The sequence below is a fragment of the Lactuca virosa genome, chromosome 7 (assembly GCF_052849685.1).
Source record: "Lactuca virosa cultivar CGN04683 chromosome 7, Lactuca_virosa_CGN04683_v6, whole genome shotgun sequence".
Taxonomy (NCBI): Eukaryota; Viridiplantae; Streptophyta; class Magnoliopsida; order Asterales; family Asteraceae; genus Lactuca; species Lactuca virosa.
The window spans coordinates 266,079,030-266,151,118 of NC_136432.1; the positions used below are offsets into that span (position 1 = coordinate 266,079,030).

At 38.4% G+C, this 72,089-nt stretch overlaps 2 protein-coding genes across 2 annotated transcripts; one reads left to right on the forward strand and one right to left on the reverse strand.

The window, feature by feature from the left end:
• Nucleotides 1–14,505: 14,505 nt before the first annotated feature.
• Nucleotides 14,506–17,037, forward strand: LOC145125727 (S-adenosyl-L-methionine-dependent methyltransferases superfamily protein). The gene is made up of 7 exons (XM_079061150.1): nt 14,506–14,655; nt 15,219–15,444; nt 15,526–15,660; nt 15,725–16,158; nt 16,314–16,498; nt 16,583–16,723; nt 16,815–17,037. Exons 1-7 carry the CDS (start codon nt 14,562–14,564, stop codon nt 16,941–16,943), a joined length of 1,344 nt encoding a protein of 447 aa, XP_078917276.1. The 5' UTR covers nt 14,506–14,561; the 3' UTR covers nt 16,944–17,037.
• Nucleotides 17,038–39,587: 22,550 nt separating this feature from the next.
• Nucleotides 39,588–42,252, reverse strand: LOC145124809 (ALA-interacting subunit 3-like). The gene is made up of 8 exons (XM_079060268.1): nt 42,026–42,252; nt 41,807–41,865; nt 41,649–41,723; nt 41,459–41,572; nt 41,309–41,379; nt 40,894–41,194; nt 40,523–40,812; nt 39,588–39,882 (listed from the first exon to the last, which is right to left on the reverse strand). Exons 1-8 carry the CDS (start codon nt 42,102–42,104, stop codon nt 39,828–39,830), a joined length of 1,044 nt encoding a protein of 347 aa, XP_078916394.1. The 5' UTR covers nt 42,105–42,252; the 3' UTR covers nt 39,588–39,827.
• Between the last annotated feature and the right edge of the window lie 29,837 nt (nt 42,253–72,089).

Genomic DNA, 72,089 nt, shown 5'->3' on the forward strand with positions numbered 1-72,089 from the left:
CAGCTTAAATGTTGATCTACTCTTTCAAAATAAATTGTATTCTCAGGTAACTAGTAGACAGGTACATGTGTTGGATTCAGAAGATGGAGCATAGTAGCTACATGTCTTGTTCTGTCATTTACTTGTGTAATCTATCTTATGAGAAACACATACTTTGTAAACACTTTATTCTAATGAAATGGTTGTTTATTACTTTGATTACTATGATGCATGTCTTGTGATACTAAACATCACGTCCTCCGCCCCCGAATGTTTCCGCCGTTCTGGTTTGGGGGTGTGACAGATATTGTTGCTTATTTTGATAATTTGGTTATCTCTGCTAGCAATGAGGCTAAGAAATCTAGTACACAATTACTAGAGACACAGAAGCCTTTGGATTCCAAGAAAATGAGAGTAGAATATCTTGATTTACAAATTACTAATCTCATGTGTGATAAGGACAATTTGAATAATGAGGTTCGAATGTTGTTATCTCAGAGAAACATTTATTGTAATTCAGCTAAGAGACTATATGCAAAATTAACTACTTTACATGATTCTTCTGATATAAGAAAAGAGCAACATAGGAAGTTATTACTATTCTTAGCTTTTGAAAGAGAAAACATTGATTGTGTGTCCTATGATTGTGAAAAGACAATAGTTGAGTTTGATAAAGTTCCTGATAATAGGTTTGCTTATGGAATTGTTAAAATTGATGAATATTTGGATGCTAATGAATTAGTTGACATTGTGAATGAAACCTTAACCAAGAATGAACAAATTAAGATTTTGAAAAGGACTGAGATTCGAAATCTGATACTCAATCTAATTTTGCTGATATTGAAGATCATTCTAATAATGTTATCGAAATTAGTGAAATTGAGGAAGAAGAGTCTATCGATTGTTCTCAGTTGTCTATAATTAATGTCACATCTTTGAATAAAGGCAAAGAAAAATATAACGTTTCGTTAGTTAAGACTAACACTGATCAATCCTCCACTTCGAAATTTTATGATTTCGATCATGTAAGTGTCAGAGATAGCCAAACTGACAGTAGTGATGATGAGGAGGATGATGAAGAAATTTCGAAAGATACAACCTCAACAACTGATGTTTCGAAAGAAAATGAAATTCCAAGAGTTGTTGTTGATCACGTATATAGGGAAACAGAAAATTTCGACAAAGTGTTAAAAGAAAAAGGTGCTCATTATCTCCAAAGAAATACGGTTGTCTATCCAAACTTCAAGTGCTCAGATGATGTCATCTTTCCAAATCAAGTATTTGTTACTACTGGGAATGTTGATAACATCAAGCCTGGATTTAACAAATTGGTAGAAGAAGATAATAAGGAAACTTCAAAAGAAGGTTTTTTCTCTAATCAAAGCACTATAGAAAATAATCTAACAAAGAATTCATATACTTTTCAAGGACAAAAACCTCAACGAACGTGGGTTGAAAAATCGAAAATTTTGAAAGAAGTTGAAACGCAATTGGAAGTTGAATTACAAAATGTGAAAATAAATTCAAAAGAATTTAAAGATCAAATTGACAATTTTTCAAAAGAAAATGGAATTTCAAAGAGACAAGCACGAAACAAAATCTTTTGGCAAATTGAGTCTCGAAAGAAACAAAATGATTTGAAAAAGAAAACAACTGAAAAGACAATGTCTGAAAAGGTTAAGACAATGTCTTCATTAGTTTAGTTATAAAGAAAAATCCCGCTATGTCTAAAAAGCATTTGTCTCAATCAACTTCACATAATGACTTTACGAAAATCAAAAATCAAGAAACAAAGTTTTTGTCAAGAAATCATAGTCAAACATCTCATGAAAAGAAATTTTTAAATTCGCCAAATTTGTCATCTTTGAACAAGTCTAATTCTAACAATCAAACAAGGTTTTCTAATATTGGTTTTTCAAAATCATTTCCATCTAAAACCAATTCATCATCTTTTCAACGTCGAAATTTTACTCAACAACGTTTTGAGTCAAAGGTTGAAAAATAAAAGTTTTATCAAGTTCATTCAAAATGAAATGACAAATTCACACCTCAACAACCAAATTTTCCTAATCCTTCGGCGAAACAAGCTTTCAAAGTTTCGTATACCAAGGGTAGATCATATGTGCAAAATATCGATAATTGGCTTGAAGGCAAAGGAAAGTCTTATCAAATAGGAAAATACTCTCAGCAACAAATCAAAAATGCTTATGAAAAATATTTGAATGAAATGCCGAATGTCAGTTCATCATCGAAAGACTCGACATCTTCAGTTAAGGCATGGCGCCCTGTTTCGAAAGAAAAAGCAACAAAGCCACAATCTGAGAAGAAAAAGACGAAAGTCAGTGAAAGTCCTAAACTTTTGAAGTGTTATATTTCTAAGCCTTTACCAAAAGAAGTGGACTTAATTGATAGTGACAAATCAAAAGTTCGTAATTGGATTTTAGTATCTTCATTTCATAATGTGTTTCAAACTAATCATAAAGGACCCAAACAACCTTGGGTACCTAAATTCTTTCACTGATTGCAGGTTCTATGTGACGAGAAATATGATGAAAAATGGTATATCGATAGTGGTTGCTGTTGTCACATGACTAGAAGGAAAGAGAATTTGCGTGATTATCGAAGTTTGGAAAATGCTAGAGTTCTGAAGTTTGGTAACAATCAAAAGTATCAAGTCAAAGGATATCGTAAAGTTACAAATGGGAATTTCATTGTTAATCGAGTTGCTTATGTCGAAGGTCTTCAACATAATTTGATTAGTGTTTTGCAACTTGTTGTGGGCACTGGAAATCAAGTGGTGTTTAATGAAGAAGGAAGCATTATTTTGAATGTCAATACAAACGAAGTTTTGCTCAAATCCAAAAGAAAATGAGATATGTTCACTCTTGACATAAAGCCAATTGTTGGTGTTCCCTCTGTGTGCTTACTTTCGAAAGCTTCATCAGATGTTAGCTGGCTTTGGCATCGACGTCTCTCTCACTTGAACTTTCGAAATCTTAATAAATTGGTGGTAAATGATGTCATTCGAGGCTTACCTGTATTAAAATTTGATAATGATACTTTGTGTGCAGCTTGCGAACAAGGGAAACAACATCGTCAAGGACATCCAATTGTCATCGATTCAAAAATTATTGAACCATTGGAACTTTTTCATATTGATCTTTGTGGACCATCGACTGTTGAAACTCTCAACAAGAAACGGTACATTTTAGTCATTGTTAATGATTTTTCTCGATTTACTTGGGTTTATTTTCTCAGGTTAAAATCCGAGGTTGCTCAAATAATGATTGATTTTATCAAGAAGTTGGAAACAAGTTTGAAGAAGAAAGTTCGAAAAATCAGGAGTGACAATGGTTCCGAATTTAAGAACAATGTTCTTGATTCGTTTTTAAAAGAAAAAGGAATTTCGCATAATTTTTCTTCACCCTACACACCTCAGCAGAATGGGGTTGTTGAAAGGCGAAATCGTTCTCTTTGTGAAGCTGCAAGAACGATGCTCACATATGCGAATATTCCTCAATATCTTTGGGCTGAAGCAGTCTCAACTGCATGTTTTACACAAAATCGATCGTTCATTTATCAAAGATTCAACATTACTCCTTATGAAATTATTAATAACCGAAAACCGAATGTCAAATTCTTTCATGTTTTTGGTTGCAGGTGTTTTATCATGAATCTCAAGGATAATCTTTCGAAATTTCAGTCCAAAGCTGACAAAGGAATTTTCTTGGGTTATTCTCATAATTCGGTTGCATATCGAGTGTTGAATAGATGAACTCAAAAAATTAAAGAAACATTCAATCTTACTTTCGATGATTATTATATCAAACAAGTTGAAAAGTGTTTTGAACAAAAACCAATAATTAATGAATCAAAAGATGAATCTGAAAGCCTTAATTCGTCTGATTTTGATTATGATTTAATTTTTAGTATTCCAGATAGGGCAGCTGATGCTGAAATAAATGCTCAGGATAATCAACTTCCTGAATCATCAAAGCATTCTGACTGTTCGAAACTTACTCAAGCTGCAGTTGATTTAAACTCGACATCACCTTCTTCTGGAAAATAGTGAAAGTATGCAAAATGATCAAGTGGAGGGGGAGCACTTGCATTCGAATTCTCATGTTGAGGGGGAGCATTCTTTCAAGGGGGAGAATAGGAGAATGAATGATGATGTTGAAGGAGAGCAACCTGAAAATGAAATTGTCGAGGGGGAGCTAAAAATGTCGAATAATAATCAATATGAAACTTTTCATGATTTAAACGATAATAATTTTGTTGCAGGTTCAGAGAATGATGAAATGTTCGAAGATGCGCCATTGGATTTTGATCCAGCATATCCATCATTAGACAAATGGACAAGAAATCATCCAAAGGAACAAGTTCTTGGTGATCCTCAAGATGGAGTTCTAGCAAGAGCTCAACTTCGTGCTAAAATCGAGGTACTTAATACTCATCAAGAATTTTGTATGTTCAATGTCTTTATTTCGAAAATTGAACCAAAATCAGTCAAGGTTGCTATGGAACATCCTGACTGGGTTGTTTCCATACAATCTGAATTTGTTGTATTTGAACGAAACAAAGTTTGGCGTTTGATTCCAAAACCAAAAGATGTTTTGATAGTGGGATTAAAGTGGATTTTTAAAAATAAAACTGATAAAGATGGCAATGTTGTTCAAAACAAAGCTAGGCTTGTAGTTAAAGCTTATTCGCAACAAGAAGGTATCGACTATGAGGAAACCTTTGCCCCAGTCGTAAGACTCGAAGCTGTTCGAATATTTTTGGCCTATGCAGCACATAAAGATTTTGTTGTCTATCAGATGGATGTCAAATGTGATTTTCTCAATGGAGAACTTGAAGAAACAATATACGTTGAACAACCTCCAGGTTTTATTAATGAATAATTTCCTAATCATTGTTATATCTTAGATAAAGTTGTATATGGGTTAAAAAAAGCACCAAGAGCATGGTATGCAACTCTTACCTCTTTTTTAAAACAATCAAAATTTAAACAAGGATCAGTTGATCCCACACTCTTTCGAAAGAAAGTTGGGGATCATCTTATGCTTGTTTAAATATATGTCGATGATATTATTTTTGGCTCGACTGGCCCTGCTTTGTCTAGAGATTTCGAAAATCTGATGAAAAGCCAATTTGAGATGAGCATGATGGGAAAAATAAACAACTTTATGGGATTGAAAAGCCAATTCGAAGGACATTACATATAGCTTCTCAAGTTTTGATAACTTGATTTCGACACTGCTTACAAAGGGGGAGATTGTAAGAGTCGAACTTAGTTGTAAGGTGTTGAAAGTTTCTGAATGTTCGTGATGTAATGTAATGTTATTTACAAAGGCATAGTTGTTTTCGAAACGGTAATGATTAGTCCTTCGTATTTTTTGTATACTTTCTATTTCCTATAAATAGGGAAGGATACTTAGACTAGATAGAACTTTTGCCACATTTCTGTCTGAAACTCTTTGTATCACGAAAGCATAATATGAGCTTAAACAAGATTATATTTACTCTCGGTGTTCTTACTTCTTATCGATTTTGATCTTATTTTTCTTTTCCTCCTTCTTTCGAAGCATACAGTCACTTGCCATGTGATTTGCACCATGACAATAGTGACAATCGACACAAGAGTCACCTTTGAGCTTCTTTTCCACTTTCGAATCTTCAAACTTTGATTCCTTCTTTTTGAACTTCTTCTCCTCATTCACTTTTCCAGCAAAACTCACTTTTGCTTCACCAGTTCTTGCTTTCAAACCAAAAGGCTTTTTATAAAATTTCTTGACTTTGTTATTGGAGTAAATAGCAATGGCTTCGTAATCCGAGTTAACTATCAAGCCTTCATCGTCAGAAGTCTCCTTCTCATTTGCTTCTTTCTCAGACATTTTCGAAACTAAAGCTAGTGGTCCACCCAAGCTTATCTTCGATTCTTCAGCCATCTCAAGAACTTCTGACTCATGAGTTTTCAGCAAGTTGTAAAGATCATTCATAGTCAATGTATCGAAACTCTGTTCAGTTTTCACCATTAGACTCACATTTCGCCATTCTTTTCGTAATCCCATAACAAAAGTGAGGTTAAACTCCATGGTTGACCTGGTTATTCCATTGTGATTGCATTTGTAAATGAGTTCATTCAAGCGATCATAGTAAAGTTCGATAGATTCACCTTCCTTTTGTTTGAACTCTTTCAATTCCACCAAAACAATGCTTCACAGAATTGATTTTCGTCTTTTCACTCCCTTGAAACTTCTCCTTGAGAGTATTCCAGATTTCTCTTGCATATCTGCAACAACGAACGTAGTTATAGACAATCGGAGGAAGAGCACCACGAAGCTCTCTGATACACCTTTTCTCATTCTTCTTCAGCCTTGTTGATTGATCAGAAACACTTTGAGTTGAAGCAGATGAACCAATAGCTTGAACATTTACTGGAGGAAGAACATTTCCAGTAATACAATCCCAAAGCTCTTCATCTAGTCCATTCAGATAATCTTCCATGCGGTCAGCCCATTGATCATAATATTATGGAATAAGCATAGGAATCTTTGTTGAAGATCCTAGCAAATGAGAAAAGGATGTCATCGTGTTCATATTGAAGTTCGCCATTGATGTACGGATGAATTCTCATAAAAACTTCGGAAATTTGACAATTAATAGATGAATTGAATAGAAAGAACAAGCAAAACGCTCGATTAAACAAACTAGTTGCAGAATCGAATCACAACTGAAGATCAAGTATGATTTTCAGTATCAAAGGAGCGGAAATTTTTGAATCCAAGTCTAGACTCAAAATACGATTGATACAGAATGAAAATCAGATCATTGCAGTATGATTCCTGCTCTGATACTTCTCATCTATCTTCTCCATGAGGCTGATCCTTCCTTAACTATCTATTTTCTTTGACTTCATCGCCTCTTCATTCATCTTCTCAGTTAAACCCACTGCTTCTACGACTTTAATTTCATCATCGGCCAAAATAAAAAAAATTATGTTCCCCTTCACCGACCGAGTTGTTCCACCGTCAAAATGTTTTCCGATTTCCGATCGTCCTTCCCTTTCGCAACAATCTGAATTACGAATTCGGTTATGGACCCAATTTTTTACTTTCTCCAATGTGTGCCATTGGTGGTTTGGCCGACGGCTTTATAGTTTCATTCCCGACTCCTTCAATCATAACCTCCACCGTGTATTAGTCTGTCTTAATTTGTGGTTAAAAGTCGTCTGCTTCAGGTAAGGTCCATCTTCTACTATTGATTTTAGCCCTAGACTGATTGAAGCATTAAATAAATTTTGTTCTCCTTCTACCTCTTCTATCTGCAGTCGTCTGCTATCTTCACGATTGACGATGCCATCAAAAGCTTCGCCGCCTCCGGCAACGACGCCGACCTCCGGTTACAGGTAAGCTTTTTTTCCTTCCTAAAAATAGATTGTCATAAATAGATCGATTGTTTTTTTTCCCTTGAAAATCTATTCTCAGTAACACATCGATTATTTTTTGCCCTAGAAATCGATTATTAGTACATCTAATTTTCATTTATTCAGTCTATGGAGTTAATACGCCATTACATATTGATCCCCGGTTTTAGGGTTTCTTTTTTTGTTAACAATTCTGATCTTTCTGATGAAATTATCGTGAATAAAATGTCATTTGGGAAAGAATTATGGTTAATAAAATATGTGAATTGATTATGTAGAAAGAGGATTCTAATTTTGAACAAAATGGATATCAAATTGATTATGTTTCTTAAAAAGTTTGGGTTTATATATAGGAATTATGTTTAGAATTAGTAATATTATGTCAATTGGTAGAACCTCAATGCCCTTTCTGCAAAGAAGTGTTGAATTTATGATGTTGTGAACATGTAGGATGTAGCTTTTTCAGTGTAATTTTTACTTAAGTTTTAAAAAACCCAAATTAAACCCTTTTAATGGATTCCTCATGTTTTCCTTTTTTTGTGTTTATGGACAGGTTGGCGTTCTCAGACGGGAATGAGATCAAGAGACGAAGAGGTGGATTCCTACCAACAAGATATTCAAATTAAAGTCATTCCATGTAAAAAGATGTCAACATACTTTGACTTTAGATATTACATGTGTGAATTCTAATTTCAAGACCATTAGAATATTTTTATATTTTAATGAAGATTTTTAACTGTGTAAATTTTTCTATAGAGTTTGAAATGTTAAATACAAACCAAGGATACATCTATTGCAGCACTCACAGTTAAAGGAAAAAGGTATCTTCTTTTTTCCATGTTCATTTTATTTTCCTTATTTCTTCAATCCGATGTGGAATTTCAGATTTTATGCTTGCTTTACTTACCATTTCTGCAATCTATTTAAGGTTTTCAAGGGTAGAAATGATATTTCCCTAAGCTTTTTACTAATTTAGTGATCAATGTAAACCGATAGATTGGTAATTGATTGTTGCTAACACACATACACATATAAATTATAGTTATACTTATGTTCACTTTTTAAGGGACCTGGACCTTCTTCAAAATGTAGTCATGTTGCAGCTCTGTATGATGATAAATTGCTTCTTGTGTTTGGAAGAACTTCAAAGTCTAAATCTTTGAATGATTTGTACTCACTTGACTTTGAGACGGTGTGTGTGTGTGTGTGTGTGTTTAATTTATCTGATTATCTAAATTTGATTTTATTATTCTTGAAAAGTATTTATCTTTTTGTTTCAGGTGATGTGGTCAAGAATCAAATGGTACATTGTAGGAAGTGGCAGCAGAAAAAAAAACGTAAATCTTCTAATTTCTAATTTGTAAATATAAATAAAATCATAATTCATTTCTCTTAATATGTTTTTATTTTTGTATTTAATAGGGAATGTAGGGATATTAGTGTATGATATCTTGAAGCTAGAGTGCTTTGTTGTTCACTCATCATCCTAACAATCTATCACCACCAACAAGGTAAAATCTTTTGTAATTTTACTTTTAAATTTTATGGTTATATGATTATATCATAAAAAATAATATGTTCTCTTCACAAGGATTTAGCCTTGTGCTTATACAAAAGAAGGAAACAGAATATCCGGTTGCATTTGGAGGTCTTAAGAAGGACGCATCAGACCATGTCAAATATGAATTTGAAATGATATTTAGGACAATGCAGCTTCTTTGAGGACTCAACATGATCAGCACAAAGGCGTTGTGGAAAATCTGGTGAATAACACTCGGGTGCGTGTTTCCTTATTTTTATATATATCTTTCATTTCTTTTTAAATATTGTTTCCAAGATCTGAATTTTTTGCTTATTTCTAAATGTATACATTTCTCTTAACAGATTCTAGAAAGCACGATACAAGATGCTAAGTCAAAGAAAGATAATCTCAAAGCACGTGCACAATCAGCAAAGTTTGTTTTCATCCTTCAACTTTTATTTCTCTTTTTTGCTTGGAGTTAATGTAGTGGAGGACATTTTTTTTTGTATAGAACTGCAACAAAAGTAAGTGAAATGTTGGTCAATGTGAATACAAGCAGTGCTCTTTCAGCATTTGAGAAGATGGAAGAAAAAGGTTCACTTTCTTTCTATCTTAAAACATAGAAAAAGACATGAATGCCCTTGTAACTTCTTTTTTTTGGATGTTAGTTATGACCATGGAGTCTCAAGCAGAAGCGCTTAATCAGCTAACAAGTGATGATCTCGAAGGAAAGGTAAATTTTCTTTTTTTCTCTGTTAATTCCATGCAATATGGTAAAGTTATAATTGAAATGGCATTGTTATTTGTTGTAACAGGAAGAATAAAATAAGAATTGGGAAAAAGTAGCGATAACTAATGTTTCAAGTAACGGTTGATGGTTTACTTAAAAAGGATATTCATTTGTGTTTTACTTCGGCTATGGTGTGTTTGACCCTCTTCAGAAGTTGGCTTCAGGTGAAAATGATAACACTGTGAAGATATGGAATTTTGTTAATTTATACTTCTATTAGAGAGATGTATTCTCCACTATATTTGTATATGATTTGTTTTTTGTGAAATGTGAACTAACTAATAAGTTATGAACTGTGATTTGCAGTTGGAGCTGATACAGATAAAGATATAATTGAATTTCTCATGTCTGAAGTGGAGGCTAAAGACATCACATACTAGACTTTCAGCTTTTGGATTTGCAATTTATTGTTATCATCTTTGTTTCAATTGTTTAATATCGGGTATTGTACTTAATAAAATTTTTCCGTTTTGTCCATTTCTTTGACGTATCCAACCCCGCAAAGCGAAGATTCTTCCCTAGTTGGAATATAAATTCAAACAAGAGAACTCTAATTTTGACTTTTTATTATTAACACAATTATCGCTTCATATGCACCACCAATCACGATTTCTCCCCTCCACTGCTGTTGTAATGTCCAAACACCCACCAGATGGTTTGATTGTCTTCTTCGCTTCAACGCGAATGCCTAATCAACTATTTCTGGTACTTGTTGTGTCCAATTTCTTAAAATCGGTTACGCCAATGCAAGTGGTGCTGGAAAATACATCTATGAATTTGTAAGTTGAAGTTGTGTTTTCATATTATCACATCTTATTCTTGATTGATCGTCGGTGAAAGGGAACAGGATTTTTTTTATGTTGGCCGATGATGAAATTGAAGTCGAAGAAGCAGTGGGTTTAACTGAGAAGACGAATGGAGAGGCGATGAAGTCAAAGAAAACAGAGAGCTGAGGAAGGATCAGCCTCATGGAGAAGATAGATGAGAAGTAAAGGAGAAGCGGTGGAGGAGCAGATGAGGGAAACGGGATTAGATCTGATTGGAGGAGACATCGGTGAAGATTTGTAATCTAGATCACATAGGGAGACGCGTGTGTTGAAGATAGCAATGCAGGCATATGAATCACCTCTATGTAATCCGAGACGATAACACGTAGCAATTTTGACACAATAACTACTGACTAACACCTAACACATTGGGCAAAGAGGCAGCCATTAAAAAAAATCCACCAATAGCAATGAAGAACTGTTCACTAAGGGGCTTCAAAATTAAACTATATATAATTGGGTTCAATTTGTGGCTTATTTGAAGGAAAATCGTCTGGTATGAGTTGAATCTGATAAGCCTGAAATGATAATTTCTGCTTGGTATGCTTCGTGTTTCAACTAGATTTAATGGGGAAGACCATGATAATGTTACACTTTGGTCCCCAAAATTTCAGAAATATGTCAGTTTTGATCATGTAATTTAAATCATAGCTCGTAAAAGACCATCTACGAAAGAAATTTAAACCATAGAGACTATTCGTGTAATTTATAATAACCGGTTAATAAAAAAAATGGTTAAAAATTAAAAATAACAGATTAATTGATATATACAGTAAAAATCATAAAAGCAAAAATCATAAAATCATGTACAGTAAAAATCATAAAAACAAAATAATAATAAGTGAAATCCACTACCTACCGTGGCATTTTCCTTTCAAAATAGGGAAAATGACTCTTGAGGGTAATTAACTTTTGCGTTTGTACTCATTTGGTCTCTTTCCTTTTTTTGTATTCAATATACCATCGAACTTGTTGTTTGTGTTCACCATAACCCTTTTGACCGGCTTTTGACCTGTGATAGCCGGTCAAAGGGTTATGGTGAACACAAACAACAAGTTCGATGGTATATTGAGTACAAAAAAAAAAGGAAATGGACAAAATGAGAACAAATGCAACAGTTGGTTACCCTCCTGATTCATTTTCCCTTTACTCATTTACAACAAATCCCACGTCATCTCCCACTGATATTAATGACTTTATGAGATTCATTCTTGCTTCTCTTCAAAACATAACCCACGAAAGAACATTATTCATACATGTACAACTTTGTAATGCACTTGAATATTTATTAGGGGAATTTGACTAAGCAGACGCATTTCATGACTACATTTACATTTCCAATCAAATGATTTATCGTATCATGGATTCTAGACAAGTCTACAAACGAGTGGAATCACAAGTGCTGTGATTTTTGAGTTTACTTAGCTTTAAGATCGAATTCATGGGATAAGATACAACATCAAAATATGTACAATATCATGCTGCTTTTATAGACACATCACCATAATATACCTTGAGGTAAACGTTTATGTTGATAAATATACCTCTCATACACAGTCATATCCTTTTGCAGAGAAGTGTTGACAGCTAACTACAGTAAGCATAGCATAGACCATGTTTTAACGAGGTTACCCCTTTGAAACGCTCTTCATATACGTTATAGCCAAAGAAGGCTGCAGTCTTTGATAATTTTACAACTTTAATTTCATTTAACTTTTCGGAGAAAATGACTCAGGAGAGTAACCAACTGTTGAGTTCGTTCTCATTTGGTCTCTTTCCTTTTTTTTTTTACTCAATATATCATCGAACTTGTTGTTTGTGTTCACCATAACCCTTTGACCGGCTATCACAGGTCAAAAACCGGTCAAAAGGGTTATGGTGAACGCAAACAACAAGTTCGATGGTATATTGAATAAAAAAAAGAAATAGACCAAAAAAGTACAAACGCAAAAAAAAGTTAATTACCTCGAGAGTTTTTCCCTTTAAAATAGGGTTATTTCCATAAAAGACCCTACATTTTGATTTTTTTTCTTTTTAGACCTAAAAGTTTTTTCTTTTCCGAAAAAGACCAAACTTTTACCTTTTACTTGTTACTTTAGACCCTAATAGGTAAATTAAGTATTTTTATTTCATAAAAGACCCAACATTTTGTACTTTTTTCCAGTTTAGACCTAAAATGTTTTTTATTTCAAGACTAGTTGTATAAAAAACGTGATTATATCCTTTTAGTTTAAAAATATACATCGATTTAAACAATATAATTATTATGCCTACATTTATTTATGATTGTAAAATTCTTTGTCCATGTATATTTATAAAAAAAGACCCTATATTTTGTAGTTTTTTCCGTTTTAGACCTAAAATGTTTTTTTTTTCAAAATAAACTCAACTTTAAAATTGGTTATAATCTTCAAGACCAAATATATAAGGTACTTTTTTATTACGCCAAAAAAGAAAGTACACATGTATACACTAAAAAATATTATATGATCTATTATCTTTTGAACGAATATAACCTAGAAGAATTGCAAAATTTTATTTTTGTCTAAAAGATATATCTTGGATATATATTATATCATTAAACTTGATATATTATTTATAAAAAATGTTATTATTACTGCTAATAAAAAGTTCGATGTTAATTTGATATTTTTTTGTAACATGGATAATACATGGCTAGGAAGAATCTTTTAGCATAATAACATTTTTTTTATTTGTAGGAAATAAACATACCAGGTAATTTAACAAAACTGTATACAAAATATTTTTTTTTAGTTTGTCTATTATACTTATTTCGTGAGTTTGGACATATTTCCCTCTCTCACTTTTCTATATTATTTTTTTGGTTGAATTTTTTAATCAATTTTTTTGGAACAGTTAACAAACGAACTAACTATCATACTCCTAAACCAAAGCCATAGAATATTTTGTAGCATTAGCCCGTTATTGAATAATATGGTATAACTATATCAAATACATACATAAAAATATTAATCCTAAACATTCATAATAGTTTTGTTTAGATATATCAAATTCAAGTTTTGTTTAAAATTGCAAAATCTTATTTTGTATACAGTTTATTAAATTACATGGTATGTTGTTTTTTTCTACAAATAAAAAAGTTGTTATTATGCTAAAAGATTCATCTTAGCCATGTATTGTCTATGTTACCAAAAAACATCAAATTAACATCGAACTTTTTATTAGCGGTAATAATAACATTTTTTATAAACAATATATCAAGTTTAATGATAATATATATATATATATATATATATATATATATATATATATATATATATATATATATATATATATATATATATCCAAGATAAAGTTTAATTATATCTTTTAGAAAAAAATAAAATTTTGTAATTCTTCTAGGTTATATTCGCTCAAAAGATAATAGATCAGATAACATTTTTTTTGTGTATACATGTATACTTTCTTTTTCAGTATAGTCAAGAAGTACCTTATATATTTGGTTTTGAAGATTATAACCAATTTTAAAGTTGAGTTTATTTTGAAAAAAAAAACATTTTAGGTCTAAAATGGAAAAAAGTAACAAAATATAGGGTCTTTTTTTTATAAATATACGTGGAAAAAGAATTTTCCAATCATAAATAAATGTAGGCATAATAATTACATTGTTTAAATCGATGTCTATTTTTAAACTAAAAGGATATAATCATGTTTTTATACAATTAGTCTTGAAATAAAAAACATTTTAGGTCTAGATTGGAAAAAAGTATAAAATATAGGGTCTTTTATGAAATAAAAATACTTAATTTACTTGTTAGGGTCTAAAATAACAAGTCAAAGCTAAAAGTTAGGTTTTTTCGGAAAAGAAAAAAGTTTTAGGTCTAAAAAGAAAAAAAATCAAAATATAGGGTCTTTTATGAAAATAACCCTTTAAAATACTGTAATATAGGACCTCTCCCTGCTTATGTATCGCAATTCGCAAGGGCGGAAAATTGAGCTATAGAAAAGCAGTCGAAGCTTCAAACAGCTTATATGTTGCTCTCAAGCCGTCTGACGAGGTGCCTAGCTCTTCCACCGTTGACCACCAACACCACCCTTCAGGATATCGCTTCAAACCAATCCAAGGGTCCTCTCTCTCTCTCTCTCTCCGGCTGTCTATATACTTTTGTATTTTATCTATATGCAACGCACACACAACAGGGAATTCGTAATTGTGCCGTTTCTTTTGAGACTGGCTGGTCCGAGTATATTAAAAATTTGGAATATAAAACTTGCCGTGGGTGGTTAATTTTTGTAAACGACCAGGGGAGATAAGTGATTTCCTGATTTTACTTGGGGAATGCACCTAACAGGGGTGTTGTTCTTTCAACTCCTTACTTGTATCTGTCTGGTTCTGAAATTTAGCAAGTTAGCGTGATTTTTGTTTTTTTTTTTTTGGGTATTTTCATATTATTTTGAATGGCACGCCAGCGAACGGAACCAATTAATTTCACAACTGATTGATGTTGGTTGTTTATGTCACCAAAACCTAAAGCAATTAATTTTTGTTTTATAAATATTTAGGTTTTCATGCACGTGGCGTGTAGTCTGTCTGATTTTTAAAACATTGTTTCTGGGTTATGTTATGGGTTTCATATAGCAACAAATGGTAACATGGATTGGGTTGATGAGAATGAGATGGTTTTGCAGGTGTTGCAAAGGTTATCCTAAAGAAGGGGAAAACACAACTGTTTCGTGATGGAAGCCCAATGGTTTACAGCGGTGCAGTTGATAGAATTATTGGTAGACCACCCCCAAAAACAGGTGACGTTGTGCTGGTGGCTGACGGGACACAAAAGCCAATCGGTTGGGGCTTGTACAACTCCTGCTCTATGTTCTGTGTGAGGCTCATGCAGCTAGAGGAGGAAGTATCAGGGTATTAAATAATTACTCAAATTAAAAAAACTGTTTGATGTAGATTATTTTAACATTTGGATGGAATGAATGAATGGCACAGAGATCCTTCTTGTGCATTGAATGTGGAAAAGCTGCTTGAAACAAGAATAGATGCAGCCATCAGATTACGTAAGAGCTTGGGGCTCCCTTCTGCCAATACAAATGCATATCGTCTTGTGAATAGTGAAGGAGATAGGTAGCTATTTCTATTATTTTGAATCTGTTGTTTATAGCATTGGTTTAATTTATCCAAAGTACAGATTGTCAGGCCTTATAGTTGATGTGTTTGGGGATTTGGCTGTGATTGCGTCGTCAGCTGCATGGGTTGAGAAGTACAAGCAACATATTAAGAAGTGTATCAGTGGATTGAATATGATCAAGAGTATACTGTGGAGGCCGTCAACAGAGATATTGAAAGAAGAAGGGTTAGACTTAGACTTAGAAGAAGAAGAAGAAGAAGAAGAGGAAGAAGAAGAAGAAGAGTTATTATGTGAAAGGGTGGTTAAGGTTGTGGAGAATGGGATATCTTATATGATCTCGTTGGATGGACAAAAGACAGGGTTTTATGCGGATCAGCGTGAAAACCGTGAATTTATATCTACCATTTCGGATGGTCAAAGAGTGCTTGACATGTGCTGCTATACTGGTGGCTTTGCTCTAAATGCTGCACATGGTCATGCTTTGGAAGTCACTGGTATTTGTTTCCACTCCCTCATTTGTGCATATTGGTTATTTTGTGACGGCTGTAATTAGATATTATTAGGGAATGCATTTATTAATTTATTTCCAATAAGCAATGTGTATGTTGTTTGATTGACACACAACACAACACAACACAACACAACACAGGTGTTGATACGTCATCTCCTGCTTTGGAAGTAGCTAACCATAATGTCATTCTCAACAATCTGGATCCGGGGAAGATATCATTCCTGAAACAAGATGCAACTATTTTCATGAAGAATGCTGCTTCTAGGAATGAATTATGGGACATAGTGATTATGGATCCCCCTAAGTTAGCACCTCGGAGGAAGGTATTTGAGATTAAATCGTCTTATTAATAAGTAAGTGTAAAATGTAAATGACAAATCATATGATTATGGATGGATGGATGGTAGGTTCTACAAAGTGCAAGTGGAATGTATAGGAATCTGAACTCACTTGCGATGCGGTTAACAAAACGGGGTGGGTTTTTGATGACTTGTTCGTGTTCAGGAGCTATGACTCAGAAGAGTGGGCAGTTCTTGGGTGTTCTCCAGGTTAGTTGGTTTTATTTATGTTTTTTCAGGGAAAGTTGTGTTGTGTATGTAGTAACTAAGTGATGTGTATAATAAAATACATATGTTGTAGGGGGCTGCGTCAATGGCTGGTAGGAAGATAACAGTTGTACGTCAGTGCGGGGCAGCCTGTGACCATCCTATCGACCCATCTTATCCAGAAGGAGCCTACCTTACTAACATTTTATTAAGAGTCCTTTGAACTCAATTCTCAAATACCTTTTAACTTGTTGAATATTTTATTAATCACAATCACAATCAACCAACTTTCTAATATATCTTCCTATTTCTTAACATATCATCCGGTATATGTACTAGTCAAGTCAGTTGCTTTCATAACTTTGTCTTCACTTACTTACGATCACACATACCTCATTCACAACAATTGGGGCTTGTGATTCGTGGTCAATTGCCTAAAGTGAATCTCAAAACTTGATCATGCAAAATAATATCACCATTAGGTTTATGTTCGGTTGGATGATGTAGCCAGTTTTGTTGTTGAATACGTGACATAATAAATAATTTTAACATACGTTTGCATTTTGCAAAGATAGATCTTTCTCATTATGAGAATCAGGTATTTATATTTTAGTGATTGGAGCTCAATGATTTGCGGTCAATGGTTAGGAAATTCCTAACACAATTCTTAGGATTGTTTACTATTTGGATAAAACTGAATTGTCAAATTGGACAATTTGGATTGGACTATTTGGTTTGGATAATCGGATCTTTGGATTGACTTTCAACAAAACCGAATTATTATTTTGGATTTTGGATTAATTTTGGTTTATAAAATAAAAACCGAATAGTCCAAAAATTTTGAATAAACATTTATTATTTATTTATTTATAATATATATATCTATAGTTATTTATTAATTTTGTAATTTATCTTTTCAAATAGGATCAAAACGATTCACTTGATAAAAAAAAACATTAATATGCATTTTCTCTCAAAAGTTTTCTATCTGTAAAATATTTAACTATAATATATCTTCTTATTAGTTGTTTATAAATTTCAAATCACAACTAAATAATTTGTTTTCGCTTCTTGTGTAAAGTTGAATAATATTATAATTGTATGTCGTTTTAAAATGTTTCGGTTTTGAAAACCGAATTATAAAAATCGATCCAACCAAATTGTAATTGGATCAGATCGGATTTGATTTTAGTTTTGACTATTCGGATCCATGTTTTGAAAACCGAAATCAATTTAGATTCACTTGATTGGATCGGATCAAACCGATCCATCCAAACTTACACGCCTAACAATTCTTAACGCAAATTCTTAGGTTATTGGTTCAATACAATCATCTTCTTTCTTTTGATTAATTATTGCATAATCTGTTGTACCAAAAGGAGCACTCACTCATTCTTCCACAAACCCAAGATAGGGATGAAAATATGGCCCGAAAACCGAACCAAACCCAAACCGAAATAGGCCCAAATAAACAATTCGATTCGGTTCTCGGCTATCTATATTAGGTTTATTCGGTTCTAGGGCTATTCGGCCCGGAATTGAAGTCATTTTTTTAATCGTATTTTTCTTGCTACACCGAATGACCTACATTCAATCGATTCGATCATGTTTTTCCTTGTCCCTCCTATGATCGAGTTGTAAATTCCAAAAAAAGATAAAAAGAAAAGAAAAAAAAAACTATTGCATCATATTACCAAAGTCGACTTCCTACTCAAGCATTCCTGTTCAGAAATTGAGTGTCGATCCTTCCTATTAATATTCGACCATTCCTTCTTTGTCTCTAAGGATTCACAAATTCCTATCTTGTCTAGTCATGGGAAATGAGGTTCCAAGTCAAGAAACTCAACTAAGAAATTAAGCTTCTTTATGTTAATCTACTATGTAAATGATATTCTTTCAATGTTATTGTAAAATCCCAAAAGTCATGAAAAAAAATTTCATTTTTAATTAAGTAATCATAAAAACCAGTAGTCTAAAAACATCAATAGTGTCATCTCATATCATAATCAAAACCAATATCCAAAACATGTCATAAGAAAACAATATCAGAGTACAACACCCAAAGATCTCATGTGTGGAATATCATAGTGTGATGCGCTGCGATCATGCCGGCTCCTTCCTTTTCGAAGAAGAAGTACCTGAAACCAAAACTGAAAACCGTAAGCACGAAGCTTAGTGAGTTCCCCCATCATACCACATACCATACAATAAACATACTGCCTAGCATATCCGGGTGCTGGCCTACCCATTTGGTCTCTTTCAACCGGTACTGCCTAGCATATCAGGGTGCTGGCCTACCCCTTCGGTCGCTTTCAACCGGTAACCGTCTAGCATATCTTGGTGTTGGCCTACCCCTTCGGTCTCTTTCAACCGGTTACGGGGTCTATTTCGCCCCTACCACTACCATATAACAGCATACATAATCATACATAAACATACTGTCAGGCATATCTGGGTGTCCGACCTACCCCTTCGGTCTTATCAACCGGATACGGGGTCTATTTCACCCTACCACTACCACATAATATCATAGCATACTAGCACATAAATCATAACAGATAGTGCCATACCAGACAATTATCACAAAGACAATCATCTAACTACAAACTCCTACTAGTGGGTCGGCCTTGGTGCCTTAGACCCACTGCTACCAGGAAGGTAACTCACCTCGAAAACTAGAAATAGCTGAACAATCCCCGGTTCCGGATATCAACCCAACTCAAACCCCTACACATAAAAGATTTCCTTAATTCCCCTTTTATACTCATAACCCCTTAAGGGTTAACTTTGATTAAAGTCCAAGTCAAAGTCAAAGTCAACACCCAGGTCAAAGTCAATGTCAACACTCCGAGTTGACTCAACTCGCCGAGTTACTCTTCAACTCGTCGAGTTTCCATAAATCACATAATCGTGAAATCACGATCCAACTCGTCGAGTGTCTCCTGCAACTCGTTGAGTCCCTCTTTTTCCAACAGAGTCGGGACACTTCCAGAACAACTCGTCGAGTTCTCTTATGAACTCGTCAAGTTCTTCAGTCCGTCAACCTTCTTAATGCATTAAGTCCCTATTCTTAAAATCAAGGCCCTATCTTTTGGATCCAAGCTGTAAATACGTCTAGAAGGGTAAAGTTTCCAACTTTACCCATTAAGAACCTCTCCTCACAACAAAAACTCAAACCCTAACCCAAAATGATTTAGATCCGAATTCAAAAGTCATCAAAACGTCAAGATAGACCATGAGGTCATAGATCTGGACTCTAGGGACAGTTTGGTCACGTAAAGATCTCATCTTTACTCGCATGCATGACCTAATAGGGATTAAAAGACCAAAAAGATGGTCTAAAAGTTGCATGGGACTTCCATGGCCATAAAGTTGCCACCTTTATGCCATGAAGTCCCCTCAAGACCCTAGATCTGAAGGGTTTGCCCAAATGGGACGTCCAAATCCCAACCATCAACATACTTGGACAAAAACATGAAGCAAAACATCTTAAGACTAGATCTAAGCATGCCATGAACAAGGTTGAAGCTTTATACCTCAGATGAACCAGAAATGAAGCCCAACTTCTGGATCTACTCTCCTCCCACACGTTCTTGCTTCTCCTTCAAGCTTCTTCTTCTTTAAACTCACCAATAATGCACAAGATTAGCTCACAATCACCAAAAATGGCTTAGGGTTTCGAGACTAGGGTTTTGGGCAGTGGAGGCTGGAGATGAGGCCAACACCTTGGGGTTAAGGTGTTTAAATAGGGTGCAAAACCCTGGAATTAGGGTTTCATTTTTCCAGCCTACTCGTCGAGTTGAGGCTCCCCAACTCGTCGAGTAGGTTTCCAAAATCCGCATTCCAATTCATCTCTACTCGACGAGTTTGGGGCCTCCGACTCGTCGAGTTTCTATACAAAAGGAACCAGGCGTTACAATTCTCTCCCACTTATTCAGACTTCGTCCTTGAAGTCTGCTGCGGCTGGAAATAGCCCTGGGTAGTGCTCCCTCATCTCATCCTCCGGCTCCCACATCCATTCTGAGCCCTTGCGGTGCGGCCACTGCACCTTCACCAACTCTACCCTCTTGTTCCTCAGATCCTTCGTCTTCTTGTCTAGAATGGCTACCGGTCTCTCGATGTAGTTCAGGTTGTCATCTACCTGAATATCCTCCAAAGTAAACCACCGCGGTATCATCGACTATGCACTTCCGCAGCTTCGAAATGTGGAAAGTGTTGTGGATCTGTCTAAGCTCTTCCGGAAGATCCAACCGATATGCTACATTGCCCACCCGGGCTATCACCCTGAAAGGTCCGATATACCTGGGGACCAGCTTGCCCCGTTTTCTGAAGCGGATGACACCTTTCCAAGGTGACACCTTTAGAAGGACCATGTCCCCGACCTGAAACTCCAAGTCCGATCGGCGTCTGTCGGCGTAGCTCTTCTGCCGACTATGGGCCGTCTGGAGTCTACTCCGGACCTGCTGGATCTTCTCCGTCGTCTTGAATACCACCTCGGTACTCCCCATTACCTTCTGACCAACCTCACCTCATCATATTGGGGTCCTGCACTTCCTCCCGTAAAGCATCTCAAAGGGAGGCCGGTCGATACTGGCATGGTAGCTATTATTATAGGAAAACTCTGCCAAGGGAAGGTAGGTATCCTAGCTGTAACACCCAAATTTTCAAAACGATTTTTCACATTTTATAAAACACGTTTTCATTCATAATCGTTATAAAAACACCATTGTATCACATAACATCATATCCCAAGATCATAATAAAATCTCCCCGCGTGTGTACTGATCAAGCCGGCGCCTTCCTGCGATCCTCGCTGGTACCTGAGACACATAACACAACACTGTAAGCATAATTGCTTAGTGAGTTCCCCAAAATACCACACATAACACATATTAGCCACTCGAGGCTATAACTCTGTTTGACACTCTGGTCAAAGTGTCTCTGTGGGACCCCCCAGTCCCATAACTCTGTGGGCCCTCTGGCCCTAACTCTATGGGTCCTCTGACCCTAACTCTGTGGACCTTCCGGTCCTAACTCTGAAAACTCTGTAACATACATAGCATATAACACATAGAAATCACATCATGCAAAAGCATACACAATACTCTGTCTCATAGCTCTAATTACCACTCTAGGTAAAGTATAGTGAGAAGACTCACCTCGGGTAACTCGGTAAAGCTCGAACTCTGTAATGTCGGGTCTAGCCTCCGCCTAATCATATGAAATAAACACTCTGAATCAATACATCTCTCAAGGCTAGACTATTCCTCCTCTTAGTACTCTCAAAAGGGTAAAAGACCATTTTACCCCTCTCATGGCTCAAGGACCCTAAAGTTGACCAAACCCTAAAAGTCAATAAAAGTCAACGGTCAAAATTTTGAGCCGACTCGCCGAGTGCACAAATGTGACTCGGCGAGTTCAGTCGTGAACTCGAGTCCTCTATTCCCCCTCTGACTCACTGAGTTATTCCCCCAACTCGGCAAGTCACTCACTGAGTGATTCACGGGAAACCCTAACCCTACTCGCCGAGTCTGCCCTTGGACTCGGCGAGTTCATGTCATGCACCAACTCAAATGACCTCCTGAGGTCAGATCTGTTCCTCTAATCCCTAGATCTAGCCTTCCCAACCACTATAATCACGTAAAGTCTCGATCTTGATGCACAAGCAACATTTATATGACCATATATGATGATTTAGCCCCAAATACCTTAACCCAAGGCCATGACCTCTATTGTTCTTCATAAAGCTTGATGAATAAGGCTCTCTGGACCTTTATGGATCCAGATCCAAAGCCTTATCACCAGAAGGGGCTATTTGGACATCAAATCTAACCAACAAAGGGTCTAAGAAACCCTAAATCCATATGATCATCATAAGAACAGAAGGAGAGTCGAATTACTACCTCAAATGTGAAGATCTTAGCTCCAAATCCACAGAATAGCAACCTCCTATGCTTCCTCTTTGCTAGTACCTCCTTCTTCTTGCTAAACAACACTTCCAAGGTCAAGAATGGCTTCCTTTCTCTCTCAAAACGCTCAAGCACTCTAGGGTTTCTCTCTATGGTCTGGTAGCCGCCATTGAAGGCCATAAGGGCCTTTAAATAGGTCCCAAACCCAAGAAATTAGGGTTTCATTAAACAGCGTGGACTCGCCGAGTCCACGTATGGACTCGCCGAGTCCAGTCATTAACCCGGATGGAGATTCGCGACTCTACTCGGCGAGTCTGAGCGCCTACTCGCCGAGTCTCTCTCCAAAACTCAATAAAATACATAATTTAAGATACCTGGGAATCCGGATGTTACAATTCTCCCCCACTAGAATCAGACTTCACCCTCGAAGTCTCACTCCACAAATAACTCTGGATACTGCTCGCGCATCTCTAACTCCGGCTCCCAGGTCATTTCAGAACCCTTTCGATGTTGCCACTGGACTTGAACCAATGGCACCTCCTTGTTTCTCAAAGTCTTGATCCTTCGATCCACAATCGCAACCGGTCTCTCAACATAATTCAGGCTCGCATCTACCTGAATGTCCTCTAACGGAACCACTGCCGACTCATCAGCGATACACTTCCTCAACTGAGACACGTGGAAGGTATCGTGAATCTGGCTCAACTCCGTAGGTAGCTCCAAACGATACGCTACCCTGCCCACCCTGGCAGTCACCCTGAAAGGACCAATATACCGAGGTCCCAACTTACCCCTATTCCTGAATCGGATCACCCCCTTCCAAGGAGATACCTTCAGGAGTACTAAATCACCAACCTGGAACTCAAGCCCCGAGCGACGTCTGTCCGCATAACTCTTCTGGCGGCTCTGAGCGGTCAACAACCTCTGTTTGACCTGCTGAATCTGCTCAGTCGTCTGAAGTACTATCTCTGTACTACCCATCACACGCTGTCCGACCTCACCCCAGCAAATAGGAGTCCGACACCTCCTCCCATACAACAGCTCAAAGGGTGGCATACCGATGCTCGAATGATGGCTGTTGTTATAGGAAAACTCAGCCAAGGGCAAGTATGTGTCCCAACTCCCTCCGAAATCCAACACACATGCCCGAAGCATGTCCTCGAGCGTCTGAATCGTCCGCTCACTCTGCCCATCTGTCTGGGGGTGGTATGCGGTACTAAAATGTAGCCTCGTACCCAACTCCTCATGAAACTTCTTCCAGAATCTGGAAGTGAAACGCACATCTCGATCTGAGACGATCGAGATCGGCACTCCATGCCGTGATACCACCTCCCTCACGTACAACTCTGCCAACCTCTCGGCGGAGGAGCTCTCACTGATAGCAAGGAAGTGAGCGCTCTTCGTCAACCTGTCCACAATCACCCAAATTGCATCGACGCCCCTCGCAGTCCTTGGAAATTTGGTGATAAAATCCATGGTAATCTGTTCCCACTTCCACTCGGGAACCTCCAACGGCTGCAACTTACCATGCGGCCTCTGGTGCTCGGCCTTAACCCTGCGACAGGTCAAGCACCTCTCATCAACCCATGCTACATCCCTCTTCATACAGGGCCACCAATAATCTCTTCTCAGGTCCAAATACATCTTAGTGGCCCCGGGATGGATCGAAAACCTCGATCGGTGTGCCTCCTCCATCAATATGGTACGTGCCCCGCCCACAAATGGCACCCAGATCCGACCCTGGAAGGTCATAAACCCTCTGCTATCGGTAACAAACTCCGATACATATCCGATAACCCGCTCTCTCTTGCGGTTCTCCGGTCTCACGGCCTCAGCCTGGGCCCCTTGGATGGTGTCCAACACTGGAGTCATCACTGTCAATCTCATACAAACGTCCCATATCGGGGCGCTCTCCGCCCTACGACTTAGGGCATCGGCTACAACGTTAGCCTTGCCCGGGTGGTACAGGATCTCACAATCGTAATCCTTTACCACGTCCAACCATCTCCTCTGGCGCATATTCAGGTTGGGTTGATCCATCAAGTACTTCAAGCTCTTGTGGTCCGTGTATATGGTACACCGAACCCCATACAGATAGTGACGCCAGATCTTGAGGGCGAACACTACAGCCCCCAACTCCAGATCGTGGGTGGGATACCTCGTCTCGTGAGGCTTCAGCTGCCTCGATGCGTATGCTATCACATGCCCTCTCTGCATCAGCACCGCTCCCAGCCCCGATATCGATGTGTCACAATACACCACAAAGTCCTCCATCCCCTCCGGAAGGGCTAACACTGGGGCTTCGCACAGTCTCTGGCGAAGTGTGTCGAAGGAGGCCTGCTGCTCTGGTCCCCATGAAAAAGCAACACCCTTCCGGGTCAACCTGGTGAGTGGCACGGCGATCTTGGAGAAATCCCTGATAAATCTCCGATAATAGCCAGCCAACCCTAAGAAACTCCTGATCTCGGTGGGGGATCTCGGCACCTCCCAACTCATAACCGCCTCAATCTTGGCCGGGTCGACCAATATCCCATTCTGGTTAACGAGGTGTCCTAGGAACTGGACCTCTCGTAACCAGAAATCACACTTGGAGAATTTGGCATAAAGCCTCTCCGATCTCAAAACTCCAAGTAACTCTCTCAAATGCTCCTCATGCTGCTCTCTGGATCTCGAATACACCAGTATATCATCGATGAACACGATCACCGAACGGTCCAACATCGGTCTGCATACTCTGTTCATGAGATACATGAACGCCGCCGGTGCATTGGTGAGCCCGAAAGGCATCACCACGAACTCGTAATGCCCGTAACGAGTCCTGAACGTTGTCTTCTGGATATCCTCATCTCGTACTCTCATCTGATGATATCCAGACCTCAAGTCGATCTTGGAAAACCAAGACGCTCCATGCAACTGATCGAATAAATCGTCGATCCTCGGTAAGGGGTAACGGTTCTTGACCGTCAGTTTGTTCAGCTCCCGGTAATCAATGCACATCCGGTGTGAACCATCCTTTTTCTTGACAAAAAGGATCGGCGCTCCCCACGGCGAGCTACTCGGCCGTATAAACCCCTTCCCCAGCAGCTCCTGAAGCTGCGAGGATAACTCCTGCATCTCTGGTGGCGCAAGGCGATAGGGCGCCTTGGCGATAGGCGCTGCCCCCAGAACCAAATCAATACGGAACTCTACCTGCCTCTCGGGAGGCACACCCGGCAACTCCTAGGGGAAAACAACTGGGAACTCGCGCACTATCGGGACCTCATCGATCGACCTCGGTCTCTCTGCATCTACTCTCGTATCCACCACATAAGCCACAAACCCACTACAGCCCTGCTGTAAACTCTGCCTCGCTCTAGCGGCCGAACAAAATGCTGACCCAGAATGGGAACCCTCGCCGTACACCGTAAGTACTCCCCCACTGGGGTCTCGTATCGTCATCAACTGTCGCTCACAGTCAATCACAGCTCCGAAACTGCTCAACCAATCCATGCCCACTATGACACATACGTCCCCCATAGCAATCGGGACCAGATCTATCGGAAACTCGACACCGAAGATCTCGAGTACACATCCTCGAATCACATCAGTAGCATACACCGCTCGCTCGTCAGCTATGGAAACTCGTAGAGGTCGACTCAACGCCTCACGCTGGGTACTGATGTGCTGACTAAACGCTAGTGACACAAAAGACCGACTTGCACCCAAGTCAAATAACACCAAGGCAGGTACAGAACACACAAGAAATGTACCTACGCATATCACAATATAAGCATAACACTACAAACTCAAAATAAACAGAGGAAGAATACATACCAGCTACCACATCGGGTGCTGCGCGGACCTCCTCCGTTGTCAACTGGAAGGCTCTCCCGCGATCCTTCGGTGCCTCAGCCTTTGCCGGCCAACTCTCTGTAGCTCGAACAGCAGCAGGAGCAGATCCCTGAGAAGCTCCCTGAGCTGACCCTCGTAACTGTGGACACTCGGCCTTCCGGTGTCCGGTCTGGTTGCAGTGAAAACAGACTGCAAACCCCTTGGGGCAATCCTTGGCCATATGCCCCTCCTTGCCACATTTGTAGCAAGACCCTGCTCTGCACACTCCATCATGACTCTTGCCGCACTTGCCACAAGTGCGGCCCCTCTGGCTCCCTGATCTCGAATCGGCAGGCTTGGCCCGCTTGGCTGCCGGATGAGACTGTGTCGGTCGCCGATCCCTCCCCTGAGACTCCACCTCCTCCCTAGCCTGAGTCTCCAGCTCTATCTCCCTCTTCTGGGCATTTGCCTTAAGCTCGGCAAATGTCCGGTACGTCGAGTTCGCCACGAACTCTCGTATATCCCTCCTCAAAATGCTCAGATATCGGCTCATACGTGCCTGCTCGGAGGACACGTGCTCTGGGCAGAACATTGCCCGCTCATGGAACATCCTGGTGATCACTGTAACAGACTCTGTACCCTGCTTGAGGGTCAAAAACTCCTGGGCCAAACGCTCCCTCTCCACCTGGGGAACGTACTCTTCTCGGAACATAGCAGTGAACCTCTCCCAGGTCACTGCAACAAGCTCAGTAGGCGAATAGTGCGCCGTCACAAACTTCCACCAGTCCTTCGCTCCCAAGCGAAGCTGGTTCAACGCGAACCGGACTCTCAAATGCTCTGGAGATGAGCAAGTAAAGAAACACCCCTCAATGTCTGATATCCACCTCATCGCTGCAATCGGGTCCTGGGTCCCATCAAACTCCGGTGGTTTTGTGTTGCTGAACTCACGAAACAGCAACACATCACCACCCTGCGGCCTAGTCGCAGCTATAGCTGCAGTGGCCGCAGCAACCGCAGCCTCAGAAAGAGCAACGTATCTCTCGTCAAATGTCTCTATCAGTGTGGTATTGATAGACCCGAACATCTCTGGTATCTCTGCCCTGATGGCCGCAGCCACCTCCTCATGAATGATCCTACGGATCTCCTCATCACTAGTACTGCTGCTCTCTGGTGTGTGGCGTGTCCCAACCATGATGTCTCTGAAATACAAAATAATAAATATCAGGGACTCGCTCGAGTATACTCGCACTCGATAACTCCACCCTACTTGCTCCTTAGTACCCAATGGATTCTTACTTAGGGTGCGCACTGCTCCGGTGTCTTCAGTAGTACGGGCCCTATACTACCGTCCACACCGCATCAGCATCCACTCTAAGTCCTCCTCCTTGGATCCCAAGTCCCAAGTACTCTACTCTCTTTAACCATATGCTACTCACTAGCGGCTCTCTCATAAACTCCTCGCTGCTATCTAAACACTCTCAAGTATCCCTAGCAGCAAAACTCCTAGACTAGGGCATCACATATCAGGCCACTCTAGTCCTAAGAATGCCTAGTCTACTCTAGCATGCATAGCATAACTCATCATATATCAAAACATAATATATCTCATAACACTAATTACAAGGGTATTTTGGGAAATCACCGTTCGGGCGCTGGCTGATCGTACACACGGCTCTGCTCTGTTTATCTCAAAACTCTTTTTACTCTTTTAAAAAGTTTTTAGTCATCAAAATTTCTCTCAAATCCTCAGTTTGAGTTCAGATACGCCCGAAGATGAATCCGAATCCCTCAAACCAAGGCTCTGATACCAACTTGTAACACCCAAATTTTCAAAACGATTTTTCACATTTTATAAAACACGTTTTCATTCATAATCGTTATAAAAACACCATTGTATCACATAACATCATATCCCAAGATCATAATAAAATCTCCCCGCGTGTGTACTGATCAAGCCGGCGCCTTCCCGCGATCCTCGCTGGTACCTGAGACACATAACACAACACTGTAAGCATAAATGCTTAGTGAGTTCCCCAAAATACCACACATAACACATATTAGCCACTCGAGGCTATAACTCTGTTTGACACTCTGGTCAAAGTGTCTCTGTGGGACCCCCCAGTCCCATAACTCTGTGGGCCCTCTGGCCCTAACTCTATGGGTCCTCTGACCCTAACTCTGTGGACCTTCCGGTCCTAACTCTGAAAACTCTGTAACATACATAGCATATAACACATAGAAATCACATCATGCAAAAGCATACACAATACTCTGTCTCATAGCTCTAATTACCACTCTAGGTAAAGTATAGTGAGAAGACTCACCTTGGGTAACTCGGTAAAGCTCGAACTCTGTAATGTCGGATCTAGCCTCCGCCTAATCATATGAAATAAACACTCTGAATCAATACATCTCTCAAGGCTAGACTATTCCTCCTCTTAGTACTCTCAAAAGGGTAAAAGACCATTTTACCCCTCTCATGGCTCAAGGACCCTAAAGTTGACCAAACCCTAAAAGTCAATAAAAGTCAACGGTCAAACTTTTGACCCGACTCGGCGAGTTCAGTCGTGAACTCGAGTCCTCTATTCCCCCTTTGACTCACTGAGTCATTCCCCCAACTCGGCAAGTCACTCACTGAGTGATTCACGGGAAACCCTAACCCTACTCGTCGAGTCTGCCCTTGGACTCGGCGAGTTCATGTCATGCACCAACTCAAATGACCTCCTGAGGTCAGATCTGTTCCTCTAATCCCTAGATCTGGCCTTCCCAACCACTATAATCACGTAAAGTCTCGATCTTGATGCACAAGCAACATTTATATGACCATATATGATGATTTAGCCCCAAATACCTTAACCCAAGGCCATGACCTCTATTGTTCTTCATAAAGCTTGATGAATAAGGCTCTCTGGACCTCTATGGATCCAGATCCAAAGCCTTATCACCAGAAGGGGCTATTTGGACATCAAATCTAACCAACAAAGGGTCTAAGAAACCCTAAATCCATATGATCATCATAAGAACAGAAGGAGAGTCGAATTACTACCTCAAATGTGAAGATCTTAGCTCCAAATCCACAGAATAGCAACCTCCTATGCTTCCTCTTGGCTAGTACCTCCTTCTTCTTGCTAAACAACACTTCCAAGGTCAAGAATGGCTTCCTTTCTCTCTCAAAACGCTCAAGCACTCTAGGGTTTCTCTCTATGGTCTGGTAGCCGCCATTGAAGGCCATAAGGGCCTTTAAATAGGTCCCAAACCCAAGAAATTAGGGTTTCATTAAACAGCGTGGACTCGCCGAGTCCAGTCATTAACCCGGATGGAGATTCGCGACTCTACTCGGCGAGTCTGAGCGCCTACTCGCCGAGTCTCTCTCCAAAACTCAATAAAATACATAATTTAAGATACCTGGGAATCCGGATGTTACACTAGCTACCACCGAAGTTTAGAACGCACGCCCGCAACATATCCTCCAAGGTCTGGATGGTCCGCTCACTCTGACCATCCGTTTATGGGTGGAAAGTTGTGGTGAAGTGCAGACGAGTACCCAACTCGTCATAAAATTTCTTCGAGAATCTAGAAGTGAACTGCACATCCCTGTCATAAATCACAAAAACTGGCACCCCATGTTGAGCTACTACCACTCTGATGTAGATGTCTGCCAGCTTCTCGACCGAGATACTCTCTTGAATCGGTATGAAATGGGCGGTCAATCGGTCCACGATGACCCATATCGCGTCAACCGCGCGCCGTCCTAGGCAACTTCGTAATGAAGTCCATGGTAATATCCTCCCATTTCCATACAGGGATATCTAACGGTTGCGTCTTGCTGTGAGGTCTCTGGTGTTCGGCCATGACCTTCCTGTACGTCAGGCACATCTCGACGTACCAGGCTACATCCCGCTTCATGCAGGGCCACCAGTAATTAGGACGGAGATCTCTATACATCTTCGTCGCCCCGGGATGGATGGAAATTCTGGATTCGTGCGCCTCCTCCATCAAGATTTGGCGCACATCGCCCGCGTACGGAACCCACACTCCATGATGGAGTGTCAATAGCCTGCGGCTATCATAGTCAAAGGAGGAAATCTGACCCACGATACGCTCACTCTTCCGATGTTCCTCCTTCATAGCCTCCTGCTGATCCTCCAGAAACCGTTCCAAAAGCGAAGTCACTACCATCATCCTCAGGCAGATGTCTCTGATCGGGGCCGCGAATGCCTTGCGGCTAAGTGCATCGGCCACATCATTGGCCTTCCCCGGGTGGTAGAGGATATCTCAATCGTAATCCTTCACCACATCTAACCAACGTCGTCGTCTCATTTTCAGCTTTGGATGGTCCATCAAGTACCTCAAGCTCTTGTGATCCGTGTAAATGGTACAACGGACCCCATAAAGGTAGTGTCGCCAAATCTTGAGGGAAAAAACAACCGCCCCCAACTCCAGGTCGTGCGTCGGGTAATTCCCCTCGTGGGGCTTCAACTACCTTGAGGCGTAAGCGATGACGTGACCTCTCTGCATCAGCACTACGCCCAAGCCCGAGATAGACGAGTCACAATACACTATGAAATCCTCAACGCCCTCTGGCAGGGCTAAGATCGGCGCCTCGCACAACCTCTGCCTCAAAGTCTCGAACGATGCCTGTTGCTCAGGCCCCCAGCGGAATGTCATTGACTTCTGGGTTAGTCGGGTCAGTGTAATAGAAATCTTGGAGAAATCCTGGATGAATCTCCGATAGTAACCCGCCAGACCAAGAAAACTTCGAATCTCGGATGGAGACCTCGGAACCTCCCATCTCATCACGGTCTCTACCTTGGCCGGATCGACCAGTATACCGTTCTGGTTGACAAGGTGCCCTAGAAACTGCACCTCGCGCAACCAAACTCACACTTGGAGAACTTTGCAAAAAGTCTCTCCCTCCTCAACGTCTCCAGCACCTCCCTCGGGTGCTCCTCGTGCTGCTCATGCGTCTTGGAGTAAACCAAGATGTCATCAATAAAGACTATCACAGACCGATCCAACATCGGTCTGCATACGCGGTTCATGAGATCCATGAACGCAGCAGGAGCATTGGTGAGCCCGAATGGCATCACCACGAACTCGTAATGACCATATTGAGTCCGAAAGTATGTCTTTTGTACATCCCCGTCTTTGACTCTCATCTGATGGTAGCCTGATCGCAGATCAATCTTGGAAAACCAAGATGCTCCCTGAAGCTGGTCAAAGAGATCGTCAATCCTTGGGAGTGGGTAGCGGTTCTTCACCGTTACCTTATTCAACTCCCGGTAATCTATACACATCCGATGTGACCCGTCCTTCTTCTTCACAAACAAAATCGGGGCTCCCCATGGCGAACTGCTCGGCCTGATAAATCCCTTGTCTAACAGCTCCTGCAGCTGTGTAGACAACTCTTGCATCTCGGGAGGAGCCCACCGATACGGTTCCTTGGCTATCGGAGCTGCACCCGGAACTAGATCAATCCTGAACTCCAGCTGTCTCTCCGGAGGTATCCTAGGCAAATCTTCCGGGAACACATACGGATACTCCCGCACAATAGGCACATTGCTCACGGTCGCCTTACCCTCCTCCCAGGTATCCATAACATAGGCGACAAAACCAGTACATCCCTGATGAAGGTAGCGTCTGGCTCTCGTTGCTGAACACATTACCGGTCCATGTTGCGGTCTATATATCACCCTGAATCACCAGCTCTCCCCCACTTGGGGTCCTGACCCAAACCAACTGCTGCTCACAGTCGATCACTGCCCCATTAGGGATCAACCAATCCATGCCTATGATGACCTTGTTCCCACGCAAAGGAATGGGAACCAAATCCACGAGGTAACGCTCGTCATACATCCTCAGGACACAATCTCTATAAACCTCTGATGCCCGGACGGATCAATTGTACGCAATCTCGACCTCTAAAGGAAAATCCAACGTGCCTGAAGACTCAGCAAACCTCTTGCTGAGTGCAAGAGATATGAATGATCGGGTAGCCCCCGATTCAATTTATACCAGTACTGGGAAGTCGTTCACATGGAACGATCCTAAACAAAACACATAGAATATAAATATCAAAACTGGCATATAATAAAAGTTAGGGAGAAGAAACATACCCGTCACTACATCTAGTGTGGCACGCGCCTCTTCGGCGGTCAGCTGGAAGGCTCGACTCCTTACCACAGGAGCATCTGTCTTGCCCTGGTGGCCATCTGTGATCCGCAGGGTTGTTGGAGATGGCGCCGCCACTGGCGCTCTTGATACCAATCTCGGGCAGTTGGCCTTTTTATGGCCTCGCTGATTGCAATGAAAACAAAGCATGCATGATGTCTAAATGGTGGGGGTAGGGGCGGTACAATCCCTGCTAAAGTGCCCCAACTTGCCGCACTTATAGCAGCCCGATCCCCCTAATCTGCAACCTCCCTCATGCGTCTTGCCGCATTTCCCACAGCGGCTCCGACCCTGCTGGCCCTTCGACCTTGAGTCGAATCCCTTGGGTTTCTTCACCGAAACCCCAGTCGTCTGCCCAGTCTCCGCCTTCCTCTTCCTGATGTGCTCTATATCAATCTCCCTCTCTCGTGCCCTGGATATCATATCATTCAAAGTCGGGCACGCCGAGTAGCTAACATATTTCCGAATGTCAGCTCTCAGCATATCATGATACCGGGTTTTCTTCATCTCCTCCTCACCCGCATACTAAGGCACCAACAAGGCCCTCTCCCTGAACATGGTGGTAATCTCCGCCACCATCTCAGTAGCCTGTCTCATATCCAAGAACTCCCTGGCTAGCTACTGAACCTCCACAGCTGGCGCAAACTCTGCTCAGAATCTGGTCACAAAATCCGACCAGGTCATAGCCTCAATGGCTGGGGCTCCCAAAGTATCACCGACTGCCTCCCACCAGTCCCTAGCCCGCTCCCTCAAACAACTAGCAACAAACCTGACCTTCGACCCCTCATGGCAGAAGCTCGTCAACTGTGCAGACTCAATGTTTACAATCCATCGTCTAGCCACGACGGGGTCTTTCACCCCGCAGAAGTCTGGTGCTCCGCATCCCCTGAAATCCTTGAAGGAGAGCGTATGAGTCCCAGACTGGCCAGGAGTCATGTCACTCCTGAATGCCCTAAGGCGATCCTCCATCAGCTCAATGATACCCTCCTTGATCGACCCGAAAAGCACCGGGGTCGACTCAAGGATGCCTCTCGTAATCTCGGATGCAATGAACTCATGCAATCCATCATCAACCGGCTCAGAACCCGTACCCGAACCAGACCCAGACCCTGAGCCCCATGCTCCATGACGTGTCATCACCATTCTAAAACAAACCATACAATCGTCAGACTCGTACATAATATCGAGAGACCTCACGCACACTACAAGCTCCCTGGTTTAATCTCAGTTCTCCTTGACTCGAGTATGGATCCTCTACTTTCAGTAGTACGGGCCCATACTACCTTCCACATCTATCCGTACTTTCCTCAAGGATTGCCTTGACTTCACCAAGTCCCTTTCACTATTTCTGCTCTCCACACTAATCTCATCCTAGGCTTGCCCTAGGTAATCTCCGACCCACTCTCCGCCATTAGCTTCATAAGAAGTCCCTGTTATCTCTCCCTAACTAGCTCGTGAATACCATTACATATCACTAAGACCAGATAATCCTTCGAATGAGAGGTCCTACCCTACAACGGTTGGACTCAGACAAGAGCTGTGAAATAGGGCTAGACCTAACCTTCTGAAATTATCTAGTCCTTGTAATATGTAACTTAACGTATCCGTTTACTAGTTAATTAAATATAACTAGAACTCCTAAAAGCATAAAGCAAGCAGCATTCGAGCATTGAGTAACCAAAACCAGGCAGATCCTAAACATGCCATCATATCACTGACTAATCGGTACTAGCATGCAATTCAATAAGCACATACAGTAGGCATACAAGGCATCCTTCCTAGATCCTTAGCCCTAATCTAGCATGTAGTTCACATATTCACACTTCATATCATAATATAACATGTATGGGTATCTTGGGGAAAACTTACTTCAGCTCGGCCGATTGTACACATTACACTCCTTGTTCTTTATAAAAACCCTTAATCTAAGTTTTAGAAAAATTATTTTTCTTGTAAAAATCTATCAAACCCTCGATTTGAGTCCAAACACCCCCGAAGGTGTGTCCGAATCCCTCAAACCAAAGTTCTGATACCAACTTGTAACATCCCAAAATTCATGACCAAAAATTTCATTTTTAATTAAGTAATCATAAAAACCAGTAGTCTGAAAACATCAATAGTGTCATCCCATATCATAATCAAAACCAATATCCAAAACATGTCATAAGAAAACAACATCAGAGTACAACTCCCAAAGATCTCATGTGCGGAAAATCATAGTGTGATGCGCTGCGATCATGTCAGCTCCTTTTCTTTCGAAGAAGAAGTACCTGAAACCAAAACTGAAAACCGTAAGCACGAAGCTTAGTGATTTCCCCCATCATACCACATACCATACAATAAACATACTGCCTAGCATATCCGGGTGCTGGCCTACCCATTCGGTCTCTTTCAACCGGTACTGCTTAGCATATCAGGGTGCTAGCCTACCCCTTCGGTCGCTTTCAACCGGTAACCGTCTAGCATATCTTGGTGTTGGCGTACCCTTTCGGTCTCTTTCAACCGGTTACGGGGTCTATTTCGCCCCTACCACTACCACATAACAACATACATAATCATACATAAACATACTGTCAGGCATATCTGGGTGTCCGACCTACCCCTTCGGTCTTATTAACCGGATACGAGGTCTATTTCACCCCTACCACTACCACATTACATAATATCATAGCATACTAGCACATAAACCATAACAGATAGTCGCATACCATACAATTATCACAAAGACAATCATCTAACTATAAACTCCTGCTAGTGGGCCGACCTTGGTGCCTTAGACCCATTGCTACAGGGAAGGTAACTCACCTCGAAAACTGGAAGTAGCTGAACAATCCCCAGCTCCGGATATCAACCCAACTCAAACCCCTACACATAAAAGATTTCCTTAATTCCCTTTCATACTCATAACCCCTTAAGGGTCAACTTTGGTCAAAGTCCAAGTAAAAGTCAAGGTCAACACCCATGTCAAAGTCAAAATCAACATTCCGAGTTGACTCAACTCGCCGAGTTACTCTTCAACTCGTGGAGTTTCCATAAATCAGATAATCGTGAAATCACGATCCAGCTCGTCGAGTGTCTCCTGCAACTCGTCGAGTCCCTCTTTTTCCAACACAGTCGGGACACTTCCAGAACAACTCGTCGATTTCTCTTATGAACTCGTCGAATTCTTCAGTCCGTCAACCTTCTTAATGCATTAAGTCCCTATTCTTCAAATCAAGGCCCTATCTTCCGGATCCAAGCTGGAAATACATCTAGAAGGGTAAAGTTTCCAACTTTATCCATTAAGAACCTCTCCTCGCGGCAAAAACTCAAACCCTAACCCAAAATGATTTAGATCCGAATTCAAAAGTCATCAAAACTTCAAGATAGACCATGAGGTCATAGATCTGGACTCTAGGGACAGTTTGGTCACGTAAAGCTCTCATCTTCACTCGCATGCATGACATAATAATGCTTAAAAAACCAAAAAGATGGTCTAAAACTTGCATGGGACTTCCATGGCCATAAAGTTGCCACCTTTATCCCATAAAGTCCCCTCAAGATGCTAGATCTGAAAGGTTTGCCCAAATGGGACGTCCAAATCCCAACCATCAACATACTTGGACCAAAACATGAAGCAAAACATCCTAAGACTAGATCTAAGCATGCCATGAATAAGGTTGAAGCTTTATACCTCAGATGAACCAGAAATGAAGCCCAACTTCTGGATCTACTCTCCTCCCACATGTTCTTGCTTCTCCTTGAAGCTTCTTCTTCTTCAAACTCACCAATAATGCACAAGATTAGCTCACAATCACCAAAAATGGCTTAGGGTTTCGAGACTAGGGTTTTGGGCAGTGGAGGCTGGAGATGAGGCCAACACCTTGGGGTTAAGGTGTTTAATTAGGGTGCAAAACCCCAAAATTAGGGTTTCATTTTTGCCAGCCTACTCGTCGAGTTGAGGCTCCCCAACTCGTCGAGTAGGTTTCCAAAATCCGCGGTCCAATTCATCTCTACTCGATGAGTTTGGGGCCTCCAACTCGTCGAGTTTCTATACAAAAGTGAATAATTATAAATTAAATACATACCAGGAACCAGGCGTTACTGTTATATTGTGTTATGTTAGTCTTTGAATGTGTAATGTTGATGTATAGAAGTACATTGCTATTCTATTATATCAAATTCAATGTACTATGTTAAAGTTGTTAATTTATAAATGTGTAATGTTAATGTACCACTTAAATTTGTTGTGCTTTAGAATGATGATGAAGATGTGTTTGTTGATAACACGCAAGTTGAAAACAAAGCCGAAACAAGTCAAACAACAAACACGAAGAAAAGGAAATATGCCAAAAGCGCAGCTTGTGGGCCAATTATGATGTAGTTTATATTGACAAAGTTAGACATAACAAATGCAAAAGGTGCGGCACGTTGCTTAAACCGAATCTGGTGAAAACGGTACTTCTAGCATGATTAGACATACGAAAAGATGTAAAATGAACCCAAAAATTTAGAAAAAAATTTGAAAACCAAACCACTTTAAATTTCAAAAAAGAAAAATGAAAACGGGGAGAATAGTATTGGGACTTGGAAGCATGATGAGAAAAGAATTAAAAAAAATAATAAAATAATAAAATAAAGCTTTGTTAAACTTATTTGTAGTTTGAGAATTACTGTTCAAGTTTTTAGAGAATGAATCATTTATTGAGTATACTAATGCATTGAACGGGAAAGTAGTTTTGCCATGTAGAACCACAACTTCAAATGGAGTCACTGATAACTTTCTTGAAGAAAATGATATGTTGTTTAAGTTCTTTAGTAATCCCCTTAGTAATGTGCATTTGACCACCAATTGTGTGGACAAGCTCATGTCAAAGGTTGAGCTATATGGTGGTCATGACCCACTTTATTGATGAAGATTGGACCATGCACAAAAGAACTATCAACTTTAAATCTTTAGATAGTCACAAGGGAGAAGACATTCGGCTCACGTTGTTGACTTATCTTCAAGAGTGGGGTATCAATAATGTAATGACCATAACCGTAGACAATGCTAGTGCAAATGATAAAACAATCGAAATTCTAATGAAAAAACTACCAAACTTGTACGATGGAATGGGTGGCGACTCCCCAATTTTGTTTGATCGGGAAGGACATGATTGAAAAATATGATAAGTATTGGGGCGACCTTGAAAAATTAAACGACTTTTTGTATTTTGCGGTCATATTAGATCCACGTTTCAAGTTTGATTTTCTTCAACAAGCCTTTGACAAGTTGATTAAGTTGAAGAATACACAAAAAGATCCCATGCTCTACTCGAAGTCAGTTTGAAGGCTAAGGCCTTAATACGGGATCTTCAAAAAAGATTTGAGAATTTTTTTTTATTTCTACAAATCAAAGTTTGACAATACCGACACTTCTCAAAGTCAAACACATGGTCATGAAGATGTAGTTGTGATTGATGGCGAGAACGACTTCATGGTTGATTTAATAGTACAAACAAATCAGCATAAATGGAAACGGAGTTGACACGATACCTAAAAGAGCAGTCAGTTAAATACAATAAAGATTTTGATATTCTACTTTGGTGGAAACAAAACACATCTCGTTACCTTATTGTATCTAATATGGCGAAAGGTATACCTTTATTATTTGTATACTTTTTTATAATTATATTTTAACACTTTCTATGTTTATGTTTATGTTGATAGATATTTTGGGAGTACATATCTCTACCGTGACGTCAAATGCGACTTGTAGTACAAGTGGGTTGATATTAGATCCATACCAAACAAATTTGTCCGCAATATAGTAGAGGCTTTGGTTTGCACTCAAGATTGGGTAAAGAAATCAAGAAAGCCAATTATGGACAACAGTAATGAAATTTTGAAAGACGATGAGGTCGCAAAAGCTTTAGAAGAGGCGATAAACAATGGAGGTGGAAAGGGAAAACAACCAATCAATATTTCCAAATTGTTAATTCGTGTTTGACAAATGTTATTTTGGATATCGTTAAAAACTTAAGATTCATATTTTATTTTGGGTGTTGAATATTTAATGTTTTAACTTATATACTTATATATGGATTTTTGGGTGTTTTCGGTGTTTAGTGCCTAGTATGTTTTTTCATAACTATATCTCAAGATTTTATTGTTTGGATTTTACATTTTTATATCTCAAGAATAGTTAATTCGTGTTTACATTCTTACTACACAAATTCTAACATTTTTTTGCACCTTTGAAACAATTATGTATACTTTGCATTATTTTTAATTAACAAATTTGTTTCTTTAAAAGATTTGTTATGGAATCATAAGCTACAAAAGTCATAAAAAATACAATGTTTATAACTATATTGTAAATGTTATTCCGGTTATTCGGGTTATAGAATCATAATACGGTTTACTCGGTTATATTAGGTCTTTAATCATCTTGTACATGTTATTTAGATTACTCGGGTAATAACCAAACCAAACCCGTATTGGTTATTCGGTTCAGTTTTCGGTTCATGCAGTTACTCTTATTTGGTTTTCGGGTTATTCGGGCTCGGTTTGGTCCGGTTCCGACCCGAATAACATCCCTAACCAAAGACACGAATTGGTAAATGCTCTTATCTGGGCTATATATTTTGCAAAGTTAGGTAAATAACAATTGATAAGTTGGATGATAAATATGAAATGACATAAAAAGACATTTGAATATATAATTAAAAAACTAACTATAAGGGTATATTTGGAAAAAGCCAAATAAGTTTATCAATAAATCATCTCAAATAACTTTTTCTAATTGTCTCACCAAACAATAAGCTCCAAAAATAAGTTTGTTTATTTATGCAATACTAAACAAAACCTTAATGAACAGAGAGACACATAATAGTATGAAGCCTAGTTCCAGTAGGGGAGGAGCACATAACATGATACTTAAAAGTTAAAACAGATAGTATGAAGGCCAAAAAAAAAAAAAAGAAGCAGCCTGTTGTTGTTATCAAGGCAGCAGGGAAAGAAGAAGCACCAAACAAGCATATATGAATTTTATGTTACAGGATACAAGATGACACGTCCCACTTTACTAATAATTCCTAAGACAATAAATACAGTAAAGTAACCTAAAAACACTTTGACGATAATAGAGTCTTGGTATCCACAAGTTATAAAGTTTAAAGAATTGAATGATATCCCCAAAGAAAACAGATGAGATGTTAAATACATACAAGATACAACAACACTTTTTGCATAAATCAGTGACCACCTGGATTGCGGTTCCAAGACAAATAAGATGGATCTCCAAGACGCCTGCACAGCACAGCACAGCACGGGATCAGAACAAATTACAACTAATTATAACATTAGCATGACTCATGACTCATGAGTTGTGTGCTTATCTTGAGGCATGATCATGTCTCATTTTTCAACACTATCAACAGTGAGAGTTTGTTTGGAATGGAATACACAAGGTAACGGAATTAGTCATTATAGTCCATGATCATGTTTAGTTTTTTTTATATAATATAAAATTTAACTTTAAAAAAATCAACTTTATTCTATGATGCATGATTTTAATTATAATTAATGAACTTTTACTCACAAAAATATAGAATTAAGAATAATAAAAGCTAATTAAAACCCAAATAAGATTATAATCAAAATAATAAATACTTTAGTTAATGTAAAGATAAAATTGTAATTAAATTAAAAGAATCAATCTCTTTAAAAAAACATTTGTGTCATTAATGTTTATAACATAAACATTATTCATTCCATTCCAACAAAATTAAAGGAACCATATTCCTTCAAGAATGTCCGGTCCGGTCCATTCCATTCCACAAGGCAAAACAAACAAACAGGTTTTTTTTTTCCTTGAGCAATTCCAGCAAACCAACACTAGCTCAAAATAACCTGAATAAACATTAATAACACAAAGTAGAAAAATTACCTTGGCTTAACAAGATATATAATGGTGAAAGTGATAGCTAGTAAGAAGCACAAGCCACCAACAGCCAGATATGCAATGCCAATAAAATTGTTTTTTCCACCAAGCCAACTGCTTGTTGAGAGCACAAGTTTCTTCTTCCCATTGAAACTGTAAGTGTTGTAGTTGTTCTTCATAATCACATTTATTGTATCACCTGCCTCAAGATCCACCTCTATCTTCCCATACAACTTCCTAAATGTTGGAAGAGCTGCAGTCCGCATCCACACAATAAGGTCTTCCTGCTCACTTAACTATACCAATCCACACAAGAAAAAAAAAATCAACTAAAACAAAACCATAACCAATTTAAGGGTTGGATTCAAGAAGCTTACTGGTATGGATTCATTGAGACTTGCACCACCGATAAGTGTTCCATTTTGAAAGTTTTTGGGGAAGACATCTTTGCCAAACTTTTGATCCCTATCACTTTTCCATGAAATGCCTCTCTTGTTTAGGGGTAATTGTTGATTGTTGTTAGTGAAGAAGCTGTAAGTATCATTGAACATACTCCAGGCTACCAGCCCACAAGGCACAATCGTCCTTCCATTTGCATCATCTTCAGGCTTACAAGAACTTGTATCATCCTCATTGCTTCGGCTCCTCAATTGCTGATCACTTCGGCTCTTAACATACCTGCAAAAAATAAGTGACATTGTTAGAAAGAAAATCAAAGGGTTTGTTTACTTTTGTTGTACTCATTTTCATGGATCTAAAGTATAGACAGTAAGTAAGTAAGTAATAATGTACCTTCGGTGATTCTGATAAAAGTTGTCAAGCTGATAATAGACGTATATAGGCCGCTTCATATGCTTTGGTACCTAAATCATAGACTCAAATTAGATTATGACTCACAAGTCACAGATTCTAAATTTCATTTGCATAAGTGTCGGGTCTTACAGAGAGGGTTCTATTGCATGTTTTGTCTGCAGCGGATTGTATGTATCGGACCCTGTCACTTCTTGAGCCCGTTGGTGCGCACTCAGCATCATAGCGATCAACAATTTCGACAACCTATTTAGACAGAAACTAGAAAGTTACTACTAGCGCCAAGAAACCGAAAAGGAAATTCCAGTCGATTTCTGCATACATCGCGGGAAGCAAAAAGGGATGCAAGTCCTATTGGTACGAAGACGATCGTCACAAGCATGAAAGCCGATATCACCTGACCAAATAAAGTTATTTTCTTTCAGTTTTTAATTTAAGAAGCATGAGCAGGAGGAGGAAAAAAATATAAAAGATACGCACCCATCTTGGGGTAAGAATGGGTTTACACGCTGGAAGTTCCTGCTGAGTAAACCTAGAATCTAAAAACGGAAAAGCTAGATCAGATATATGCGTTTGATATTCTAAAAATAAAATACCAACCCAAACCCAAACCCAAATCCAAATCAAAACCCAACCGCAATAATAAGAATAAGCGATGTATTTGATGGCATATGTGCTACTATCATTGAAGAGATTTACATTTGGGTCGCTTCGAATTTCTCCTAGGAACCGATGAATGCAGGGAATCAGCGGCGGCAGGAGGAGTGGATGAATTCATATCATGAGTTGAAAGAAGATGAAGCAGGGGCTAATTAGGACGAGATCAAAGCGTACGGACGGACTGAGGGCCCAGGGAACCAAGCGGACAATAACAAACAATAATAATACGATGGAAACAAGGAAGCCGATGGAGAGAGAAGAGGATGGTTCCTGTGAATATGTTACTTTTTATCTACTCTTCTTCAACCTTCAATCCTCAAGAAAAGAACTATGTATTGGCCTGGCCGGCGTCCCTTTCTATAGCACTCTAGAAAAAAATTTAAAAATGTACATAATATTATAGTATGTTTTTTTTTTTCGTTCAATTATTAAAAAAGTAATAAATAATATAAACAACTATGTAATTAAAGATAATTTTTTAAAGTTAAATAAATAAAAGCATTAAATATAATTATATTCATTTAAAACGATTAATTAAAAATTAATAATAATTATAAAATTAATTAATAAAACTAATAAAAAATTAATTAAAAATAAATATATAAAGTTAATAATAAACGTTAATAAAAATTATTAAGAATCATTATTTGACCAAAAAGTAAATATATTTTAGATGAAGGACTAAAAGGAGCAAATTTTGAAACTTAGAATGTAAGACCTTCTATTACTAGGGTTTCTTCGTTATTATTGTAAAAACAGGGAACCAAAAGCGTAAAATCTGATTTGCAGCCTTAAAATTGACAAGTAAGAGGCTTAGCCTCATTTCTTTCTTCCAGTCCCAAAGTAATCGCTCCTAAGAGCTTCTCCAACCACAAACACCAAAATGATGATTATTTAGCACCAAAATGGTGTTTGAGTTCCGATCAATCTCTAAAATAGTGGGTTTTAGAGGCCTTCGCATTTGGCATTCATATTTTGTGTTAAAATAGAACTAACACAAAAATAATGCTAAATTTGAAGGTTGCTTGGAGTATTCTTGCCCTCCAAAACACAAAAATGATGTAATATAGTGGATGGTTGGAGTTGGCCTAATACCCTTTATGTCAAGATGCCTTACCCTTCTCTCTCCCCCCCCCCCCCCCCCCGGTTGTTGAAGAAGAGTGTGGTTGCCGGAAAAATGGGAAGCTCGCCGAAATCCTTGGCCAAAGAAGGGATGTAGGAGGAGAAGTGTTGGGTGGTTGACATCCTTAGTTGGTAAGTTATTTTAGTTCATTCTTTTTCTTTCAAAACAAACACCATCACCACTAGCCACCACCGTCGTCGGAGGTCACCTCATTACCAACACATACTACCATGAGGTGGTTGTGAGTTTTGCTTCCCATTCCAACATTAATTCTTAAATAAATTGACTAAGAAATTAAATACTTAATTGGTTTGGATGAAATCCAAACCCAAAGATTCATTCTAAGGATCTTTATGTGAAGAAGTGTTGTGTTATGTTGATTTTAAGTCAAATTCTTAATCCATTAAGATGCTTTTATTACACCTCTTAATATGGATGTTTAGAGCTTGTATCTTACCGGAATTGAATGGTTATGGGCTTAATAATTAAGTGCTTAATAAGCGGGACAAAAAGGGCACTTAGACATGTTAATGTAGGAACTTATGGAATCTTTTCCCTATCTTTTAAAAATCTTATTAAATCATTAGAATGACCAAGTTAGATAAATAATATGTCCCTGGAAAGGTATTAATGTTTAGTTTCATCTATCCAAAGGGCTTGATCTGATTCCATCTAAAAATGTGGATGAATTGCTTCTAATGTGTAACATCCAAAAATTCAAGGCCAAAATTTCGTTTTTAGTTTAACAATTCATAAACCAACAGTATAAAAACATCCGTAATAATATCCCATGTCAAAACCAAAGTGTCAATAATCAAAACAAGTTATTGTAAAATAATATCAGAGTGTAATCCCAAAGATCTCATGTGCGGAAATCGTAGTGTGATGCGCTGCGATCGAGCCGTCTCCTTTCCTTTGTAAACGAAGTACCTGAAACCAAAATTGAAAACCGTAAGCACGAAGCTTAGTGAGTTTCCCCATCATACCACATACCACATACCACATAATGCCTATCCCTCGGTATCTTTCAAATGGTATCTGTCTAGCATAACTGGGAGCTGGGCTCCCCTTCGGTATCTTTCAACCAGTAACCGGGAACTAACCTCCCCTTCGGTATCTTTTCAACCGGTAATCGGGAGCTAACCTCCCATTCAGTATCTTTCAACCGGTAACCGGGAGCTAACCTCCCCTTCGGTATCTTTCAACCGGTAACCGGGAGCTAACCTACCATTCGGTATCTTTCAACCGGTAACCGGGAGCTAACCTCCCCTTCGGTATCTGTCAACCGGTATCCGGGGACTATTTTACCCGTACTACTACTAACATGTATCACAGAGCATCCTAGCACACAAACATAACAGATAATGGCATACCAAATAATTATCACAAAGACAATCATCTAACAAACAACTCCTACTAGTGGGCCGGCATTGTGGCCTTAGACCCACTTCTACTGGAAGGTAACTCACCTCGTACTGCTGAAGTCCCGCAGACGAAAACCCGGACTGCTGGATGACAGATTCCCGAACTGTTAACATCAAAACAATACCCAATTAATAATTGGGTTCCAACACATAACCATAAGTCCATGCTTGGGGGTAAAAGACTACTTTACCCCCATCTTAGCTTGATTCAATCCAAAGGCCCAAAAGTCAAACTTATAAATCAAAGCCCAACATATGGCCCAATTTTCCAAATTGGGCCCAAACCTCTTCATGGTCTTACCCTAAGGCCCAACCATTTATTCCAGTCCAAACATGTGGCATTACAATGGTCCAATATCTCATAATCATCAAGGCTCGGTTATGGCCCATCTATGGCCCAATTTTCCAAATTGGGCCCAAACCCTCACACGGGCCTTACCCTAAAGCCCATCAAATTATTCTAGTCCAAATGATTGTTCTTGAATGGCCCATCAATATCCCAATTGAAAGGCCCAACTTAAGGCCCAAGTAAGATTAGGGTTTCACATAGAATGACAATTAGGGTTAAGTGTTTCTCACTTAAACCATTAAGGACTTAATCCATTAAGTCCATCAATTTACTAGGTCAATCATATAGTGTGGCCGGACTTAATACATAATCCCAATTCGGTCATCCAAAATGCCGGTCCCGACAACCCACAACCCATATAATCCAAAATTAGGGTTTTCTAACCCTAATTAGGGTCTTCTAACCCTAATTAGGGTTTCCAACCCAATCACAACCCAATAGGCCTAAAAGCTAAGTCCTTAGTGTCACACCCCGATCCTTGTCGGAATCGATCGAGGCGTGATATATTGTTCAAAGTCTCATGACAACTATGTTATAATATGATTAGATTCAATTAAGTACTAAGTATGCAAACAAGATCCACAACATACAAATACAAATCCAAATATGAACAACATTTATTACATCAAATTTAAATAGTCTTGTGGATTTCTAAGGCACAACCTATTTTTCATCAACTTCATTCTTCAAATCTGCATCATGGGTAAAAACAGGTCAACTACGAGAGTTGGTGAGTAATCTAATTTTAGTAGAGAAAATTGTGAAGTTGAAACCTTTATAATTGGAAATTTGTTTTCTTTTGAAGTCGGCAAACAATTGTATTTGAGATAACGGTTTATAAATCAAAAATTGATTAACAAATAATAACAACAACAATAAGTCCTCACCCTATATATACATATGTATATATATCTATATATATATATAAATATATATATATATATAAATATATATATATATATATATATATATATAGGATGGAGCATCTAATCATCATACACACTCAACCACGTGCGATCAATCACCTTAGCGTCCCAAGGCGGGGTGGTCAACCCAATAGCGCTATTATTGTCCATAACGTACCTCAAGAATACGGGCATAGTCATGGAGATTAGACTAAAAATGATAATGCACTACAAGTACATGTAGCGTAAACAAACAATAGTTATACAATTAATGACTCACGTATAAATGTCCCAACAATGTCTCAATTGTGATAAAACAATAAAATGAAGTTGGAACATATTAGAACCACATGATACACCCCAAAAGTATTGAAAATTATAAAGTATGGGGTAGATTGCTCACTTTAGTCCCAAAACGAAATGCGTGTGTCGTACGATAGACGATTCGGGTCAAAATGACGTAGAACCTAATATAATTAATAGTTTTGGTTTAGGAACTGCTAAACGAGAATGGAGTATTAATACAAACAATTAGACACATATTCTTATATTAGATGAATTAACAATAATTCATTTTGATTATAATATTAAGGTATTTATTTGTTAAATGAATTTTAAAATGAATTACTTACTTTGCATAATTAATTTATATTTTCAATTTAGGCCAGATTTTAATAATTTCTTATTAAAATAATAACTTGCCCAATTATAATTATTTACAGATTTTAACAATTATTTATATGAAATAATCATTAAAATGCATTTTTACATGCTTAAATACTTAGGAAAATAGTTTTAAATAGTAAACAGTATTGAAAAATTATGAAATTATTAGGAAATCATTATTTCATACAATATGAATTACTGTAAAATTTGTATATTTTTCTGAACTGTTTTAGTATTTATTTAATATTTTAATGATTAAACAACACAAAATTCGGGAAAAATAGTAAATGATTCTCAAAAAATCTGTAAAATTAACCATATTTTTAGTTTTATAACATGATGTAGAGCTCAGTGTATAAGTTTAAGATATTTGTGACTATGGGAAGTATTTTTTATATATTTCATTATTAATTAATCAATAAAATCATAAATAATAGTAAAAAGTAATATAAATGCATGAAACTTCATATATCATGTTTAATCAGTATACAGGTCATCCCAGAATTTTCTCAGAATTTATTGAATGCAAAAAGTATTTTATGTGAATTATTGCCCTACTTTATTGCAATAATTATAGTAATTCAATAAAAATAAATTATTTTCTGAAAATTTCCAGAACTTCTTATTTTATTGATGGGATTCTGAGAAAAATCAGGTTTATGCATAAAATGAGTTTTAGATATTTTGGTGGATTTAATTTGTTTCTTGTATGAATATGAAACTTTTAACAACATACCTTGATGAATGCTTCAAGAGGGATGAAGATTTGAGTATAATAGATTGTTCTTGGCTGGAATATGAGTATTTCTTGGATGAATTTCGAGATTGAGAGTGAGAGAAAGAATAGAGAAGGTTTAAGTGGTGAAGAGAATAATGTGTTGGGAGAAAAAGGAAAGGAAAGTGGATGGGAGGTGTGAGTGGGAGACCATGGGAATAATCTTTTTGCTTTTGGTGGTCTTTATAATTTTCCACTAACACAAGCATCTTTTACATAATTAATATAAGAGTTTTATAAAATTTAATGTAAAGTTTATAAAAATAGAGTTTTATAAAATTTAATGTAAAGTTTATAAAAATGGAGTTTTATAAAAGATGAGTTATTATTTGATTATAACAATCTACTTTGATTTGAAGTTTAATTATAGCATTCAAGTTTGATTCTTTTAAATTTAATTAGAGCATTATACTTTGATTTGATTTTAATATGGTATCATAATTTAATTTGATTATAGTTATAACGTTGTACTATACTATGTTGCTATTAACGTCAATTTATATCGTAGTGTATGAGTTTTGATCCTATTAGCGTCAAGTAATCTTGAGTAGGGTTTGAATGAGATTGAGAGAGGTTTCGTTTGTGATCTTTTTGAGTGTCCGGCTTCACAACGCAAGGTCCATAGACCCCGTTAAGCTATGATTTAGTGTCCTACACAATCTCGATGATTGTGCAATAGTGTTTTATCGCTTTGGTTCGTTGTTTAGCACTGTTAAGGCTAAGGAATATCAAACACATGAACTTTCCAAATGATGTTTTCTCATTAAAATAGCGAATTGTACAGTGATTACATAACGTAAACCCTAACATACAAGGGTTAATGGAGTTGACCGGTTTAACTTGTTGACTTTGTTTGACTTTGACTTAACCGAAATTTGATGGTTGTCACACTTAGATCCATTAGGGTTTCTTTAGGCCCACTAGGGTTTCAATAGTCGAGCACCACCCACTACCACCTCAGGTAGTGGTGGTCAACGGCGGCTCACGGCGGCGGCCACCACTGTTGGGTTTTAGTATACTACAACATCCTATGGTGCACATACAACCCTAAATACCTTGGATCTATGTTTTCTCTATTATACATGCAAATATGAAGTTTCCAAGATATTACCCTATACTAGCAAACAAATATCATATACTTGGGTAATAAAATAGATAGAATACATACCTTTTTTTGATGTAACTTGTCTTCATGAAGCTTGAGTGCCTAGTGCCCCAAGTGTGACACCTCAAATGGTTCACACAACACCATGAACACTTGAAATAACCTTGAGAATAAGGATACTTTGGTTCTCTCTAGTGAAATCGGCCTTGCCCTTTTGTGTACACACACTAGTGCCCATTTCACCAACCAAGGACATCTTTATATAGCGTGGAGATTAGGGTTAAACCCTAATACCCATGACCTTTCATTTCATATGATCCATGGGTTAAACACTCCATGGACTATCCATGAAAGCTTAGCCCAACCTAAATGAACTTGTCCCATCACACACATATATCTTAGAGTCCATATTTAATTAGTTCCTTTTGATCACTTAATTAATTATAAATTAATTCTTGATCAATACTAATTAAATAATATGATTATATATTAATATATTAGAACTTATAATATATTAATATAAATCACTAATATCCTTTTTCCTCATTTTGTCTATCCAATTGTCCCGATGCCATGCAACCCAAATGGACCATGCCGGGTCGGGTCAAGTCTTACCAATTATAGTTATGGACTTAGACATTAGTCCAATAGTCTCCCACTTGGATAAGTCTAAAACTATTATTGAGTATGACTTCAAACCCCGACTAGCAATCGTAGCTCTTAAAAGCTTCTGTCGAACTCTGACCTTGCCGATGAACTCTGACCTTTGTCAATGACTTGTCCATTAGATAAGGGATCATATATTCCTCCATTATAGATATCATATGGACTGAGACATGGATTATCAATCATTCTCTCTGTCCATTTGTTGTTTCCCGATTTCCGATTTATGATGACTGAATAATTGAACAAATCAAATCAGTCCTGGCTTGGCCAAGTACTCACATGTGTCATCGCTAAATCATCGAGGGGCCCACAGATATCGCGTTTATCCCGAAGGTAAAAGGAATGGATAAACTTCGACTCATATGGCTTGTTCTACTACTTGTTGAATCATACACAAAGGCACGTTTTATAACATCGAGTTACCAATGTGTTTTCGTGCAATAAATGTATAACCAACTCATAGTAACAACTCATATCTCTAGGTTTTAAGAATATAAGATATTATCATCTCATGATCACTCGTGATAAAATCCATGAAGTGATTCAAATGAGCGTGGGTTGAATCCAATACTCAGAACTTATGAGCACTCATGAGTGTTATAGCACCGCTTTGTCCAACATCTTAGACCTCTACAAGCCAACCCATGACAATCTTGATTCATATCTACTTCCAACATATGACCGACTGTGGATAGTTTGAATAACTTAGTCATTCAGGAAGAATGACCTAGTTTATTCTGGAAGTCAAAACATGCAAAATGAAACACAAGAATAAATGAATCAAATATGGTATCAAACCCTATGAATATAAATAGACCACTTTTATTTATCACCATACTGATTACTCATTATTTCATTGTTTCGGTTTTATCAACTTTATACCTGAATTAAAAACACTAGTTGTCCCATGCTCCAAGCATGTACACTATGTTTTTCTAAACAATAGCTTTGCCATACACCAAGTATGCACTCTATGTTTGTCTATGATCCTTACTTTGTGAAATAAACCAATTGAACATAATTTCAATGATTCTAATTTCACACTCCCAAATCCTTATCGAAAAATGTGAGAATTTCAAATTCCTATCATTTATCGAAATCTGTTTAGATTTTAAACATATATGCACTGACCCTCCTGTAATGAATATGTACAAAGTCACAAAGACTTGTCAACAATCATTATAAGGTATTCCAATGGAGATCAACTCCATGGAAACTAAGTCTCATATTCAAAGTACATTGCTTTGGACATGTTTCTTGCATTAAGTTTTCTAATCTTACACAGATAACTTCCACCTATGGAGACAACTCCATATTCTCATTTTGACTATCACTTCTGAACAAGAGATGCCTCTTTTCAGAATATGTCAATATGGTCCTTCCAAAATTAGCACTATACTTCCAACTGTCCCTGAGCAACCAATCTTTGGTAAACCTCAGATTGTCCTCGACAAATTGCTTAATCATTTTAGTCATATCCAATTCTAGACCTTTTCCCTTCTTAATGCCTCTGGGCATTTGGAAAAATTTAGAAATGACAAATATTATAGCACATGCAATCGATCCTGTACCCAAAGCAAATGGTACACGATTCATGATGTCTCACATAAAGACATGATTCTAGACCAGTCTTTTGCTACAATATTTTTATTTGCCATGTTTTCAAAATTTAACTATGAAGAGGGATGCCGTAATCATAATCGAATTTTGAGAACGCAATATATAGAATTTCCTTAAGTTGAACCAATCCAACATGAAATTCATATATATATATATATATGTGTATATATATATATATATATATATATATATATATATATATATATATATTCTTGACTAAAGATGATTAAGGTCTCAATCTAAGTCTTTAGAACTGAAATGAAGTATATCCTCCCCCTTAATTATAGCAAAACAAATTTTTCAATCCCTGCAGCCTCACGAATTGAAACTTTTGTTTTCTATAATTAACATTTCTAACTTGCAACACTAACAACAATTATCATGCTCCCACTAACATGATGATTATTAGCATAACACTTATGCTCCCACTAGCTTTGACATGTACTCAGAAATCAGCTGGACTTCTAGAAATCAATACTTTATTGACTTTCTTACCAAAGTTCAGATTTCTGATACGAGATGCTTTGATAAAACTTTATCAAAATCATACACCTTTCCTTAGATAGCATGCATGTGTGTCTAAACAATTTCAGAACTATGAAAAGGGATGTCGTAATCATAGTCTCAATTGTTTAGACCTTTTGCCATCTGCCTCAAATTTACTTGGTGGAAGTGTTTCCTCACCATCATTTTCATGAATCGGAGAGAAACCTTATGACCCATAGATTTTATGGTGTATGTGTTCTTATCCATGTGAATCGTCAAAACCATAGTCACAAGACAAGGATAATGACAAATCCAAACTCATATGGACTGAACTTATGCAATCTTAACTTCTTTCCACCTGGCAGTACAGGGCCTGCCATTGCTTCCAAGTTGTTATGCAACCAATTGAGAACTTTCAAAACTCCTATGCAAAGCCAACTTTAACTGGAATGGGCACAGAATATGTCAACACGATAGGTTATAAACCTCAAGTCGTGTGCTAGTGAAGAACCTCAGGTTTTATTCTTGATTAGTTCTTGAAATTCTTTTTAGGATCTTTAAGACTCCCACTGTCCTCTTGACATATAAGACTATCTTGCCAAATATTCAAGAGATAGTGCAGATTCTTTATCAAGACAAACACTCCACACAATTGGCCTTAGTTGGTCTTTGTTTTATCCAAAACATCACAACTTACCAATTTCAAATGTACAAGAGTAGGACACTTTTACTCTTACATTTGACAAGTGTTTTAAACCTTTCTTTAAGATATGTCACTCAAGTTACAATCTTGGAGTATGACTCTAAGAATTATTTTGGAACGAAGTATGACTCATCTTCCTGATCTAACCACAATTCATGACTCCTCTTCTTAGTCATAAGAATGCACTAAGATGACATTTAGAGGACTAATTGTGATATGATTGCTAAATCATTAAGATGATCACAAACATGATACTAAAGTACTCTCCCATCTTTTCAGATTTGAGAAACTTTTATCTTTCTGCCTAATTTGATTCTTCCCATTCGTTCTGCCATACATTGAGACTTTTCCAATGTTTCAGAATTATACTTAAACTTGTAAGTATAACCATATTTACTAAACTTTAGTAAATCAAATAGTCTTAACGAGCTTTGTGGTGGACATGACCAGTGCACAAGAATGTATACTCGATCCCTTTAGTCCTTCACTTGACTCACACATCCATGTGAACAAGTAATTAGTCTTGATTTTCCAATGCTTGAAAGTTCTCATTCATCATACTATTCAACTTGTGATTCCAAGTTTCGGTCCAATTGAAACTTGGGCGATGAGGAACTTTCCTGATTTGGTAAATTTAGACACTACCACAAATGAAAGAATCAAATCCCTTTTCCAATATTTGTTGTTAGTGGAATCATATAAGCAACAATTTTCCACAAATGCCATTGTAAGGATACTTCAAATAAATAAAATTAAACAATTCTCTTTTATTTTAAAACTTCGCGGAAAAACTTATCCTTACAATCCACATGGAAAATTGTTGTTATCTATTCCTTAGCAATATATCATAACTTCTTAAGCAACTGCTCAAAATTCTAATGCGATCGAAATCCACCTTCGCGATCAGAATCAACATATACTTCCTTTAAGATTTCTCTCTATTCTTTGATTCTTAAAACATCAACATGTGACCCAGTCACATCATGTAATGAGGATCTCAGAATAGAACTTAACAGAGTTAGATAATGGGCTCTACCTGATGTAGAGTCAAACTTATTGACTTTAGCATCCTTAGGTAAATTTGGCAGCTTTGCAATCAACGCCCCTTCCTTTGGCAAAATAAACATATGGACCCTTTGGTAATGGGACTATCTCAGACTTAGCCTTTCTCTTTACCATTTGGTCAACCGGGTTGACTATGGCCAATCCCTTTCCATTGGGAAGAGAATGCTTTTTCTGGATTTCTAGTGTCACCATTGTCACTGTCCATAAAGTTTTTGGGAAGTTGATCTTCTAATCAAATTTGCTTTACTATCGTTCCAAATCATTGCTGATTCAGCAACACCAAGCAAATAGATATGATCATTAAGGTTCATGTCATAGTCTGTTTCATAGTAATCCCAAAGGAACTCACTATGTGACTTAGAAAGTGATTGAACATCCAACTTTCTCAAGACTTTGACACCCAACTCTCCCGGCTTGTCAATATGTGACTTCATATCTAAGATGTGATCACACATAGACCTTGCTTGCCATTAGGGTTTGAGTGACCTTGAACTTGTGGTTTAGGGAGAATAATTGGAGGAGGTGGAGGAAGTAAAGTTCCAAGAGATTTGGGAAGATCATAGATGTCTGAACTAGACATCTTTTGGGAGATATTCAAGATAGTTGATCTAAAGTCCTTAATATAACACCCAATATGAAATATTAAGGCTAGGATCCAACAACATATTTATAACTGGAAGAGGGATGCCGTAATCCGAGTTATAAAATAGTTGAAGGTAGGTAAATGACGATTTACCAATTTCCACCATGAAAAACGAAATAATTTAATTAGGTTTTTACTTGGATTTGAAACTCCTAGATCTTTTGAGATTCATTGAACTTTTCAATGGCATGTTTCAATCTCGAGTCTGCCCTTCAGGTTTTGTGACTGGGATGCCGAGGATCACAAAACAAGGTGTGAAGTAACCATGCAAATATACTTGGTACCCTTAATATTTACCCCTCAATCGATGTGCCGGTTAACCATACGGGCTCCACCGATACTATGATAAATATTAAGTTACCCTTTGACTACTTTGTTAAATCCAGGTTAGTGTGCCGGCTAACCACACATGCTCCACTAACGGTTTAAACAAAGTGCAAAGTGTAATTTCATGGATTAGCACCTTATTCACATTTTCCTAAGTAACTAAGATTGGGAATTAATAAAAGGTTTAGTTACTTAGTATTTATCATTAATACTTTTAATGAAGGGAGAATTATAGTCCTTGTCCTACCTGTTCGGCTAACGACCCTCCACCAGTCAAGGAAGTGGTGGGTGAGAGTGGACACCCATTAAGCTGCCATTTTATAGGCAACAACCCTATACCCCCCTTATAGACCGGCTTCGTGAATGAGGCCTACTAATGGTAAGACTGACTTGCTCTTATACACACACACACACATATATATATATATATATATATATATATATATATTATTAACTTATAATATTATAAAGTATAAGGGTTGAATTTTAACTTTTAAAATTCTAAGGGCTTAACTTGGAATTAAAGTATTCATTAGAGAAAACTTTTCAAATTCCAAAACTTGAGGGCAAGTTTTGAAACTATTCAAACTCTTGGATTTCCATAACTTATGAGTTTTAAGTAAAGCTTTAAACCTTTTAATGAAGAGACTCTTGGACATCCATAACTTGAGGACAAGTTATGGAGCCATAAAAACTATTTATAAGAAAAGACTCTTCATTTTTTTTGTAATCTAAGGCATATTTATGAGTTTTTAAGATTCATAAATGTGACTTTTCATATAACTTGAGGACAAGTTACAAAAAAAAACACATTTTATGAACAACTTTTAGATTAATTAGGATTGAAAACAACTAAAACACAAATTTTTTTTCCATTAATCTAAACTAACTCATAAATCAAGGAAACATATAACTTTTGGTAATCCATAACTTATGGAGTTAAATGCTTGTTTTATGATGAAACTTTTCATGTTCCATAACTTAAGAATAAGTTATGGAATTCCTTAAAACATTAACACCAAATTTTGTAACTCCATAAAAACTTTGAATCAATTTTTTTTAAAACCTTTTAATATCCATAACTTATGGAGGTTTCAAAACACATAAGATCACAACTTTAAAAAAACTTTTTGAGCTCCAAAATTTTATGACAAAATTTGTAACTCCTTAAAACATTTAGATCAAACTTTTAAAACTAATAAAATAATCATATCATTTTATCTTTTACTAAATTTGACCTAATTCAACTCATATAGCAAATGATTCAAATTTTACAAATAATTAGTTTTTCACAAAACAAGTAATTATCTTAAAATTTGACAAACTTCATGTTTTTTTTTCTTTTTTTTTTCAACTTTGAAAATCAAACATTTGCATGAATATAACAGAAAACAACCCATGGCTCTGATACCACTGTTGGGTTTTAGTATACTACAACATCCTATGGTGCACATACAACCCTAAATACCTTGGATCTATGTTTTCTCTATTATACATGCAAATATGAAGTTTCCAAGATATTACCCTATACTAGCATACAAATATCATATACTTGGGTAATACAATAGATAGAATACATACCTTTTTTTTATGTAACTTGTCTTCATGAAGCTTGAGTGCCTAGTGCCCCAAGTGTGACACCTCAAATGGTTCACACAACACCATGAACACTTGGAATAACCTTGAGAATAAGGATACTTTGGTTCTCTCTAGTGAAATCGGCCTTGCCCTTTTGTGTACACACACTAGTGCCCATTTCACCAACCAATGACATCTTTATATAGTGTGGAGATTAGGGTTAAACCCTAATACCCATGACCTTTCATTTCATATGATCCATGGGTTAAACACACCATGAACTATCCATGAAAGCTTAGCCCAACCTAAATGAACTTGGCCCATCACACACATATATCTTAGAGTCCATATTTAATTAGTTCCTTTTGATCACTTAATTAATTATAAATTAATTCTTGATCAATACTAATTAAATAATATGATTATATATTAATATATTAGAACTTATAATATATTAATATAAATCACTAGTATCCTTTTTCCTCATCTTGTCTATCCAATTGTCCCGATGCCATGCAACCCAAATGGACCATGCCGGGTCGGGTCAAGTCTTACCAATTATAGTTATGGACTTAGACATTAATCCAACAACCACCTCACGGTGGTGGTTATGGTTCTAGTCCATTTTTGTCCAAGCATCCCAAAAGCAACTAAACGCAAGCAAAAGCACACCGCTACCCAACACGACGGCTGGTGGCGGCAGCCACCACCTCACCATGGTGGTTATGAGTTTTCTTTTTATTATTCTAGCACCGATTACAACATTACAATGAAAAATCCCAAATAACACACACACACACACACTAATACAAACACACACACACACACATCCACCCTTGTGGTGGCCGGCAGTGACACATGGTGGCAGCCACCACTTCACGGTGGTGGTGGGGTTGTTCCTCGGTTTTCCGGCTGACAAAAACATACATTATCACAGTTTCAAATGCACTCGTACACACTAGAACACACACAGCCACCACCACACGGTGGCTGGTGGTGGCGGAACAGTTGGTACTAGGTGGCAGCCACGATGGTTGGCCGCCATGGTGGTTCCCTCACAGTTCCGGCCAATAGAAATGTTCAAAAACACGATAAGCAACAACAACACTCGACTTTTAAACCTAAACAAATATAGCCACCCACCTGGTGGCGCACGGTGACGGCAGCAGCAGCACTAGCGACCATAGTGTGACAACCCGAAAAATTGTTTCCTTCTAGCCTAGTTAAGGGTCATTCTATTGGGTTTTAAGCCTAGTACACTTGAGGAATGAGTGTTAGAATGTACCTGCTAGAGACACTGTGCAACATTCAAGACTTAGCACCACCAAAAAGGAGTTCACGGCCAAGACACATGAGTTTACGGCCGTAAACTCAAGGTTGGCCGTAAACTCCCCCTTAAAGTCCCCATTCCCTTCACTTTTCCTTCATTATTACACTTTCTACTCAATAACTCTTCCATTCTCTCTCAAGTATCATCAGGACTTTTACTCCCGATCTTCAAAAAGTAAGTGATTCTTCTCTTTAGTTGTTGATTATCCTTCTTACTCATGAATCACTCTTTGATTTCATCCATGGAAATCAAGTTTTTGCTAGATCTTTATCTTTCACCAAGAACACACACTTGTTCTTGGTGGTCGTAAACTCATCTAAGGCCCTCAAAAGTGTGAGTATTCCATCTATATTCTAGTTAACCATGTTAGACACTAGATCCTAGCTTTGAAACATCACCAAACTCAACATAAATGAGAGTTTACGGCCAAAGAGAATCTTCCTTGGCCGTAAACTCTAATTATGGCCAAGTCTTGAACCTTAAACACTTCTAGACTCTTAACACTTGAACCTTTGAAACTCCTTGCCTTTAAGACCCAATAAGTCACCATTTGGAGAGTTTACGGCCATACACTTTTGGTGTGGCCGTAAACACCTCAACACCTCTTAAAAGGTTAGTTTTGCTCACCCTCTTGTAGAGCAATAGTCCCACAAGCTTCCCAAGCATTCAAACACCCTCTTGTGCATATTTTACCATGAGTTTACGGCCGTAAACTCCATGGCCGTAAACCCATGGCCGTAAACACCTAATGATGGCCTTAAACATCCCTTAGATGAATCACATGTGATTGTAACACTTGGTCCAAGTGTTTCCCAGTCCCTAGGGGTGTTTCCTTTCATATAGTTGCTTATAAACACTATATTCATGCCAATATATGCCTTATATGTCATTTAGGACTCGTTTGTGTCTCGGGACTTCATTCGTGGAACTTCTCATCCTTACGCGCATATTCGTTTGAATCACCCACATAAGGTGAGTTCATACCCCGTAATCAATCTTTTAAACTGTTTTAAATGCTTTTAAAGGGGGCGGGGGGGGGGGGGGGGAATACAAGTTGAACACAATGATAATTGTGTAATTGTTTGTTATAAACATCTTTCAAAAGGTTGCTTATGTCTTTTATAAGTGATCAAAACATTTCAAAAACTCTTTTAAAGTTATGTTACTTTATAGTTTAACAAAACTCCATTTTTTAAAGTACAAGCATAACTTAGTAGTAAAATGAGTCTTTTCAATAACAGTTCAAGTAAAATACTAGTAAACTATAAGGGGTATAGTTTAGAGGTTCAGTTCACACTAGATAACATAAAGAGAAACATGGAGGTAGATACAATACACGATAACATAAAGAGAAACAGGGAGGTAGATACAATACATCAGAGAGACATACTAAGATACTATATCAGAACGAACATACTAAGATACTATAACAGAACGAACATGCTAAGATGCTATAGCATAGAACAACTACAAGATCTAATTATACCAATGAATCACTAACTCATTGTTCTTAACAAAAGGTGATAGTTAAATTGGGTATACATGATCATATAACTTTAATGTGAATTACACGGCTAGCAATTGTTTGCTGCAGTCGCGTTTGGTTCCCAGAATCTCTTGACAGGGAGAGCGTATAGTATGGGTACTAGCCTTCACATTATGACCTTACTAAAACAAACATGTTTTAAGGTAATCAGTACTGCAGAATGTCAATTCAAAAGACAACTGTGTACTTATAATTTCCCATTACTTTCATTTTGTGACAGTTCCACTTGAAAGTTAATGCAAACTATTTTCGAGTCAAGATAGTTATAAACTAGGGAAAACTTACATTTTACAAACGACACACAGAACAGTCGAGTCTAGTACATTCAGTAGAAAGGGATCTATAATGCTAACTTTATGATTCCTTAGTGTATGCATTCAGGGATATATATTAATCGTGTCCGACAGGTAGTAGGATGTGTGCTTTCCGCTTCATTTCCTGTTCCTCGTTTGGTTGTGGGCTTAGAGCAGATACACCCAGCCTACTATCTATCCGAGCTTAGCTATATATATGTTCCGTATACACCAAGTAATCATAAGGGGTACCATGTATGGGTCAGGTCATAGGACACTAATTCAATGCACCGTTTTCTAGTACAAAACATACTTTTCAAATGAAGAACTTTTGGAATACAAAACTAGAAACTTAACCAGTAAAGGGTTTAATCCATTTTATTAAACCAGTAAAACTTAAAGGACCTTAGGTGGTTAATTCTATAATACCTTAGTTTATACACCAGGGTTATATATAATTAATATCCGATAGGTAGTTGGATGTGTGCCTTCCACCTCATTCCCTGTTCCTTGTTTGGTTGTGGGTTTAGGGCAGATTCACACAATTAACTATCTGTTCGATATTAGATTATATATAACTAGTATAAACTAAGTGATTATAGAAGGAACTACTGTGGTTATCATTTTATTATAAGAAATAATGGTTTTCTTAAAGGATCTTTTCATCAAATATAAAGGAACTATTACAGTTAACTCCGTGAGTACCGAGTGAATACGCAGGGGTTATATACAACGATGATCTAACAAACAATGGTATGTGTGTCTTCCGCCTCATTTCCTGTTCCTTGTTTGGTTGTGGGCTTAGGGCAGATACACACAACCGATTGTTTGTTTACTCTGGGTTTTATATAACTTGTATCCATTTAATACTCATAGAAAGGACTGTAGAATCATTTTTACTTATCTTTCATCAAAGCAGGAAATATAGGATTTTCTGGAGGAACAGGTAAACTTTTCTAAACAAGAACTTACTACAACTTTCTACCAACTTTCTTACTACTTACTACATCACTAAAATCTTATGAACTCACCAGCTTAAATGCTGATCTACGCTTTCAAAATAACTTCTATTCTCAGGAGACCAGTAGACAGGTTCGCGCACTGGGATTCAGAAGATGGAGCAGTATAGCTTCATGTCTTTTTGTTATTTGCTATGTATTTTATATTATTTGAATCACATACTTTGTAAACACTTTCTTTCTAATGAAATGGTTGTTTATTACTTTGCTTTCTATGATGCATGTCTTGTGATACTAAAGATGACGTCCTCCGCCCCAGAACGTTTCCGCCGTTCCGGTTTTGGGGTGTGATACATGGCGACGACTGATGGCGGTCTACAACAGCAACAGGAGACGGGCAGCGGCGACGCCAACGGGGCTGAGACGCAACGCCTGAGAAGAGACGTCGAACAGAAGAAGGATGGCGGCAACATGGCGGCGACATCATCTCCGATCTCCAGTCGGTGCGGCTTCATTCGACCGTTCTCAGTGGTTTTTCCCCGGCTACACACGACGTCTAGTAGTGACGATGGAATTCCGATGGCGAAGAGGTAGGTGGCATGGTGGTGGGGGATGGAGGAGGGGAGTAGTGAAGGTGGCGGTTGGTGTTTGCTTTAGGGTTAGGGTTAGCATGGGTGGAGTAAGGTGACGGGTTTAATACCCGATCACATAAACTTTGTGTCCAAAGAACACCTTTGGACCCTCATTCCCGATTTCTTTTCAAGATTAGGCCACAATTTACAAAGCAGCCCCCAGCATCCAAGATTCTTTCATATTAAGTCCAAAAGTTACCAAACACCCCTTCGCTTTGAGAATCTTTTGCAAAACTAATCCAGAAATTACCCTTTTAACCCCTAAGATCTCAATTTTGACATATTCAGCCCTTCCTTCTCTTTTTCTTTCAAATTAACTTCAAATTTACCCAAATAGCCCCTCCTCTACAAGATATTTTCGTTATAAGTCCACAAACTACAAAACGAGCCCGATTGATTATCCTTTAGCCATATGTTCAAATATTCTTTCCACTACGAACCCGAAAGCATTCTTTAGACCTCCAAAACAAATTATAATGCCAATTACACACCTTTTCACTAAACTCTTTATTTAAATATATACATATATCGGAATAAAATAATACTAAAAACAGATCTTCAGATTTTAGGGTTTGACTTGGAAACGGGGTGTTACAACTCTCCACCACTTAAATTAGATTTCGTCCTCGAAATCATACCTTACCATCCCTTATACGCCAGACAACTTGAACGATATGGCTGAAGGGTTTTGAGCATCCTAACAACCTTAAGGTGCACATACAACGCTAAATGCTTTGGATCTATGTTTTCTCTAATTATACATGCAAAATGATTTTCCAAAGCATTTCTGTAACTAGCATATAAACATGGGTACTTGTATAACATAAAACTAGTTAGAATACATACCTTTTTTTGTAGCTTGATTCCTTTGACCTTTAAGAGCCTAGCACCCCAAGTGTGATGCCTCAAATGCTTCACACAACACCACCAACAATGGAGGACTTTGAGAGAGAATACGTGGACTCAAAAATCAGCTATAGCTCTTCCAACAACATTGGGGTACCGATTTTAGGAGCCATGGGGTCTCTTATATAGTGTGGCAAAACTAGGGTTACACCATGTAAACCCTAATGTGCATGACCTTCCATATTCCTTATGCTCCATAGGTTTAAACCTCCATGGATCATCCATGGGTTGTGACATTGGTTTAGCCCAACATAAAGACCTATGGATCTGTTAAAACATAGAAGTGACCCTCTTAAAACTTAATCCAAACCACAACCACTCTCTTATCTGCAATCACTCTCTCATCATCAGTCAAGTACCGCAACCACAATCATCGTCATCAGCACTTAGTCTTAGTCTTTTATCTGTCTTTCTTAAAGTACTTTCTTTTATCCAATGTGCCCTGCGTGGCAACTCTTAACAGATAGGACTTTTGTAATCTTAGAGACTCTATAAAAGGAGTTCTCTCTTTTTGAATGAATACACATCTCTACGCATCTTGAATCTCTTATCTCCTGAAATTCATAAATTACTCAACTCCTTCTTACTCTCTAAACTATAATCTGAAATATATCAGATCTAAACCTCTCCTTCTCAGCAAGTCAGTCTTGACTTAATCACTAAGTTTGATCACACTTACTAACTTGGTCTGATTGCATTCCTCGTTAAGAATCAACTTAAGTGTATACTTGATATAATACTTGCTATCTTTTATATTTCCTTATATTTCCGCACCTAATCATCTAACTATCTAACTCTAACTTATATTATTGTTGAGCTTTATGATCCTTTGAGATAAACTTTAATTTACGCAATATAAACTTGTTCTAACGTTTGTTCAAGTGTGTTTCTCAAGTTTTTCTCTCAACAATTGGTATCAGAGCCAAAGTGGTTGCCTTTTGAAGCAAAACTCTAATTTTCAAAAAGCCTTCTATACCACTGAAGCCCATTTCTTAAAAAAAACACAAAAAATATTTTCAAAACAAGGAAATATCGCACAGGCATTATCTCTTAATGTTTCCAACAGTGTTGGTGGTTCTAATAGAGCCCCAATATTGGTGGCAAACGAATATCATCACTGGTCTCAGAGGATGGAAAGCTACTTAAGGAGACTTGGAAGAGATGTATGGCGAGCCACATGTCCCTGTTCTTACACCAGTTCAAACCGACGGCGCCACAGCCAGAGTAGGAGGAGGTCAACCAGCCCTGAATCGTCCCACCAAAGGCGATCTCGATAAAATAGAAAATGACGTTGTTGCTTTTTATGAGATTTCTTGTGGAGTTGCTCCCGACAACTTCGACATTATCATAAACTGCAAATCAGCAAAAGAGATCTGGGATGTTCTCAAAAATTTATATGAGGGTACAAAACAAGCTCAAGATAAGAAGCTCACAACCGCACTCAATGAGTTCAACAATTTCAAAGCTCATACTGACGAAAGTTTGGAAGACTCCTTCAAAAGGTTCAACCTGATTGTCACTAAGTTATCTAATGTTGGCACGGTTCGAAGCAACCATGAGACAAATCTTCAGTTTCTTAATGGTTTGGGAAGACACTGGACGACTGCTAAGATGATAGTCCAAGGAGATAGAAAGATCCATTCTTTATCTCTCTACAAGCTCTACGGTGAACTGCAAGCACAAGAATCCATTGTACTCAAAGATTGTACTGACTTCGGAGGACCACTTGGTCTTATAGCACAAGCACCACATACTCAATCTTACTCTCCCTCATATGACAATCCTCCGCAGTAATACGAAGCTGACTCAGAGTATGATGATGAAGAAGAATTTCAGAATGCTATTGCTCTTGTTAGCCAACAGTTCAAGCGGCTACCACCTCCTTCTTTTCGTAAAAATCAGCAGTTCAACAAACCTCCATTCAACCGCAACTTCAATCCTCAAAACAATCATTCCCGTTTCTCCAAAAACACTCACCCACCACCGCAACCTCAAACTACTCAACCAAAGAGGCACCAAAGCCCATCAATCCAACTGACTCTGGTACCTCTTCAGAAGATAAAAGTGATATTGTAATCTGTCACAAGTGCAACAAGGAGAATCACTTCGCCAAAGACTGCAAAGCTAATGTAGTGAAAGATAGAGCATTCTATCTTAGAATGGCTCAAGAATCGGAGGAAAAGGAAAAACCAAGGGCATATGTAGCCCATGTAAAAAGAGACCATCAATTTTGGTCATCCAGAGATGAGGATGAAGATATCAGCAACGTCAAGGGAAAAGGCAAGATTTTCATGCTGACAACTGCAGACGAGGATGGGTCTACAAAGCTAGAAAAGAACTACTGCTACATGGCAAAGGATGGGACTCTAAGCATCGCCGAACAGGTAAAACTCATGATTCAAACTCTAAATTATAGCATGCATTACTGTCAACCCTTCATAGACAATCTTAATGACACATGTGCTGCCGTCCTTACAGACTATAACAAAGCTCTAGATGAGAAGAACATAGCGTCGCAAGAGATGTTTCACGTAAGAGGACGACTGGATAACAAAAGACTCAAAGTAGCTATGTTAGAAAAGGACTTAGAGTTAGAGAAAGATGCAAGAATGTTGAGTGAAACACAATTAGAAATAGCTTTGAACCAAAGAGATTTAGCTCAGAGTGAAATTGTACGTTTAAATCTTTTAATAGAAAAACTGTTCAATGAGAGTGAAGCTATAGAAAATCTTGTGAACAATGGAACCATAGATAACACCTATAATTGGGGTTGGTCCAATGGATATCCTACCGTAAAGGATTCCTCACCCCGGTTTAACAAAGATCGACTTTATGTCCCTCCTGACCGAGAGTTCCATTTCCCAGTCAATGACAAAACCTTTCCCGAAGACATCAGAGCTCACTTCGGTAGACTTCATAACCTGAGTAACAATTGTGTCATTGAGGAAATTATGCCTGAATTTTCGGGTCACTCAAGTGATCAAATCCCTATCTGTGGCACAATCTATCCCAATTCTCAGACTTCATCAGTTGTTGATGAGGAAATTGTCATAGAAGGTCCCGAAGTCTTAATGGACTTTCCATCTCTGCCCTCAGACCGCAGTGTCTCTCACTGCAGTCATGAATCACAGTCTGTCCATATACCTGTCATCAAGTGTCCCACAAAAGTCTCAACTCAGACTTACTCTGCAGTAGTACAGTCTTCCTTACCGCAGACTGTAGTCAAGAGTACTATGACTATTCAGCCAATTCATCATGAAATTCCCATTGAAAACTTTGAAGTGGGTCAGTGCTCCCAAAATCCTAAACCTTCTAGTTCGGATGAATCAAGTCCTCGCTTTCAAAAATTATCAAAGGTTTCCAGAAAACCGCAGCTGAACATCAATGACTGCGGTTCTCCAAAAACCGAGGCTAAAAAGGCTTTCAAAGAGGAAATTCGTTCCCGTGGCAAAAATCGGGAAGTCTTTTCAAAAACCAAAAAACGAGTCAAAATTCCAAAATCTAAGAGTCCAGAAACGTTTGTTTTCTCAAATTACCTTTCAAAAAACTCTTCAATCAAGAAAACAAACAAAAGGGAATGTACAATCTCTAAAATCATTTCAAAAACATCTGACACAACCCAAAAGCAAGTAAAGTCTTTTCGAAGCAATGGTTTTCAAATCTATTCCTCAGATGACACAAAATGGAAGGGGATTTTACTAACTCCAACACTTTTAAAATCACATCAAGGTTTTAAGAAATCACTTCTCAAGAGATCTACGCGTGCTCCCACTCCTGCAAAACGTACTTTTTCAAATCCCAACAGCACTACTGTCAGATCTCACTTCTCTCGGACTGGTCACAAGCCTACTTCTTCATCCAGACCGCTGACCAAACAAAGTGTCAGGGTAAATGACAAAATTTCTGCATGTCGGTGTAGTTGTCAAAGAAGTTCATCTCATGTCAAATCTCATTCTTTTCAAAAACCACGTAACTTTTCTAAATCTCACAACACTCCAAAAATTCACAAACACCCAAGACTAGGCCTAAAAGTTGACACGAAACCTGTCCCTGCAACCTCGGCTCATGCATCAATTAGAAAATCATTCGTTGTCCCAGGCTCCAAACTCGTTTGGATGCCCAAACTAACCATGTAATTCTCAGGCTATGTGCAAGGAGGAACAAGAAGAAGAATGGTTAAATGACAGTGCCTGCTCCTTGTACATGACCGGAAGGTTGGAGTACCTTCGGGATTTCAGGCCAATTTGCAACGGTGGAAACGTCACATTCGGCAACAATGCGAATGGAATAATCCGAGGTTATGGTGTTCTTACTATAGGAAACTTCTCTATTCAAAAGGTTGCTTACGTAGAAAGCCTCAAACACAATCTCATCAGTGTAGGCCAACTATGTAAAGCTGGCCACAGGGTTGAATTTGACAACGAATACTACTACGTAATGACAAGCGATAGAAGCGCCTGTTTGATCAAATCCAAGTCCGAGGGGACCATGTATCCTTTGGACGTTTCTATGATCATTAGGAAACCACAACTATGCTTCCTATCCAAAGCAGTATCTGAAGTCAGCTGGCTATGGCACCGAAAGCTAGCTCATCTTAACTTCAGGTATATCAACAATTTGGTCACCGGAGAACTCGTCCGAGGTCTTCCTATTCTCAAATTCAACAATGACACACTCTGCTCAGCATGTGAATGTGGCAAACAATCAAAGGCAAGCCATCCCATGGTGATTGATTCTTCAATTTCTGAACCACTGGAACTCTTGCATATTGATCTCTGCGGTCCATCTACCGTAGCCAGTCTTCATCACAAAAAATACATACTGGTTATAGTTGATAACTTCACTCGTTTCACTTGGGTCTTCTTCCTAAGACTCAAATCCGAAACTCCGCAGATGCTGATCAATTTTATCAAAGAAATTGAACTTCAGATCAAATTACCAGTGCGCCGCATCCGAAGTGATAATGGAACCGAGTTTACCAATCATCTCTTAAACAATTTCTTTATTTCAAAGGGCACCAGTCACAACTTCTCAGCTCCCTACACACCGCAGCAGAATGGAGTTGTAGAGTGAAGAAACCGAACTTTGGTAGAAGCAGCCAGATCTATGCTTAACTTCGCATGCCTTCCTCTATACTTCTGGGCCGAAGTAGTGGCCACAACATGCTTTGTTCAAAACCGAAGCATTGTTTGCAAGCATCTCAGTAAAACTCCGTATGAGGGCCTTAACAACCGCAAACCAAACGTCCGATTCTTCCACATCTTTGGGTGTAGTTGTTTTGTGATCAACAACAAAGATCATCTTAACAAGTTTGCACCGAAGTCTGATGAAGGCATCTTTCTTGGCTACTCAACAAACAAGGTAGCTTATAGGGTTCTTATTAGACGCACAAGACTAATAATCGAAAGCTTTGACGTCAAATTCGATGACTATTACGTCCGCAACATTGATCCATCAACCGAAACAAAAGCAATCCTGGAAAGTGATATTCCTGCCTCTTCGGGTCCATTAAACATAGTTGAAGTAAACTATGATGATCTCTTTGACCCTGTAGAGACTGCTAAGTTATCCGAAGTTCTTGTGTCCCCGGAAGCTCAACAGCAGCATGCCAATGTATCTGGTCCATCTCTATCTGATGAAGTATCACTCAATACTTCCACCCCGCCGGTTGAGGGGGAAAGCTCCACTCTGGATCAAGTGACAACCATCGAGGTTCCAGTACTTGATGATGTAGCTCCAGTTCCTATCCGCAGAGGATCTCTGCCCTCAAATGTTCCTTCTGACTCAGATGATGAATATATAAAGAACATTGACACAAGAACTGACCCAAGGATGATCACACTTCCAACACTCCAGGGGGAACCTTCTCAGGTTCAAGGGGAACTCCCATCCGCAATCCAGGGGGAACCTCCATCATTTGCTCAAGAAAACTCTAATCCCACTTTCCCAGATCAAGACAACTCAGCGGGCTGCTCACAAGTCCAGGGGGAACTGCCGTCCCCAACCGCAGAGTCTTCAGATATTGAAGATATTCCTTACACCGCAGCCGCTGACCATCTACAACCCCGTCTACACGTATGGACGAAGGATCACCCGCCAGGTCAAATCATCGGAAACCCATCAGCAGGCATTGAAACTCGATCCTCACAAGATTTATCTGATCACTATCACTATGCAGCATTTATGTCTTCGGTCGAGCCCCGAACCATCAAAGAAGCACTAATGGAGCCCGATTGGATAACAACAATGCAAGAGGAACTGGAAGAGTTTAAAAGAAACAAAGTGTGGCAACTTGTTCCGAAGCCAAAAGGTCACACTATTGTTGGTACCAGATGGGTATACAAGAACAAATTGGATGAATCCGGTGCGGTAGTCCGAAACAAAGCGAGACTAGTAGCTACGGGGTATAGTCAACTTGAAGGTGTTGATTATAATGAAACATACGCCCCAGTAGCCAGGATGGAGGTCATACGTATCTTCTTAGTGTATGCAGCTCAGAAGAATATCAATGTACATCAAATGGATGTAAAGAGTGCATTCCTGAATGGTGAATTAAAAGAGGAGGTTTACCTTCAGCAACCACCGGGCTTCGAATGTCTTGAATTCCCAGATCACTATTATAAGCTTGAAAAAGTAGTCTATGGTCTAAAGCAAGCACCAAGAGCGTGGTACGAGACTCTCTCTGAATTTCTTGTCTCGTTCGGATACAAAAGAAGAGTGATTGATCCCACCTTATTTAGAAATGCAAATGGTAATCACCTTATGCTTGTACAAATATATGTAGATGATATCATCTTCGGATCAACTGATCAGGGGATGGTGGATGAATTTGCAAAGCTCATGACCAACAAGTTCCAAATGAGCATGAATAGAGAGATTAATTTCTTTCTAGGACTTCAAGCGAAACAAGTCCCTCAAGGGATATTTATTCATCAGGAGAAATACACCTCTGAACTGCTGAAGAAATACTCAATGGACAACTGTTCCTCGGCCAAGGTCGCCATGGCGTTCGGATATAAAATTTCTGCTGATCCTTCCGGAGAATCAGTAGATCATAAAACTTATAGAGGAATAATTGGCTCGTTGATGTACCTCACCGCAAGCCGACCATACATTGGCTTTGCAACAGGAGTATGCGCAAGATACCAAGCCGATCCGAAAGTATCTTACATGACCGCAACCAAGCAGATTCTCAGATACTTAAAAGGCAGCAAGTCTCTAGGCCTCTGGTATCCTGCAAGGAACGACTTCAGCCTATAAGCATTCACTGATGCGGATCATGCTGGATGTAGATTGGACAGAAAAAGCACTTCCGGTGGATGTCAATTTCTTGGTGGAAGACTCGTCAGCTGGTTATCAAGGAAACAAAGTTGTGTCTCACGGTCTACCGCAGAAGCTGAATATGTGGCAGCAGCCAGCTAGTGCTCACAAGTCTTGTGGATGAAAATGCAGCTTATGGACTACGGATACAGGATGCTGCGGATACCGATTTATTGTGACTCAGAGAGTGCTATAGTGATTTCTCATAATCCTATTCATCACTCTAAGACGAAGCATGTTGAACTACGGTACTACTTCATTAAAGACCACATTCTGAAAGGTAACATTGAACTAATTTTTGTTCATACTCATGAAGAGATTGATGATGTATTCACAAAGGCACTTGACTCTACAAAACTCAACAGTTTCTTACAAATGTTAGGAATGATGAATCTGGACCCTCAATTCTTTTTGAATTGATAGGTACCGCAGACCACTCTTGGTCACCATTGCGGTCCTAACTAAATATATCTATCTTATATAGTTTCAGTATATCTTGTGTACTACAGTACATCCTTTGTACCGCAATATACCGTATATACCATAACCATATATCATACCTATATTTCAAAGGTCCTTATTGATTGTTATTTCTGATTGTGTTCAAGTGTTCTTCTCAGCTTCTTCTACCGCAGTTATCTAACCATTGATCCGCAATGGAGTCTTAATCCACAATGAAGTCTCAAACCGCAATCTCAGTGATTGAACTCTCAACTACTTCATAAATTCTTGAAACATTGTGTGCTATTTAATGATCCTTCATTAAATAAGAAAAACATTCTCAAAAAATATTTGTTTTGTAGCATTTGATTGTTTTAAATATTGTGTTCTTCTTTTCAAATAAACCTTTTGTCAGACCTATTTTAGGTGTGATGCGAAAATAAAACAGTTTCCAATAAAAGAAATATTTTTAGGAAATCTTTTCCTTAAACTGTCTTTTCCACTTACCCCCAAAACGTCAAATCCATTACAAATTCCACCTTTATTCAACGGACTATCGCCTCTCACCACACGTTCATTAGACATGGGGTATTGGGCCTGACATTTCATTAAATGCCGCTTTTTGGAAAATTAACAAAAAAACACTTTTAGTTAAATGTTTTGTGGCTGATAATGATTTCATTATTTTTTTTTTTAAAAAAAAAACTCAAAGGTTTTTACCTTTAACCGCTTTTCGTTAGGGTAAAAACAATAATTATTTGAAATCCGCCACTATAAAAACCCTCTTTTCTTCCCAAGAAAGTTTTACGCTTTCTGATTTCTCTCAGGCGAACTTCATCTTCTTGCAATCCCAATTTTTCTGCAAGTTCTCAAATCTTTTCTCAAAATGGTGAAATCAGGCATTTCCAAGAAACAATCGAAGACCTCAGCATCTGTTCAACCAACTGGTTCTGACTCTGCTACAAGGAACCAATCGCCTTCAATTGCATCTTGCAATTTTAGGGCAGCCTTCGATGATCAATCGTTCTACAATGATTCAATCCGTCTCATGATCAAGTTCATCTCCAATCATCCATTGTTTAGATCTTTCGACTCATTCACTGATGTGGTTCCCATCTCAACTCTGTTCAAATGTGTTTTCTCGATGTACCGACCACTCAATAATCTTCAAGAAGTTCATCTGAACTTGGTGGATGATTCGTTGGTCATTTTGACCAAAGCCAAGTTTCTTACTGCAATCAATCTTTTGGTGCATCCCTCAACCAAGTTCTTTTCACCAAGTGTAACAGACATTCTCTCCACTCTATACCAGATGGGATACCAAAAGAAGCCCAGGGGCATAGGTGAGTTCAAGAAGAACCAGCTGCCTGCGGTATGGCAGTTTGTGTGCCATTTCATGATCCGCAGCCTATCTGGAAGAACCGGAGACACAGACAACATGGGCCTCAAGTTACTGGAATTAGTATGGAGCATCTTCACAGGCCATGATGTCAACTACGGCCAAATCCTATGGGATGATTTCCTTCAGTACATCCCTAAGGAAAGTCCAAGAGAAAACCCCACAGAGCTCACATTTTCAAGAGTTTGGGCTCTCTACATTTCAGATCTGAAGGATTTTGAGCATTCTAACACTCCTAAGGTGTACATGCAACCCTAAATACCTTGGATCTATGTTTTCTCTATTATACATGCAAATATCAATTTTTCCAAGGTATTGTTCTAACTAGCATAATATGAAGAACATATAATATAAATTCTAGTAGAATTACATACCTCTTTGTTGTAGCTTGATTCCATGGAGCTTAAGAGCCTAGTGCCTCAAGTGTAACACCTCAAATGGTTCACACAACATCACCAACATCTTGGAATAACTTGAGAGAAAAGGTTCTTATGCTCAAATTGGCTAGCCCTCATGTGTACACATACTAGTGCCAATTTCTTGAGCCATGGGGTCCTTATATATGGTGGCTACTAGGGTTACACCATGTAGCCCATGTCTTTCCATATTCTTCATGCTCCATGGGTTAAAACCTCCATGGAGTATCCATGGGTTACTCCATGGGTTTAGCCCAACATGAAGAACTATGGATCATAAGCCTACATATATAAGAATGAATGATTTACACAATCAATCCCCATATATTTAATTAGTCTCCTTTTGATCACAAAATTAATTCCAAATTAATTCTTGATCAATACTAATTAAATAATATGATTTCATATTAATATATTAGAACTTATAATATATTAACAAATCATAATTATCCTTTTCTCACAAAAGTCTATCAAAATTGTTCCGATGCCATGCAACCCAAATGGACCATGCCAATCGGGTCAAGTACATACCAATTATAGTTATGGACTTAGTCACTAATCCAACAGTCTCCCACTTGGATAAGTCTAAAACTATTATTGCGTATGACTTCAAAACCCGACTAGCAATCGTAGCCCTTAAAAGCTGCTGTCGAACTCTGAACAAATCAATGACGCGTCCATTAGATAAGGGATCATATATTCCTCCATTCTAGATATCATATGGACTGAGACATGGATTATAATCATTCTCTCTGTCCATTTGTTGTTTCTCGATTTCCGATTTATGACGACCGACTAATTGAACAAGTCAAATCAGTCCAGGCTTGGCCAAGCACTTCGGGGTGTCATCACTAAATCATCGAGGGGCCCACAGATACCGCTTTTATCCCTTTAAGGGTAAAAGGAATGGATAAACTTCGACTCATATGCTTGTTCTACTACTTGTTGAATCATACACAAAGGCAAGTTTTATAACATCGAGTTACCAATGCGTTTTCGTACAATCAATGCATAACCAACTCATAGGCAACAAGTCATATCTCTAGGTTTGAAGAATATAAGATATTATCGTCTCATGATCAATCGTGATAAAATCCATGAAGTGATTCAAATGAGCGTGGGTTTAATCCAATACTCAGAACTTATGAGCACTCATGAATGTTGCAGCAACTCTTGCTATGTCCCATACCTTGGATATCTACAATCCAGCTTCATGACAGTCTTGATTCATATCTACTTCCAACATATGACCGACTGTGGATGGTTTGATTAACTTAGTCATTCAGGAAGAACGAGCTAGTTATTCTGGAAGTCAAAACATGCAAAGTGAAACACAAGAATAATCGAATCCAATATGGTCTCAGAACTTATGAATATAAATAAAACACCTTTTATTTATCACCATATTGATTACCCATCATTCATT

What these genes read in the sequence shown, in the direction of transcription:
- LOC145125727 (XM_079061150.1), top strand. Translation starts at nt 14,562, where the DNA reads ATGTTGCTCTCAAGCCGTCTGACGAGGTGCCTAGCTCTTCCACCGTTG. An exon ending in GTGAATAGTGAAGGAGATAG is followed by an intron (nt 15,661 to 15,724) that starts GTAGCTATTTCT and finishes TCCAAAGTACAG; the next exon opens with ATTGTCAGGCCTTATAGTTG. An exon ending in AGTTAGCACCTCGGAGGAAG is followed by an intron (nt 16,499 to 16,582) that starts GTATTTGAGATT and finishes GATGGATGGTAG; the next exon opens with GTTCTACAAAGTGCAAGTGG.
- LOC145124809 (XM_079060268.1), bottom strand. Translation starts at nt 42,104, where the DNA reads ATGAATTCATCCACTCCTCCTGCCGCCGCTGATTCCCTGCATTCATCG. An exon ending in AAATTCGAAGCGACCCAAAT is followed by an intron (nt 41,866 to 42,025) that starts GTAAATCTCTTC and finishes TTCCGTTTTTAG; the next exon opens with ATTCTAGGTTTACTCAGCAG. An exon ending in CCCTTTTTGCTTCCCGCGAT is followed by an intron (nt 41,573 to 41,648) that starts GTATGCAGAAAT and finishes CTGTCTAAATAG; the next exon opens with GTTGTCGAAATTGTTGATCG.